General features: G+C 37.0%; 1 protein-coding gene across 3 annotated transcripts; it reads left to right on the top strand.

Moving 5' to 3' along the window:
• The first annotated feature begins 17,653 nt into the window (after positions 1-17,653).
• Positions 17,654-45,398, top strand: LOC120528788. Of its 3 annotated transcripts, none has more exons than XM_039752923.1 (7): positions 17,654-17,812; positions 25,728-25,924; positions 29,197-29,295; positions 37,443-37,499; positions 38,208-38,411; positions 39,930-40,049; positions 44,414-45,398. In XM_039752923.1, exons 2-7 carry the CDS (start codon positions 25,748-25,750, stop codon positions 44,471-44,473), a joined length of 717 nt encoding a protein of 238 aa, XP_039608857.1. In that variant the 5' UTR covers positions 17,654-17,812; positions 25,728-25,747; the 3' UTR covers positions 44,474-45,398. The 3 variants fall into 3 exon arrangements, with proteins under 3 accessions (XP_039608857.1, XP_039608853.1, XP_039608858.1); XM_039752919.1 differs by having other exon boundaries at positions 17,748-17,847; XM_039752924.1 differs by lacking the exon at positions 38,208-38,411 and having other exon boundaries at positions 17,749-17,847.
• Positions 45,399-60,441: the final 15,043 nt, after the last annotated feature.

Raw genomic sequence — 60,441 nt, forward strand, 5'->3', positions numbered from 1 at the left:
CAGATGATACCAAGATTGGATGGTGGATTAGCAGATAATTTGGACTCCGTTATATCATCACAGAAGGACTTGGATAGCATACAGGCTTGGGCAGATTTGTGGCAGATGAAATTTAATGTCAGTAAATGTAAAGTATTACACATAGGAAGTAAAAATATTAGATTTGAATACACAATGGGCGGTCGGAAAATCGAGAGTACATCTTATGAGAAGGATTTAGGAGTCACAGTTGACTCTAAGCTATCAACTTCCCAACAGTGTTCAGAAGCCATTAAGAAGGCTAACAGAATGTCAGGTTATATAGCACGATGTGTGGAGTACAAGTCCAAGGAGGTTATGCTCAACCATTTTTATAATGCACTGGTGAGGCCTCATCTTGAGTACTGTGTGCAGTTTTGGTCTCCAGGCTACAAAAAGGACATAGCAGCGCTAGAAAAGGTCCAGAAAAAAGCAAATAGGCTGATTCCATTGTTACCAGGGATGAATTATGAAGAACAATAAAAAAAGCTGAGCCTTTACAGTTTAAGCAAAAGAAGATTAAGAGGTGACATGATTGAAGTGTTTAAAATTCTGAAGGGAATTAGTACAGTGGATCGAGACTTGTATTTTAAAATGAGTTCATAAAAAACACGGGGACACAGTTGGAAACTTAAGGGTAAATTTAGCACAAACATTAGGAAGTTTTTGTTTACACAAAGAACGATAGACACTTGGAATAAGCTACCAAGTAGTGTGGTAGACAGTAAGACGTTAGGGACTTTCAAAACTCGACTTGATGTTTTCTTGGAGGAAACAAGTGGATAGGACTGGCGAGCTTTGTTGGGCTGAATGGCCTGTTCTCGTCTAGATTGTTCTAATGTTCAGCCAGCAGTGAATGTTAGGCTGAGGTTTGTTATAGATTAACCTTTTGTAATTATATACTCAGATATTTTATTATACAATATTTTGCAAAAAAATTGAACTATCCATGTAAAACATTTTACTTGACAGCTATACACAATATGAAATGCCTGCTGTTTCACTTACTTGTCAAAAAAATAATGTCTTGTCCTCCATCCTTGATCTCCTAAAGAAGAAACAAGACAATTTTGTGTAGATTGTGACAGAACAGAATTCTGTTAATACAGATAATGACAAAGCGAGCCAGAATACATTGCTCTCATTTACAGAATCTTCTTTCTCATCATGTCCTCTATTTGCTAACTCTTGGCAGTAAAGCAGTGACATTGTACTCATTTAGACACCTAAAGGGGGAAAATGAAACTTGGGTCAACGGGAAAATGAGCAGATATGAGCTACTGCAGCCACCTTTTTGTGCATGTCCGTACTCGACATGGTGATGCTGGCAAACAATTTTTCCCTTAATGTAAAAAAAAACACAGACTTCATAATAGACTTTAGGTAACAGACGTTAGAAAACTTTAATCTACAAAAGAGAGGATTCTGAAAAGAGGGTTAGCAGCTTTAAATCACTTGGCGTTTTTTATGTAATTAAGGTAAATTATGTGTCAACAGTTTTTCAAATTTGTCTGTGATCTTCATCACACGTAGTGAAACAAAGTGAGTAATTATAAGTGTGTGACATTTTTGGGTGATTAATGTCTATTTTTCTGCAAAAGACAGAAAGTAATGTTCAGTAATGTCAATAACAGGAGAGAATTTTCCGAGGAAAAAAAGGATATGCAAATGCAGTCAAGTGTGAGAACAGAGGCAGGGATTCACAGCTGGATACCAGTGTTAAATCACTTTTATGGCAGAAATATGAGTTCTTTCATGTAAAAACTGCTAAAAAAAATATTCTTCTGAATGAAACTTCGGAGATAAAACAATATTGACATTTGCAGGGCATCTATTTAGGGAAGCTTTGGAAAAGACCAGTAGCATGACATGCACCGTGATAAATTATTTAAAAAGTTAAAAACACAATACCAATTGGTGTGGCATATGGAATTTATAATGTGAATCCAGGCAGTATTTATATGAACTTCTCAATATGTCTTCATGGGGATTTCTCTGGATGTTATAGTTTTAAACCAACAAAATAAACAAAGCAAACCCTCATTAAGGTGAGTAAATGTCAGTGTTTACACTTATAAATGTGGTTAAAAAAGCAATCAAAGAAAGAACACACCTTTTGATTAAGAATTCATCCCTCCATTTATTACTGGTTTAATTCCCAACTCTGACTACCTATATGACTCTGAACAAGGCCCCGTCCTCCAGTTGTAAAACTGCATGTAAAAATTATAAAGTATTCCGGTTTTGTAAGTTGCTTTGAGTAAAGGCTTCATTCTTCATTCCACAAAAATGAGAAAATAAAAAATAAAGTATTGTGAATGATTAGAACAAATTAGTTATAATTAAAAGTGTTGATATTATCTCTTTGGTTAATTAATTGCACAGACCTCTTTAAGAAAGACTGTGCACTAAGCTTTTCTTTCAAATCATTACATTTTAATAATATTCAGTCATAACTTTGAGTGCTGTAAACGAAAATATTTAGGAGATAGAAGCCTTAGTGGTAGATTATAAATGCGGCACAAACCATGGGACTATAAATGTCAAGGAAAATGTAGCCCATTTATTTATTAGACTAAAGTTCAAATACTTTGTAAACTGTATAAAAGCTCTTACATTCCTGAAGCTGATTGCAACACCAAGGGACTTTCCAAGTTCTGCTTTCACTGGAACAATATTGCACAATTCCTTAACACAGACAAATATCCTGCTTTCAAAGTGCAGTCTGGAAATCCATCTGGAGGTATTTTAAAGAACACTCTCATGTAAAAAATATGTGTTTATTATTAGAGTTACAGAATAAATATATTTCTAATAGGAAGAGAGTAAGTGAATAAAAATTGAAATAACAAACAATAACTTTGATTAGTATCACTGGTTAACTTCTAATTAGGAAATTGGGTGGAATGAATAACCTTCTGCGCACCTCCAGGACTAAAACCCCAGCTCTAAATTGCCCCTGCCTGGATAAATAATGAGTAAGTAAGTGAGTGTGCCTTGTGATAGAATAATATACTGTTCAAATTTGGCCTCTGTCTTTGAATTAAAGAATTGAAATAGTAACCACTGCTGTGCTTGACATAAATGAAAACCCACTATGTGTGAATAGTCACAATTTTACTTTCAAAAGGGAACACTGCTGAATATGTTTATTTCTCCTTTGAAAACATATAAACAACATTTATTTTATATGGCACCATTCTATGATACTATAGATACCTTCTTATGCAAGGATGAACTTAAGGCTGAGGAGTCCCAGAGCTGTACAGAGGGGACCACAAGAAAAACTACTATTTGATGTTAAAGATTTGGAGTAGCCTAGATTTAAATAGCTACTACACAAGAACAACAAGCTGCATCTGGGATCATGTCAGATCCATACATATACAGCATATATATGTGTGAATGAGAGACACGGACAGACACAATAGACAATAATAAAGCTTAAAATTATACCTGACAGCCATCAGAGAGAATATCAGGAGAGCCGTAATCGTACAGCTGAGCTAGTAGGCCATGTCAAATGTGAAAAACATACTGTACCACTTTTTTTGTTTCCCGTAGCATAACTAAGTCAAAAGTTGTACCAAGTTGTCTCTTTATCTTTAGGGTGGCAGGTGAAGCTTTAGTGGTGCTTTTCTCAGAATTCCAATAAGACAGTATGAACTGGTTCAAACGTATATGAAGAAAGCCTTCAGAGCATGCTTCCTTGTCTGTACGAACCTTTCAGCTAATCCATTTGTGGAAGGATAATGTGGTGGAGAGTGGATGTGCTGAACTCTTTTGGCTTGTAGGAAAGTGGCAAATTGCTGTGACACAAACTGAGGACCATTATCACTCACAAGTTGCTCTGGGAAACCGTAACGACAGAATATTTCCTCTATCTTTTAAATTGTTTTAATAGCAGTTGTTAAGTGCATAACAGAAACCTCTGGTCACTTACTATAGGCATCCACAACCACCAAAAACATATTTTCTTCAAAGTTGCCTGCGAAATCCACATGAATATGCTACTAAGCCATTTCAGGCTAGTCCCATTAGTAAAGTGGCACCATCTGTGGGGCATTTCTAATCATCTGACAAGAAGAACATACCTTGGCTCTCTCCTCAACATATTCATCTAATCCTGGCCACCAAAAATAATTCCTTGCATGATACTTCATGTGGGCAATACCATCATGACTTGCATGAAGCTGTTGAATCAAAAGTTTTATTAGTGGTGGAGGGATAATGATAGGATGACTAGAAAGAAGACAACCGGCCTGTACAGACAGTTCATTTTTGCTAGACAGAATGGGTTTTACTTTTACCAGTAAGAACCATGTCTATTTCTTTAGCCAGTATTGGATCATTCAGAGTGAATTGTTTTACTTGACTTGAGGTCACAGGTGTCTCATTTACCTGCTTAAAATAAAATATATCCATCTGCGGGCACAGGTAACTGGCAAGGATCAATGTGAGAGTCCATCTGCATTTGAATTCAATAGACTTGTGATATTTAATATCATAGCTATATGCAGATAAAAGCAATGCCCATCTTTGCATTCGGCTAGCTGCTAGAGATAGTATACCAGTATGAGGCCCAGAGATGGTAATAAAGAGTCAAAGATCGGTGAGAAGGGTACATTTTCTCCCAGATAGGTACTGTTGAAATTTGCGAATTCCAAAAATTATTCCGAGTGCCTCCCTCTCTATTTGTGCATAATTACTTTCAGCTTTATTCATGGTACATGAAGGGAAAGCAATAGGTTTTTTTCCACATTAGAGGGCATCAACTCCATATGGAGAAGCATCACATACAAGCTGCAATGGCAGTATTTGGTCAACATATGTGAGAACATCAGATTTTGCAAGAGGATCTTTAGCTTTGGCGAAAGTTTTTCTTCTTTCTACTTCCAAGCCTAGTTTTGAAATATCAATTGAAGTGACACAATGGCTGCAAAAGAGTTGCGAAATTTTGAATTAATTTTCCATAATAGTTGAGAAGTCCCAAAAAATGTACATAATTGGCTTACATTCTGAGGAGACTTTACTTTTGAAGGTGCCTTGTGCAGTCCGCAAGAATCAACTACATGTCCCAAATATTCTATAGTGAACTGGAAAAGCTTCAGGCCATATTCTTTTAAGTGCTGATGGGTGGTATTCTAGTGTCAAAGGTGTTCTTCTGCATCCCTTCCAGTCACAAGGATGTCATCCAAAATAACACTGGACCCCTGGAAGTTTATTTAAGATTTCGTCCATTACTCTTTGGAATAGAGTTGGAGCTGATTTGATTCCAAATGGTAGGCGGCAGTAATGGAAGAGGCTCTTAGGGGTCACAATAGTTAAGAATTTCCTAGACTTTTGGCTGAACATGCATTTGCAGATATGCTTGGGACAAGTTTATTCTGCTGAATTTCTGTCCCCCAACAAGGCCTGCAAACAGATCATCTATATGCAGAAGTGGGTACTGTTCCACAGACAAAACGGGATTGATGGTCACCTTAATGTCCCCGCATAAACAAACAGATCTGTCCTTTTTTATCACAGGTACAATTGGAGTAGCCAATTCACTTACACTCATGGGTTCCAGAACACTAAACCTTACTAAGGTTTATGCCACAAATGTGGCAATTGGTGCCACGGCCCACCTGCCAAGTTGTTTGCCTGCCTATGGTAAAGTCATCCCTGATGGAGGATCACAGGAATCATGGGAAAGAGGGGTCCTTTCATCGGAGCAATGTTTCAGCCGTGGCATGGCCAAATGGGGAGGCAGCTAGATGGATGAGGTCTCCAAGACTCTAAAAATATCCAAACCTAATTATGTCATATCATCTACTGTTAAACCGTACTTCTAAAATTTTTTATTATTATGCTGTATTAAGGAATTGTTCTGTTCTGTGTATTGTATTGTATTGACCCCCTACTTTTCACACCCACTGCACGCCCAACCTACCTGGAAAGGGGTCTCTCTTTGAACTGCCTTTCCGAGGTTTCTTCCATTTTTCCCTACAAGGTTTTTATTGGAAGTTTTTCCTTGTCTTCTCAGAGAGTCAAGGCTGGGGGGCTGTCAAAAGGCAGGGCCTGTTAAAGCCCATTGCGGCACTTCCTGTGTGATTTTGGGCTATACAAAAATAAACTTTATTATTATTATTGAGGAATCCAATTCAGCTTCAATCTTTGGTTGAATAGCATAAAGAATTGGCTGGGCCTTCAGAAATTTTGCTTGACTGTCAGGTTTAGTGGTAAGTCTAACAGTGATGTCCTTCATGCTCCCCAGGTCATCAGAAAACAACAGTATATCTGTTATGGACTGCATCCAATTTTGTTTCCCCTCTTAAAAGCATGCACACATTTGGAAAATCCAATGTAACTTTATTTAAAAATGATCTCCCCAATAATAATGGGTAATGTCCTTCTACTACATAAAGGGTAAAGTGGCTTTCTGCCCATTCAGTTGGACTGTCATCTTTATCATGGCTCTCATATTCACACATTCACCAGGATGTTTTTAGCACAATACAGAGGCGGCCTTAAGAGTACGCGGGGCCTTGGGTGAGTGTCATATACGGGGCTGAGAGCCATAAGTGTAGGCTATATACCGTACCACCACGTTCACAGGCTTGTCCGCCTCTAATGCTGTATGCCTTATTATTGTTGAAAAACATGGTGCCTTTTGTAGGTACCATTGGCCGTTTGATTACATTACATATTGTAATTGTTCTTATATTCGTTTAGAGGCCTTCAACCAACTTAATTAATGATTCAGAAACATTTTGCATGCAAAATTAACAAACTAGATAACAGTCGTTTCTGCCGAACCCGCTGGAGTCGGCAAATTTATTTAATTATGGAGAACCAGAACACTTGTAATAAAACGAACACTTACCAAACAGTTTGTTTGACAGTCACAGGTGGAAGTCCACTTTTCTGGCTTTTCGCTGAGCAAAATCGTTGATAAGATCCTCGTAGTCCAATGTTGAGGCAAGTTCCTTTTCGATTGACAAAATAGCTAAACTGCACAGTAGGTTTTGCGACATTGTTGATCGTAGATAATTTTTGATAAGCTTCAACTTTGAAAAGCTTCTTTCCGCGCTCACAACGATCACAGGAATTGTCAGCATAATTCTGTACGCAACAAAAATGTTGGGAAATGAATCTCGAATGAGCCAAATGTATTGAAGACACTATTGAGCTGTATTGATGTTATCAAGAAGCATTTCTCAAAAAATTTTCAATTCTCCGCACAAGTCAATTCAGTCCAAATAGCGTGAATCAGTGACAAAAGAATCTCCTATCGCTGGGACCCCCTCAGGCGCAGGGCCTGGGGCGATTGCCCTAGTCGCCACCCCCAAAGGCCGCCTCTGCACAATATGAACATTTTTTTAGTGTGCCTCAAGAATTTATAGTACATTTTATCTGAATGAGTGAAACCACTGCCCGTGTCCTCTTCCATGCACACTTTTTGTCCTTCCAGCAATGTACATACTTGATATCCCTGCAAGACACCTTCAAGACTCAAAATATTCAAAACCATTTCATCTTCAGATGTATCACTTTCTACTGTTGTTTCTAATTCTTGAGGTTGCAGAAAGTGAGCATCTTCTTTCTTTTGTCTAAATGCTGACTTTTGCTGTCATGTCTATAATTTCTCTTTGTAGCTTTCTTGGATTTACATGTTCTCTCAGTGTGACCCTTTAAACCTGTAGCCCGGAGCTAAATGACCTTGTTTGCCACAACAATAGCAGGGCTCTCCTTGCTCTTTATATTTACCTTATGCATTTGCCCTGCTATACTCAGCAGCTAAGCCTCTTTAACTACCATTTCCATGGACACACTTATTTCAAATGCCTTTGCAAGGGTTAGGGAATTTTCTGTCAGAAGCCATTTTTGTATTACTTTACTTTTTAGTCCGCATACCAGCCTATCTCAGATTGTGTCATTTGAATTCATAGCATTCAGATAATTTTTTTGTGCTGCCATGAACATTGTCACTAATTGCCCTTCCTCCTAATTTCACTTGTGGAATCTAAACTGTTCAGCAATTACTAATGGCTTTGATGAAAAATGTGCACTCAAATTTCCAATGATCTGAGAATATGATTTCTTTCCATGCTTATCTGGCTGGACAAGACTACACAATAAATTGAATGTTTTTGCTCCCATAACACTCAAAAAGGTAGGGACTGATTTTTCATCTGCAATATCTTTTGCAAAACACTCCATATACAAGATTCACTGTTCCACGTTCTCATCAAAAGATCATATTACTCCGATAACGTCAGCCATCTTGGACTGCAGCATAATCACCCTCACTCATACTTCACACTAAGGTGATTTTACTGCAGAATGTGCTTCTTATACTATTATTATTATTATTATTATTATTATTATTATTATTATTATTATTATTATTATTATTATCATCATCTTGTAGTTGTTGATTTACCTCAAATTAATCCTTGGGCACACTTCTTAATTGTGTCACAATAAGGTAATACAGAAAGAAGGTTAGAGGGAAGAAAGAATATTTAAAAACATTATTCTGACACCAAATTATATTCATAATATCAGATATTTTCACCTGTGAAGTTAAAACTGAGAAAAAAATCAAACTTAATTCCTCCAAAATAACAGCAAGTCTACAAAGTCCCTGAAGTTTTACTATCACACTCCTTAGTAACTTTTTCAACTGTGTAACTGTGCAAAGAATAACTTCCTAACATTTGTGCAAAATTTATACAAGTTTCTAACTGTGTCCTCGTCTTCTTGTTGAACTCAATTTATAAGTAACAGTCTTGATCCACTGTACTGATTTTTTTCATAATTTTAACACTTCAATCATGACACCTCTTGATTTCCTTTTGATTAAAACTGAGAAAGTTAAATTCCTTTAATCTTTCCTTATAGCTTATCACTAGCAGTCCTGGAATTGGCCTAGTCGCTCTTCTCTGAACTTTTCTAGCCCTGCTATGTCTTTTTTGTAGACTGGAGGAAACTATACACAATACTGAGACAATACTATACACAACACTACAGTAGATGAGGCCTCACTAGTGCATTATAAAGCTTGAGAATAACCTCCTCGGACTACTCAAAATGCTATGTAATCCTAACACTCTGTCAGCAATCTCAATGGCTTCTGAACACTGTCTGAAGGCTGATAGTGATTAGTCCAATTAAAATTCCTGAGTGCTTCTAGTAAGTGGTACTTTCAATTTTCAAACCTCTTATTGTGTATTCAGATTTAACATTTTTTACTTCTCCTATACTTTCTTTGTGTAATACCTTACATTTATCCATCCATCCATTATCCAACCCGCTGTATCCTAACTACAGGGTCACAGGGGTCTGCTGGAGTCAATCCCAGCCAACACAGGGCACAAAGCAGGAAACAAACCCCGGGCAGGATGCCAGCCCACCGCAGGGCGTGCACACACACACCCACACACCAAGCACACACTAGGGACAATTTAGGATCGCCAATGCACCTAACCTGCATGTCTTTGGACTGTGGGAGGAAACCAGAGTACCCAGAGGAAACCCATGCAGACACGGGGAGAACATGCAAACATGCAGGGAGGACCCAATAAGCAAACCCAGGTCTCCTAACTACGAGGTACCTTACATTTACTTCAATTAAATTTAATTTACAATAAACCTTCCCAAGCCTATATGCTGTCCAAATCCCACTGTAATAACTCAATGGATTCTAGATTTTTTGCCAATCCACCTAGCTTGGTATCATCTGCAAACTTAACCACCTTGATATTTATTTTTCTATCCAGATTATTTATACAGTATATGGATACCACTGACACCATAACCCTCTGCTTCCTGTGTTTTTATCCAATTCTGTACCCATCTACAGACTATACCCTGCACCCCCACTTCTTTTGGTTTGATGAACAAACTATCATGTGGGACTTTATCAGATTCTTTCTGAAAAGCAAGATAATCAAAATAAATCAAAAATCAAAACAATAACATATGCACCACTCTAATTGCATTCTTTTGTTCCTTATAGAATTCCAGTATTTTAGTAAAACACAACCTCTCCTGTCTGAACCCATGCTGACCAATCACTAACACTCCTGTACTTGACATTAGTTGCTTAATCTTTTCCTTAATAATTTCTTATAATAATTTGTGTGCAATGCATGGCTGTCCTATGGGCTTATAAATACTTGGATCTGCCCAGAAACACTTTTTATACAACTGGATAATATATTTGCAATTTTAAAGTTGTCATGAATTTCTGTAGTGCACAATGACTTTTTAAAAATGTGTGTCAAGGGTTTAAATAAGTACTCACTAATCTCCTTAAGCAGTTAAAGATACTGTACATTTTATCTGGTCTGATGATTTGTTAGATTTACTCCTATTTAATCTAAGCAGTATAATTTCCAAATCACTCAGTGCCTCCTTAGTAGTCTCTGTTACTGCCTAGAGATTATACACTTCATCACACGTGTAAATATCAGACAAAAAATGCAAGTTTAGAGACTTTGCTATTACACTGTCTGTATATTTTAATTCCCCTTTTATTTTTCTGATATAGTTCACCTCCTCCTTGACTGTTTTTTTTTTTTACAACTAATTTACTGAAAGATTCAGTTTTGGTCATCTTTTACCTTATCTGGAATATTTCCTTCCAAATGCCTCTTAGCTTCCCTAACATTCTTCTAATGGTTGTCCTCATGCACTCATTTGTCCTAATATTAATATTAGTCTTGTACAGATATTTTTCTCATTTGCAGCTCCTTTTTATCCCTTATTTACCCACTGCAATCAACTGCTTCCAACCTTTCTCAGTAATTTGCCCTCAATGAGCTACACACTCTGTATTTTTAAGTAGGCCAACAACACACATACTAATCTTAATTTACAGTATATTTTACAATCCAATATGTTGCTTGTAAAGATTAATCACCAACTGGCTAAATGGACAGAAAAATAAAAAAGAAACTGGACTACAAATCTTTCCTCAAATTTGTTTTAATTTCCCTGAATGCAAATTTTGATCCGTGATCCACTTACAAAAATTACATAATTTGTAATATTAAGAGTTACTAAAATAAAGTTAGTATTTGTTTTTAAAGAGCTAGTGACTGAAATTCCCAGCCTGTGCTTGTACTATGAATGTAAAATAAAACACAAGTTCCTTTATTGTAAAGAAAAAACATGACAAATGATTTCCTTTAACAACAGTATATATAGCATTAGTGTATACTGTACACTATGTCAGACGCACTTTTATTTATTTAATTACAACCAACAAAAGCTGTGCTTGATCTTTGAAGGAATACTTGATACAAAAACAAGCTCTAAAATAATGAAAATATAAGTGAACCTAAGAAAACTGGTTATAATAATAAAATTTTCATTTTGAAAATGTACTTATTTATTTACCCTGCAATCTTGAACTGGGTAAGTAGGTTAAGAATTGATGGATGGATACTATTGATACATTTAACGCTTAAAGTTAATGTTAAATTCACTTAAGTGTTTGCTTAATTTCAATAGAATATGAGTTTCTCATAGCTAGATTATGGTATAGTCTTTTACCCCCTGTAAGTTAACATGAAATAGAACTTTGTTAGCTATATCTGTAAAACTGAGTGTTAATTAAGTCTGTTTGAAAATAGTCTCACTGCTAGCAGGAACTGTTAGATATGTTTGCAAACAAGATATTGGCATATGACCAAACTTAGAGAAGTATGAAACAAGATAAGTAAGCCATAAACAGAACTTTCCTTAAACAATAACTTTTCTTTTCTTTGTACTATCATTTTTTTCTCTTTTTTGTGTGAGCTTTTTTGCTTTGAATTTTACCAAAACTTTAAAAACAAATATATTTGGATTGTGGTATTATTTGAACACTCATCACACCATTGCCCGAACCGTCCTATGAAGCAAACTAAAAGCTGGAGAATTTTGGACAAACGCAGCTACACTGTTTTAAAATGTGTTCTAGGTCATTTCAGGTAAGGTAATTTTACTCACTAATCATGGTGCGTTATTATGTACTTACAGCAAATTATTACACCATTCAATATTTTCATTAAAAAAGATACATTTAGTTAAGCAAATGTAATGAATATCAATTTTAACATAATCAAATCATGGCAATTAACAATCATGTGAAAAACTAAGTACTGTACACCCCATGACATGTTTATTCTTTTTAAAATATGTGGACATATTAAGATCTTCTTTTCACCAGTATCTATAGATAAAGGTGATTTAATATAAATACATCATGACACATTTACATGTTGTAATCCATTGTATTATTCAAATAAACATTAATGCAGATAATGCATACAAAAACACTAACCACACCTCTACATTTGTCACTGCCAAAGAGTGCCTTAGGATAATGTGCGATCATCTGTCAGAAGATTACGGAACAACTGAAAGTGGACCTTGCACCATGACATTGACACTATAATGCTGGTAATTACACTAAGAAATGGCCGAAAAGAAAAAAAGGAGGGTTCTGGAATGGTTAAATCAAAGCTAGGATCTGAATACCATTGAGATGCTGTTGGGAGATTTAAAATGAACCTGCACAGAAGATACCCTTCAACCATCACACTGCTGGAAGAATTCTACATGGGGCAGTTGGAAAAGCTTTCTCCCAATCAATTTCAGAGACTGGTAGAGAGTTATATGCAATGGCTACTTAAGGGTGTTTCTGCCAAAGGGGGCAACCACATCTATTAGAGCCAGTGGTAGACTTACTTTTCCCATAGTTGGAAATGACATATCCATTCATTTGTTACTGAAAACATTTTTGTAAAGTCAAACTTTATTTTTTTTTTTTCCACTTACATCACCTTTATGTAAATATACTATCTAAATGAAGTTCAAGTCTTGAAATGTCCTCATATGTTAGAAAAGGAAAACATGTCACAGTGTTTACTTATGTTTTCAGATTATTGTAAAGTACCTTTGGCACACACGTAGAGTTGCTCATTGTCGTATCTTTATTAAAAACATTGGATAAATATTTAACGTCAAGGTTAGAAAACCATGCAGTATGTAAACACTAAAACAATTTCAGAACTCTTTAAAAATAATAATCTCAACCAAACACTTCTCTAGCTGCTGATCAGATCTTTGCAGTGCTTAATGGTATTTGGTACATTCCTTTAGACAAAACTGTTTCTATTCATTTCTACTTCTGGGATGTCCGGAGTGAATTAATTGCATCATATCATGCCACTAGCTTTCTTGAGTCTGACTTGGTCACTCTAAAATAATACATTTCTTCTATTTAAGCCACTGTCTTCTAAATTGCTATCAATGCTACCGATTCCTTGATAATCTCAGCACAACAACCTGGATTTTATTGTTCACTCATTGCTACAAGCTTGTCAGGCCCTGAGGTGGTAAATCAGAACCACACCATGATTTACTGATAGGGTTTTGATGTTGATATGCAGTGTTTTGGCTTCTCTATACATAAGGCTGTGCATCTTAACATTAAAATCTTGCTTTATCTACAGTATTTAGGTATGTTGTGGAACATCCACATGATCTTAAGAAAATTTTCAGTGGGCAGCAATTTTATTATGGAGAGAATTGATTTCCTATATGGTTACATCCCATGAAGACCATTTGTGTACATTGTATTTGTAATCATAGACTCATGGGAAGAGTGCAAATGATGCCAGCACCAACTGTAGCTGTCACAACCTGCTTTTGTAATGTCTCTATTTTTGCATTATCAGCCAGACAGTAATCTGATGATGGTCCAGGTGTAAAGAAATACAGTCATTTTGTAGACCTCTCTACTTTTATGAGTTTTCACGATTCTATTGTCAAATGAAATTGCTTTTTTTTCAGATCAAGTTGTGCTTCAGCAGATCTTATTGTCAAAAGATCTAGGGTTTTTGTTAAATAGGATTGGATACCTGAAACCTAGGATCAAAAGTTTTTTCAACGATGAATCCAGCTGCCTTTTTTCCAAGAGGTTCACATGCTTTATCCATATTTGACTTTAAATATTTAGACAATATGTTGAATAAAGACATCACAATATAATGTTGTACATTCGATTTATTTAATCAGACGGTCTTCATCCATTATTATGACTTGCATGAAAATCAAATTATACTTTAGGCGCCATTTGCATAGGAATCCAGAAACTGGCAAAGGATTCACAGAGTTTTTCACACAATTACACTGCATTTGCATGGGCATCTGCAGTAGGGGCAAGGTGGGAACAAGTGCAACCGGAAAGGCAAGTAACATTTTTTTTCAGTATAACTGTATTTTTGTTGATATACATGGACTGGAATTACAAGCTTTTGGTATTTGTAACCTCTCTATCCAAAAAGTCACTGGCATGACTCTTAATTAATTGCATCTAATGTTCACTATTCACATTGAAACACCACATTATGAATCTGCATCCTAAAAGTCCACACAGGATGAAGGGAGTGCCACTAGCAGTCACATGTTAGGTGTTCACAGGGCTGTGTTTTACTGTTTAAATGTGTTGTGCCTTTGGTTTTCACTGTTATTTTGGCCCCATTATTAAATGCAAATATTTCAAAGAAAGTGAACAATAATAGTGTAACTACCCCGTCAACATCCTCTTCTCTTACTAAAAAAAAACACAGATTGTTCAATGGGCAAATGACCATTCTATTAAAATCGCCATATTTTATTTTGCTAAGTGTTACAGTATATCCATACATTATGTATTTTCATTGTTTATTTATATCACAGAACATACCCAGTTCAATGTAGAAAGAAGCGTAATTAGTATCCGAACCTGGATGTTGTGTTTACTCGTGTACTGCATCTACTCTATGTTCTGCCTGCTTTATATTATGCAGAAATCCTTGATGGACTGTAGTATAGTTGTTTAAGAGTATCTTAGTGACATTTGAGAAAAATGTTTAATGGCCTTCAGATGTACTGAGACACATTAATATTTTTAAAAAATATTAGAACCTAGATTAAAAGTTCTCTACCAGACACGTTTTCAGCAACAGATTGTGTTTGCATAGCAAGGGTGGTGGTGGATACACAAGTTTCTACTAAATAATCAGCACAGTTTTAAAAAGATTTTTATCATATTGAAGTTGGCAGTCAGAAGCAGTACTGTATATCTTAACATTATGTCTTTGCCAACAACTAGAGCTCCACACTGCAGAGTTGTATCACAAACTTCTCTGCCCCATTTACCTTTGCTTAAATTTTGCCAGAATGATGGGGCCAGATTAGTGGAACAGCATTCTAAAATAAAGAATTCCAACATTTTCTTTGAAAACTTATATTAACAGTAGCAGTAAGAAAAACATAAATATCTGTTTGCAGGGGTGTCATTTGTCTCATACAGTAAGCATGCATGAAATCAACATTAGCAATCTTCTGTTAAGTTTTGAATGATGAAAGAGCCTGGTGATTAAGTTAAATTAGTTAGTTGGTTAACATTTCTATCAGCAAAACTCCTTTCACGTGTACAGTATCATTCACAAATAATAATTTACCAGAAAGATCAATGAATCAACACGACTCCAAATGCTTGCAAAGTTTATTCGATGCGGCAAGTGTATAAAGATAGATTACGTATGTCTGCACTCCTGCAAAAGTTAACCTGGCAATGTTTCATTTATATGTGAAAGAGGATTAAAAAGACAGCAGTTCCCTCTTTCTTTATGTCCGTGGGCATTTTATTAACCCAGTCAATAACTGACTTCCAAAGGCACCGGACTTATCCAAAATGAATTCATGCAATACAACATAGAATAACTACAGTCTTCAGTCGTTTACAGCCACTTTTTGACATGCATATGACACTCTGTAAACCTGCTGAACTCCACTGATCTTTGTCTTGGTATTTGACAAGCTAATCTTATTGCTATAACATTACATACAACACACTGCAAAGTGGAAAAGTCATTTAGCACAAACAGAAATGTGACAACGTTTCTGAGGACAAATATGTTAGATGCACATTTACATGTGTGTGCATGATGAGTGTTCTCCAAACTAAGATTCTTGAGTGTAAGAATGAACTGGGAAAGTTATTAGTCTGAACAAAATGAATGCTTAATGAAACAGTGATTTAAATCTCATGTTATAGTTTTCTCTATTAAATCTCACAGTCTTAGACTTTATCATATCACTTGTATATAAAATTACTAATGTGTAAAAAATGCATTCTAGAATCAGCAAATCCAATCTTATTTGGGGTTCATTTTCCAATATTTGATTGTAAATCAAAAAGTAAGAGTAAATTAGAAAATTACACAGCAACTGCAGTGGATAGAAGCTGACAGTATACAACACGTTTTCAATAGCTTATGAGTAGTTTGAAGAAACACAGCTCAGGTATCTGCCATTAGTCTATTTGAAGCCAATTTCAAATGAACGTGGATGATCTGCTGTGGGATTGTACCATTGTTGAACAATGCACCGTAGTGAGAATTCTTTGGGCCAACATATCCTTTACTTTTTGATTTACCCTTGTATTAACCAAATATATTGTTTACCTCTCTTTTTATTACTTCTTTTGGCTTCCATGAATGTTCCTTAATTTTGTAGTTCACAGAAAATTTTGCCCAGATACCAGGCCTGGCTGTTTTCAGAAGAGTTGCCTGCTATGAATGTGTTACTTTTCAAATGAGTATTGATGTTTTCCACCCACCTGTTCAAAGATAAGGATGTTAAATTAAACCGTGATTACTAATTGGCACAGTATTTGTGTGTTGGCAGTGTCCAGGGATGGTTCCTATACCTTTTGCCAGATGCTGCCAGGATAGGTTCCAGTTCTCTGTGACCCTGAACTGAATTAAATAGGTTTGACAATGGTATGCACAACACTTGTACTTCATGTAGTCATATATTTATTCAAGTTATTCATTCATCTAGGTTATATATCATATTAAGTATTAATTTGATCATTCATTTTTTTCATTATTTTAAGAGCCCAACTTATTACCACACAGTGTCACAAAAACAGGGCACAAAACACATAAAGGAAATCCAGACCATAGTATGCCATACCTGCTCATATCAGCTAGAGTCCACAATACCTTTAACCACTCTAACCTCCATACCTTTACAATGCAGACTGCAACATTACATAATATTATGCTATGTGAAACAATCAATAGAATTATGTTAAGAAATGCTTAACCTTTACCTTCCTCCTTAATTTGGTACTGATGTGGCTCTGTAGCATGACTACAAGTAAACTACTTGTTTACCACAGTTGCAGAACTGGCAAACTTTGATTGCTTATTGAATCATCTTTTAGTTTTTAAACAAATTCCATTACTTTATACTGTGGGGCGTTTGTATAATTGAGTTTAATGTGGATTAGCAGTGAACCTTTCCCTGTTAGTGACATTATTAATGGGGCTGAAGTAATAGACGTAAGTTGCTACATTTGGTTTATAATGTGTTGCTTCCAGGTTATGATCATTGTGTTCTGAGGTTTCTCAGATAAAGACGTTATGAGGTAAAGTAGTAATACTCACTGGTGGCGCTGGAGATTGGTGACGTTTTGCATGTTGATTAGCACGTACAAATAAGGAATTCTCTGAGCTCCGGGTTAATAATGATACTGTAAACCAGCAGGAACAAAACGGATGTCTTTATCTTAGGCAGAGGTAGAAGGGTCGTTTTTGCTTCTTTTTGTTACCCTGTGTACACTAGATGGCAGCAAAACACCGCTAAAGAAGAAACTCCCCGTCATCACAACACGGCAAAGTACGTAGAGAGGCCTGCTTCGTCCTGGCTTACGCTGTTTAGCAATCGGCGAGAGCAGAAGCAGTGTCGTAGGACGAAGGTTGGTCATTATAACATTATGATAAATGCTACTGAGTAAGTAAATGTCAAAAATAATTCGTTGCAAATTTAAGCTGGTATACATGGTGGCTCCAGCAGATTTTCCAATGTGGATAGTTTAGGCACAAAAAAAAAAATACGCGAAGCACCTGGTGGCTGTTTTTGCACAGTAAGTTAAACGGTTATGTACGGAAAGACAGTATTGAGAACACTGGGAGGAAACACCTTGAGTAAACACTCAACCTGTAGAACGTCACCCGGGCAGAGTGGCTTGGGACCCTACATCAACGTTGACGCCGTGTCTGAAAGTGTCAGGCCGTTACATGCCATAGGTTGGTTACTTGTCTCGTATAACTTCGTTAGAGACATTAGTATGGTAACATTATACCTTAATGTCAGAAACGAGTCCGATATTGTCCAGTGACTTTTGGGAATGCATACGTGAGAGTGCACACTCGGGGATTGGTAACATGTTAAGATGAACTTTTTTTTTTTAATTAAGTTGTAAACTCTGCCAACACCTTGTTTGCAATCTCGGTCTGTGCAGTTTTGCACCCAGAGGTATGCTGCCTGCACTGAGACAGACGGGAAACACAAGTTGCCTTCACGGGAGAACCCTTGGAAGTAGTATTTCCATAAAATCAAAAGGAACCAGAAATTACTTTATTGTGGTTAAGTCCTATTCGTAGCCCAGTGCTTTTTAGTTCAATTTTAATGTTCAAGGAAAAAATTACAAGCTTCAGTAAGGATCAAGTAGCAACCAAACAGCAGTCTTGCTTTTGTAGCGTTCACAATATTTTGCAGTGTTTTTACATTAAATTAAATCAGCCTTTTTCCCCAGCTGCAATATTAATACACAGTAACATGCAATCTGGAGTTATAAACTGTAAATACGCCTAAGTAGAAACTTCCTACACTAAAAGATGCACATCAAATTGCAGAATGTTCATTTTTTGCTCCTCTTGTAACTTTCTTTTGTCATCTTGTAAAGCAGTTGGCGTAGCTAGAGTTCGTGCCGCTCGGGGTGGAGCGGTGCTTCAGTTTGCCTCCAAACAACATATCTGAATATGTTAACCTATTAAATAGAAAATTAAAATGACATATAGAGAAAAATTAAGATACATTGTGCATAGATTTATTCATATATAGAGAAACAGAAATAATTTTTCACATATAGTTCTTTATAAGCATCAACTAGACAAGAGTATACTGTAGTATAGATGTACTGATAAGTCGTGTACTAATTATTAGTTTTAATATAATTATGCTGCAAAAACCAGAACCAGTGTAGTGCACAAGTGATAGGTGGGGATGTTTTCTGCGCAGAGCAAGAACACATCCAGATTGATAACGAAACAAAATACCGTAAATTAATTGTTTATCGTCCTAGAAATTATCTGTGGAATGTTTATTTATTTTTGTTATTGCCTCATAAATTTCAACTGCTGTGTCTGATGCTGCCACAGAAGGACAGTCTGAAAATTGTTTTTGAGGCATTTGTGGATAAAAATCAGAGAACTTTATTTTTTTCATCCATGAGTGATATTTTTCAGAACCCTGCAGCTTACACACGAATTGCACTGAGCCTTTTAGTCAATAATGCCGCCTCTAAAAATGTGCCGCCCCGGGCGGGCTATCCGCTACGCCACTGACTTTGAGCTACCGTATATTGTTGTATGAAAATGTGCCATTGAAATATATGTTGTTGTAATATGGTGGCTATAAAGTGCAGTGCACAAAGACAAATTAGAAACACAAAAGCAAAATAATACAGACATAAAATAGAAAAAGAAACGTAAATATGCAAAAATATCTGTAATTGCAGCAACAAATTAAGAGTGCAAAAATAAAATCACAAAAAACAAATAGAAAAACATATAAACAAATCAGAACCAAAAATGCAAAAATAAATAAATAAATAGACCTGTGCAAACACATTCAGAAATATACAAAAAAAAAAAAAAAAGATGCAGAAATACTTCAGGAATCAATTGCAGAGCATCAGTAGGTGGTATGTTGGAAGTAAGTCTTCTTCGTATTTTAGATACTTTTTTCCTGAAAGCTAATGGTTAATTAACACTAGAGAGCTTGTCTACCTCATTTTGTAATTACCTGAGTAATTCTGACTTGGGACAGATGAGATGAATAGTGCCATGGGAGATCTCTGCAGTGCAGGCAGTAGTTTTATATTTCATCCAAGAACAACCGACAATAAGGAAGGAACATAGTGGGACTGTAATGGTGTGTATTTAGCTCACATAATGATCTTACTGCGTATTTACATTATTAAGGCCCTGTATGTTTTTTGTACTATTGCAGCTTGCAGTTGAGCTGCATACTAGCAGTGGGTCAAGACTGAGTCAGACTGTCATTGCACTGTGAATCTAGAAGCTGGTGAAGGGGAGCAAAGTTGTGCCCTAACTTATACTACCATGAGATCAGGTCTAACTTATCTTAGTGGCAAATGTTATAAAATATATACTTCCATGCATCTTCATACAGAATGCTAATGGACATAAAAAAGCACATATATATCCCATAGGGAAGTGTGTTTACCATTAGGTTGTGGCTTCTACACCAACATGGTGAAATAGTGAAGACCTACAGTATATTTGTAATCCTTTAAACAATGTTCTGGCTGAGCATGCTGAAAGTTAAACGTTTTGCTTTATTTTATGTCTTATCTTAGATACTCTCAATCTCTTTTTTTGTGCACTTGCCTGCTTCCTAATAATGCATTCCACACTTGAAGTGCTGCTCTTGTTTGCAGTCATAATTGATCATTTGTTTTTGCATGTTTTAATTTGTTTTTGTGTTTTTTCTTTTCATTTTCTTATTGTTTTTGCATATTCTGGTTTGTTCTTATGTTTTCAGATTTATTTTTGCATTTTTACATTTGTTTTGTAGTTTGTTTTTGCATTTGATTTTGCTCCAACCCAATTGCTTAATAAGAAGCACTTATTGCTCAAGTGACACTTGTGCTTCACTTTAATTATCCCGCTCGTTACGATACTGAACCCTTATCGCTTGTTTTAGTCTTAAACAGCTGTACTCTTGGTTTTTAATGGCTTTTTATTAGCAATAAGATTCAAATGACAAAAGCAGCTTTTCTCCATTTAGCTTGTTACCATTTACACCTGTGTGTTTTTTATCATGCGCTATTGGCTTTAATTAAATACTTGCAAGGAAAGTGAAGAGAAAAAAGTGAAAGATTGAGTATTACTCCATTTTAGCCTTCAAATCATTTAGATGATATCCTCACAAAGGGGAAGAACATCTAGGATATGAGAATGGTCTGATATGGCAGAGTTAAAGCACTAACAAGCCATCAAATTAAATTATTGGCACGGATTGTTTTCTAATTAAGCAACTGGGTTGGAGCAAAAACCTGCAGCCTCTGCTGCCCTCCAGGACTGAATTTGCCCACCCCTGGTATGTAGCATTGTACTAAACCAGATAAATAAAGAAGAGTAAGATAGTAAATTCAAAGTAAAAGCCTAACAGACAACGTAATTGATGGTCTAGCACACACACACAGGTTACATGAGCATCTTGACATAGTGGTAAACTGAAAGAAGGGTAGTAAAGTCAGGTAGAGCTAAAAGCCTTCCTGCTCAAATGAGTTTTGAGTTATTTTTTAAAACAATTCCAGAGTCTGGCCGCTATATAGCTGATAGCCCTGTCACCCATGGAGTGTATATTAGTGTGGGGTACAAGATTGCCAGAATCCGAGGACCTTAGTGGGCGCACAGGCACATAGTGATGGAGAAGGTCACTTATGTAGTTTGGCGCAAGGTCATTTAAGGCTTTGTAGGTTATTAGTAGAATTTTATATTCAATTCTGTAAGACACAGGGAGCCAGTGAAGACGAAGCAGGATGGGTTTTGAATAAGATGGAGCTATGATATAAGATTAGAAGGGGCACCTGCCAGTAGGGAATTACAGTAATCGATGTGGGATGTGATAAAAGCATGGACAAGTTTGTCAATGTTAGAAAAGGAGAGGAAGGAACGAACATGTGATATGTTGCGGAGGTGAAAGTAAGAAAGTTTCTTAATGTGAGATTATGTGGGTGGAATAAGAAAGAGAGGAATCAAAAATAACACCAAAATTCTTTGCAGTAGAGGCAGGTCTGATGAGATCACCGCCAAGATGGACTGGGAAGCAGCTCATTTTATTAAGTTGCACTTTAGTCCCAATTTGCAGGAGTTCAGTTTTGTTGAAATTTAAATTTAAAGAGTTCTGTTCCATGCAGGTTTTAATTTCACTGAGGCAAGTTGTGAGCTGAGAAAGCTCTGATGAAGCTCCACTTTTAACATTGAAATAGAGGTGAGTATCTTCTGCATAAAAAATGATAACCCAGTCCAAAGCTACAAATAATATTGCCAAGGGGAAGCATATGAGTACAGAAGAGAAGAGGGCCGAGGACAGAGCCCTGGGGAACTCCTTGTGTGACTGGCGCTGAGCTGGATCTGCTGTTGCCAAGACTAACAAACTCTTGCCTATCAGTCAGACATGACTTGAACCGCTGGAGGGCAGTGCCAGAGATACCCAGCATGTTCTCCATTCTCCATTCTACTTGGTCTGTACTGCGGCAACTGGGCTCTTGATTAGCGACGCGCCCCATCCAAGGTTGGTGAGCAGACTGTTCTGTGCCCTCAGATTGTGAAGCTACTCTGTGGTGTCCATGAGAGCCCCCATATTTTTTTGGAAGTTGGCTCTGGACTGGCTGAGTGAGGTAGTCAAGTAGGGCATTTATGAGGAAATCTCATAGGATTTGCTCTGCCTCTTGCCAGGCATCATGCACATCTGGCTATAACCAGTGCCTAGCTGCCCCATAAGTCAACTACCTGTACGTGGGTTGTCAGATCTGTGTCAGACTGCCATTCATGGCATATTCTCACCTGCTGGTCTGGGGAGATGTTGTACATACCTCTTGAGGATCTCTGCCTTTAGGAGATCATAGTTAGCATCTTCCTCCGGGAGATCATAAGAAGTCCTCTGTGCCTACCTGTTAAGGAAATAAGGCTCAATGTCATCATTAGTTTGTAAAGTTAACAATACCTGGGATGGAGCTTGCGCCTTGTCCTTCTGAATAGCAACACATGCTTTTGCTGTTGCCCCAAACTCAGCAAATTGGGTGATTTACTCTTCCATGGTTGTCAGACTGTTTGTGAGTTTCTGCACCTGGCTCATCTTGGAGTGAAATCCTACCGCTTATGGCACTGAAAAGATAACCGGGAGACAGAAAAAGGTTTTGGGTAGCCACACTGTATACTTCAAATAAATACACAAAAAAAAAAAAGCTGTTCAAGGGTCATTACAGAACTGAATTAAAAGGAACAAGATGGCATTTTTATAGGTGAGTTGAAGGAAGTTCTGTCAGTGGGGCTGGAACCGGAAATTATGTTATTGTACCCAGAACCAGAAGTGGTGTTATTGGGACTGGAATCGGAAGTGATGCTGACAGGCTTAGGAGGGATTTCCCTCAGGTGGTCTACAGGATAAAGAGAGGAAGGGCTAGTACACACTACCACTGGCTGGTCCAGCATGATATTACAATCTTTGGAGACCGTTGGTTGCCTCCACCTCGCACGTGTGTGACAGGAGTTATATATTACAGTTTGGGATCACTAGCATGATATCTTATAATTGCTCCCCTATCTGTTCCTCTGTCAGATTTGAAGCTGCACAAGTCAGGATTTTTCTCATATAACTTTTTGTGACACGAGTATTTTAAGTCAGAGTGAATGTTTGCAAACCCAAACCTAAACCAAATATAATAAAAATTGGGATGATGAATTGTATTTAATAAACACAACAACCTTTGCCCACTTCAAGACCTTTCTCTGCAACTGGGTGTTGGACTTTCTTACTGGGAGGCCACAAAATGTGCGAGTCGGCAATAACACCTCTTAAGACCATCACGTTGAGCACATGGGCCCCACAAGGGTGTGTGCTCAGCCCGTTGCTCTTCACCCTGCTGACCCACGACTGTGTACCAATCTACAGTTCCAATCACATTGTCAAGTTTGCGGACGATACAACTGTGGTCGGCCTTATCACCAACAATGACAAAGACAACTACCGGATCGAGGTGAGCCAACTGGTCCAGTGGTGTAAAGACTAGAATCTCTTGGGAAAGACCGAAGAGATTGTGGTCGATTTCAGGAGAGGTCACTCACAGCACCCCCCACTGACCATCGATGGTGTGGCTGTGGAAAGGGTGAGTAGCACCAAGTTCCTGGGGACGTAAATCTCAGAGGACCTCTCCTGGTCAGATAACACCACATCACTGGCCAAGAAGCTCAAACCCGCCTCTACTTTCTATGCAAACTGAAGAGAGCACAAGTTCCACCCCCCATCATGTGCTCTTTCTACTGGGGCATAATCAAGAGCATCCTCACTAACTGCATCTCTGTATGGTATGGAAGCTGCACTGCCTCCTGTAGGAAGTCCCTGCAGTGCATAGTGGATGTGGCCAGTAAGATCATTGGTGCCCCACTGCCCTCCCTCAAGGACATTTTCCACACGCGTCTCACCCGTAGAGCCATCAGCATTGCTGGTGACTCCTCCCACTCCTTTCACTCCCTTTTTAGCCTCCTCCCCTCAGGGAAAAGGTACCGGAGCCTCCGGGCCCGCTCCACAAGACTGTCTAACAGCTTCATCCACCAAGCTGTCGGGATGCTGAACTCTGTCCACTACGTTCGCCCCTTGCCCCCTGCCCCTGGACCGTAACAGGAGTCACTATCTACCAAGTACCCTACCTCAGCTGGTATTATATAATGACTCAATATTACATATGCTGCTGTCTGTCTTTTTGTACATCTCATAAGCTACTCTATAATGCACCTTCTCAATTTTTTTTAGTGTAATTGGGTGTTGTACTAAACTATTGCACATTGTACACAGGTCTGCTTTACAAGTTCTAATGTTATTTATCTTAGATGTTATACTTTATACTTTTTATATTTTATTGCACTACGAAGTTGAGAGAGAAACAGTATTTCGATTCTCCTGTATGTTCTGCACATATAGTGAATTGACAATAAAAGGCTATTTGATTTGATTTACAGCAAAGTTTGAAAATAAAACCAGCAAAAAAACCCAAGGAACCATAACTACAATTTTAACATAGCTGGTGGTATGAAATACTACAGTGTTATATTTCAATAGAGAAACGGCACCATGGGTGGTGTGATGAAGGACTGAGAACATGTTTTCATTTCAATGAAGAAATTAGAGCTCAATACCTATCAATTTTATTTAATGTTTCTAATCTCTGTTTTTGTCATTGTCTGAAGCTGCTCGTTATCTATGTTAATTTGCTTTCTTGGTTTTTTTTTTTTGTACTAGTATATAAGACAAGAAACGTGTTTTAGTATTAACAGTAGTTATGTACTTATGTGACGTGTTCAAGGGTAAAAAAGTTTGTCAGCATATTATTTTCAAATTCACTTTACCTTTGTGTCTTTCCACCTTCTCAATGGTAACTATAGTATTACCATAAATACTGTTTTACACATTCAGCATTCTCATTTTTCAAGCAGTGCATACTCTTCCCATTTTTTTTATAAGAGTAGACTATTCCAGTCACTTTTTGCACTTCAAACACATTTCCTGTTTAAGTTTTCCGCCATCTGAATTTGGAGTCCAGTACTTGATTGGTACTTAGGAAGGACAGAGCCAATAGTGAGAATGAATACCTAAGAGGCAGTATCAAATAAATAAAAGTACAAAAAAGTTGTATCAGTGTGTCCCTACTACAAATGGCAAATTACAGCTGAAATGGGAAGTCTGAATATTTTAAAACCATTCTCCATTGGCTCTTTGTTTTGTTTGCAATGTGATACATTAGTATTAAGGGAATAAAGCTCTCTTTTAAAACTGATTTTTTTGTTCAATTCATTTTTCAGTATTCCAGAATCTAAAAGATATGTCTGTAACAATTGAGAAAACGGATGAGCAAATCAGAGTAACATTTAACACTTTCAAAACGAACAGTTCCCTGCCTCTGATTTTCCAGATATGTCAGTACTGTTGTTGTAACCCTTTCTGCGATGTTTCAGAGAGCTTTCAGAAGGATATCGGCGGCAGTTTTGCTGTGCTTGGGGTAAGTTTCTGTTTAAGGTTTTGTTTCCACTTCTGTTTGGTTCTAGTGTAAACTGCTCAGTGACTGGTAGTGAGGCAGTTATCATCTACTGCCCAGTTACTTGTTATTCTTATTAATGTGCAGTTCTTTAAATAAAGTGCAATCCTAAATGACAATGATTTCAAACAGGTGATATCAACAGGTGATTATTATCATGATTTGGTACAAAAACAGCACCCACGAAAGGCAGGGTCTTTGAGGAGCAAAAATGGGCAGGTGATCAAATGTATGAGAAAATGATTGACATTTTTAAAATCAATGTTCTTTTTAGACAGTGGAAGGGATTTGCATATTTCTCCCTCTACAGTGCATAATGATATTACAAGATTAATTGAATCTGGAGGAATTTCAGTGCTTAAAGGTCAAGGATGCAAGCCTAAGTTGAATACACATGACCTCTGGCCCCTCAAATCAAGAACTGTCAGTCATCAAAGCTGGTATAACTGCATGGGCAAGGGATTACTTTGGCAAACCTTTGTCAAGCATTACAATATGGAGTTACATTCACAAATGCCACATAATACTTTACTGTGCAAAAAAGAAGCCTTATGTTAACCATGTCCAGAAATGGCATTGACTTCTCTGGGCTCGGAGGCATCTGGTATGGACCATCACACAGTGGAAATGTCTATTTTGGTCAGCGGAATCAGTACTCCAGATTTTTTTTTTTGGAAGAAATGGACGCCATATGCTCTGGACCAAAGATGAAAAGGACCATCTAGAGTAGACTGTTATTAATAACAAGTTCAAAGCAAGGTTTAGTGATGGCATGGGGTTGTGTCAGTGCCCTTGGCAAAGATTATTTACACTTCTGTGATGGCAGCATTAATGCAGAAAAGTACATTGATATTTTAGAGCAACATATGCTGCCTTCAAGATGACATACTTTCCAGAGACGTCCATACATTTTTTTCAACAAGACAATGAAAAACCATATTTAGCACACATTACAAAAGCATGGCTGCTGAAGAAGAGGGTATGAGTACTGGACTGGCCTGCCTTTGGTCCTGACCTGTCCCCAATAGAGAATGTGTGGAAAATTTTGAAACAAAAAATGTGACGACCCTGTACTGTTAAACACCTTAACACGTGTTTGCAGGAAGAATGGGACAAAAATAATACCTGAAACGCTTCACCACTTGGTATCCTCAGTGCCGAGACATCTTTTGAGTGTTGTGGGAAGGAGTGTCGACATTACATAGTGGGAAGTGCTTTACCGTCCTAACTTTCTTTGGAATGTATTGCAGGTCTGATATGCAGGAATAGTATTGTATGTTAACAAATGAAATGAAGTTGACCAGACAAAACAAGAAATATCTTGGACTGATACTGTCTGCAATGAAATTCATTTTTTTTTTAAATTACGTTTTTCCATACCGTTTCAACTTTTTCTGATTTGGGGTTGTACTTATGATTCACTAAAGCATTACAGTTGGCACTTTTAGTTTCATACCTCACCTAGTGTTGAATTAGTACTAAAATCTTTACTTTGGTATTGATACCAGTTTACAGACCTCAGTGCTGGAACTGAAATGCTGCCAAAGTAAATATTGGATGACCTTCCCCCTCCAGAACAGAACTGCATACCTATCCAGTATGCTGCACTGCACAAACTCATGTTTCATCTTTTGTGCTACATAATCAAACACCTCACAGCCTTGCTACGAGCTAATGTTGGAATTCTAAAGTCCATCGATGAGGATGGGGATGGTTTAGGGGGATTGTCCAACACATTAGTCTCCCTACCTTGCTCCTGGCTGGTCATGGCAAAATTCCATTCCGTGTCCGCCTGCTCCCACCTGCTTTCTCTTTTGCCTAACTCATCTTGGAGTATGCTCCCGACTGCAGGCCTGCTTTCCTCTAGAAGGCAATTGAGTTGGGCTAATATTCTTAATTGGGACACACACACACACACACACACAAAATTATAAATCTGTTTGTGACTTTTTTTTTTTCTTTTTTTCACAATACAGTCAGAGTTAAGCTATTGATATTATTTTCAAAAAATAATAAATAGGTGAATAGATAAAGGGTGACCGGATATTTTCAGTTCCCCAACAATGTGCTGTTTTTAAGAGTTAAAACAGCTGTCTGGCTGATATTTGTAAAATCCCCAAAAATGCCTGGGATTTTGTCTTGATTGTTACATAGACTGTGTAAAGAAAGAGCTGACCTACAGGTTTTACCCTATCCATGTGCGACATTTACACGTTTTGTGGTTAATGCTACTTGCCGGCAGCGCAAGGTTTTTTTCGGAGAGAAAGTAATTATGGCAAGTTTGACTCAAGTGACATTTTGGAGAACTTGGCAGAACCATTATCCTATTCAACACCAACATAAAAGATAAAAAGGTGCCAAAAAAAAGTCAGAACATGCGCAAAATGCGTTATATAAATAATCAGATACTGCATTTTAATGTAATTTTTTTTAAACATCAGTTTAGACAGTTCTTGCTACTTAATAATTTGAGACAAAAATGTATAGTAAATGTAAGAGAAGGGTAAAATTTCTGATTTTCAAATTTCAATGATCCGTCATTTCTCCAATAACTACTTTTTACCCTCAGTAACTCTTAACATTTATTTGCCCTCAACTTTTTTGAAGTGCAAAGCTGTGTTCATATAATGCTTAACTTTCATTTTTAGACAAACATTAGGTTGCACTGTATCATGCATCTTTCTTTACAAAAAATTAAGCCCAATGGCTAGCAACATTCAGGACCTATCGAAATTTATTGACAGTTGGCATGTGTTCATTTTAAAATCCAATGTCTGCTTCTTAATGAAGTGGCTCTGGGATACTTAGCGTTTTTTTTTGGATATCTACCTTTATGTTCTTATTACTTCATCAGAGTCAAACCACTTTGTATTGTGAAAAGAAGCTACACAGATAGGTATGTGAGTTGAAAAAAATGTATTTAATGTGAACATGCCCCTATTTATTAATCCTCCATGCACTTGCAAGCATAGTTGTCTTCAGTCTGTTGTTTGCTACCAAACCAATGTTACTTGTTGTTTCCATTATGTGTTTATTTAACTTTCCCTAGAAAGATTATTCATTCTGAGTTATCTTAATATTTAGTTACATTTGATTTTGAGCTATTTTGTATCTGATGAAAAATCCATTTTATGATGCAAAGTGGATTTTGTATGAAATGCTTAGACTATTCACAAGGAAGGAGAGCAGCACTACAAAGATTTTAAAATTGCAACATGTATATGTCATTCTTCTAGGTGATCCAGATTTTTACTGGGATGGTTAATATTAGCCTTGGTCTGATAGTGAACAGTTACACCTGGGTGGACCCATTCTTGATTTGGACAGGAATTGCGGTAACTTTTTTTTCCCCCTTCATTTGAATTGTCATAAAATGTGCAAAATACAATTTGTTGTGATCTTCTGTTAACTCTGTTTCATTGGTCTACATTTGATTTTTTTTCTTAGCCAAATAAAATTTTGCTGGTTGGTTATTTAAAGAATTATTAATTAAACCCAAAAAATGAAAAAAGGAAGACTTCCATTAACAGGTTAAATTAAATAAAGCCAGGTATTCATGTAACTAATTAATGCAGAATAACTCCTAATAAGGTTTAATACTTACCAGTGGCAACGTAGTTAAAGGGTATGTTGAAAGTAAACTCTGGTTTTAGTATGCAATTAACTGGAAACAGCCTTCAATAAGCACCTTTCTGCTCGGTGATTTTTTTTTTTTTCCTTTTTCAGATATGACAGTGCAGAGTTTCTCCTAGAAAAAAAATGTATTAGTGCTTTTGTTATTGACCCAAGATTGCATCCTCTTAGAGGGGTGGCACCAATATCAATCATTTAAATAATTTTATCAGTAAATAATTAATGCAGAGAACATTTTTGTAACAGAAAAGATTTTCCTAGAATTTTTGAATTAATTGCAATAAAAATATATCGACAAAAAAGGTATTCATACAGTTTTTTAATTAATTCACATTCACAAAAGGATTGCCTAAAAAAGGCACATAAATGTTTAATTAAATAGAATTTTTAAATTTTTTAGAGTTCAGAATGGCCATTCTTCTGTAAATGAATATATATATATATATCTATCATATTTCAGATTTATTTCTGGTGCTGGATATTTAATGTCCATTCTTTTTAATAAATGTAATTGTATCAGTATTTGGTATTGCCCTGCTTTGTTAAAAATGGTTCCTGCTTTGCCCAAGTTACAGCCAGTCTGTAGCTAACTAACTTAAACTACCACATACCTTGGGGAAAATGGTTCTACAATGATTTGAAACAAGTAATGGAAGCTGGTGACAATTTAAGCACATAGTTCCAATAACAGCCACTTTTGACCCTCTTGTTCCTGTAATGCTTTTGCTGGAAAAAAAAAAAAATGTACGCATGACATAACATGCAAGCATCATGGCCCCAAAACATTTTCAATTCATTTGAGGGTTGCTTGGGCCAAAGACTGTTTGACCATAATTGGGCAAAAGGCTGAAAATGCGTCTGGTCAGGACTCTAGTCCATTACACGACCACTCACACACACATCATATTCACAAACTGACAATATGCAATTACCAGTTAACAAAACCTAAATTAAAAAAAATAATAATTTATTCTTTGCTAGAGCATGTCTGACCATAGTATTTTTTATGAAATGAGACTTGCAAAGCTATTTGGTTATGATAAAGTGAAAGGCAAACTTTATTAAACTGACTAACCATTATGAATACTTGTGCAGCATGTAGCCCACACATAAAGCCCCTTCTTTATTTGTTACCAATGTTTGCCTTATCTCATAAATATCACTGAAGAAACAGGGCACAGAGGGAAAAAAAAACACAAATGAACACATGATTCCACATAGTATTTAAAGTGGAAACAAATAAATGGCAGTAGTGTCTGTTTTTGTGTGCTTCTTGGTAGTCCTCACAATGCTGTTGAAATTTAACACAAGTTCTTAATCAAGCTTTCCCCATCGGAGTTTAGGTCACGCTATTATACTTATACTTCATTGAATTGGGAGCTGGGTTATGAGGAGGTCTTCCTTGGGGTTGGTTTCATACACACTGTTCAAAATACTTGTATATCGTGTTGATCTTTGTTTTGACTGAGCAGTGTTTTATTATATAGGCAGCCTGTTAAAACCCAGACATTTTGATATTCTAGCCTGAAACTGGGGCTGTCCTTATCTCCTGAATGCCTGGCCACCCTTGAAAATTATAGTGCCGGTGAAATAGTAAATCATTATAATCTACAGATGATGGAACTGTGATCTTGTTTTAGCATGAGGTAAATAGTACTAACTGAATGTTTATTTGCACAATGGTTTACATGCCACATGGTACTTTTGAGATAACCCTTTGTTCACCATTCAGGCATTTTATACTTCTATGATTAGTAAGACCATTTAATTTACATGTTATTACTTTGAGAGGAGAGAGATGCATGCAGAGGTTTCTGTTTGTACTGAGCTGGATTTGCAAATAGAAGGCTGCCGTCCCACATGCTCACAATCAGTCTGTGACAGAGACCTCCTACCCCATGCATGCAGTGTGTTGGTTTCTAATTTACTTATATAGGGATCTGTCTGCAGTTAGTACCATATATTGGAGGTGAAAAAGGGGAACATCTACAACATGTACAAGCTGGTGTTACAGATGTCAAACTGAGAAAACTGAAAAAAGAAACTAATTTGTAGGTGAAGTTGCACAAAACGTTTCTCAGTTTTTAGATAGAAGAGCTTGTAAATTCACTAATGCTTTTCCAGAGGAGAGTTGGGAATTTTAAAACTGTGTGATACATGATCTCTTCAAGATATCTCAATGAAAATGTAACTTGTCTTGACAAATTACCTTGAAGAACAGATGTTCCACATTTTAACAAAATGGGGGGCCAAGTTGTTTCATGAGGACAGACCTGGTTATCACAGTAGGTGTTTCATGCATCATATGCAAACACATCTAAAAAATATTTATCTGTTTTATTTGCTCTTATTTTTGCATCTTTGGATATGCATAATTAACTACCCTATCGCATTTTATTATTGTTTGTATTCTGGCTTACCTGTCCCTGACAGCTTTTACAGTCAGGGGAGTTGTGATGGAACTTTAAACCCTCTGTAGTTGTCTGAGTTAGAGTTGACCTCTGTACTGCTGTGGTGATCAAAAAGACTCCCCGGAGTCCAGAGCTACATAAATTTACTTCACATAAACAGTATATCCTACATGTTGTTGGTATGAAGTATTGCTTTATTTATTGGTAGTTTCCACTTTGTTCTGCATTTATTCTGTGTTCCAAAATGTCACGAACTTTGAACCATGAAAACGACTAGTTATAAGCTATTTTTTTTGTATCTAGAGGTTGTTTGTAGTAGATATCAAACTGTTATTTAAAGAAAGAAACTTATCCTCTACAGGAGAGGTTTGATAAAACCTGTTTTAAGTCTGTAATCAGGCAGAGAAAGCTTGTTGATCTGTGTTATTTATTTACCCCTGCAGCACCATGCTGAAGAGGGAGCATCCATCACAGCAGTCTGTTAGATCAAAAAAGTAAGGGCAAAGGTCTGTTTCATAAACAACTGAATTTACATAACCGTGCCAATCAGTGCATATGTTTACTCTGATTGGTTCGTTGTCTTACACTCAAATGACTTATTGAAATGCAAGTCTATTTTGTCATACTCTTTTGTTCTTCTTATATCTTTTAGCTCAGATATTACCCTTGAAATCTCTGTGTATATGACCGCTGTCCAGTTTTGTTGTTTACAGGACATTTGCTGATCTCTTAGTCATTTCTTAGTACATTTGGTGTCAACCTTCTCCTGGCACGTTCTTGTCTTTGTTATTCACTTGACCTATCTGTTTTCCTGATATGCTTGAACAAGTTTTTGATTAGATTTTTTCTATATTTTAATATGGAAAACATACCAAAATACTTAACCATTGTTACCTCCAAATTATTCTCTCATAGGTTCATAAAAACAGAACCATTTTGATTGAGTGCGGGTCATTTAACCTCTCAAGCCTTGCCAGTCCTATTCACCTAATTTCTTCAAAATAAGTCAAGTTTTGATAGTCCCTGAGATACCACTCTCTACTTCAGTACTTCCTTATTTATCCCTTGTGTTTGTACTACATTGTGTTGTAACAAGGCTATATATAGGCGCCCGACCCGACACAGATTCACACTGGAGGCACATATAAAATTTAAAGACTTTTTATTTCAGGCACAACACAGTCCCAAACAGCACACAAAAGTAAATCACTGCACTCCTCTCTTCTACCACCACTCCTCCAAACCTTGTCCGACTCTGGCCGCTGAGTGGTGGTTGCTGGCTCCTTTTATAGCCCACCTGGAAGTGCTCCAGGTGCTTGATCACCTGTTTCTGGTTGCACTTCCAGGTGGAGCTGAAGACTCGTCCAGCTGGGCTCAGAAACTGATGCAGTACCCCCTGGTGGCCATCCCAAATCCCAACTGGGCTGTGGAGGACTCCATCTCCCATGGAGCCCTGCAGGAAGTTGAGGCACCACTGTCAGCCACGGAAGCTGCCACCAAGCGTCCCGGGGAAGGTATTGAGCTACCCATGGTTGCTCCCTCAGAACATATGTTGAAGGGGTGTCCCGGCAGGTCATGGGACCCGGCTGTCCGCCACAGTGTGAAGAAACACTTTCTAAGAAGTGAGCTATATTTACTGTAACTACAGTAGTTGTTATATTTGACTCCATGTTTTTGTTGAATTAGTACAGTGATTCCCAGCTGTTATTTTAGAATAGGTCCTTCCTTTCAAAATTTAAAACACTTTATCATGTCACCTCTTAATTTTGTTTGCTTAAACTTAAAAGGTTCAACTCCTGTTCCCTAATTGCTCATTACCTCACAGTTCTGGACGTAGTTTAGATGCTCTTTTTATTTATTTATATATTTTTTGTAATTTAGACGTTAAAACAAACAACCCTGGATGAGGTATAATATGTTCATTATGTAGCTTAATCACAACCTCCTGTTCCCTTACACACATTGTGCTGTGCAACCTAAATTTCTAATTACCGTCTTAATAAATTTTATAATAATTATGAATATAGATAATGAAGAGTCCATTATGACTCCTACTCTACTTGCAAGTTTCTTTTTATATTAGAAATTGTATTAATTTTCAAATAAACATATTGCAAGAAAAGCGTCATAAAAATCAAGCACACATTGCTATAAAGAAAAATAAAAAAGCAACAAAAATCAGACATTCCCAAATGTCCATCCTTACCCAAAACAGAGGGATAATTAGTAATTTAAAAATTGTGTCATACATCCCTATATTCATTAAAATAATATGAGTTTAGCAGAAATGTCAAAGACATGGCAGACTTATTTTAAAATAACATGAATGAATTTTGCCAAACTTTGAAGATCTGCAGAATTCCTCACAAAGAAAATTAATATTTTTTTCTAGCTTTAAGCACTATAAGATATAATTTTTCCCATTATGTTATGGAGTGTTCATTTAAGCAAGATCAGTTGATGAGTTAACAATGTAGTGCACGAAATGACAATGACTCTTAGGTTTTGCTGTGAGAATTTGGAATGATAGTAAATCAAACACTATCTGATAAATACAAAATCATCATACATATTCTAGCAAAGGCAAAGCTGCACTATGTTGTTCACAATTAGGATACAATCTCTTCTATATTCTAGAGGAATTTAATCTAAAAAGGTGTGTCTGGTGTACAGCTTTCACCAGAGCTACAGTGTTTTGCACAAATTCATCAAAAGCACGTTTTCAATAAATGGATCTCTAAAGGTTGGGATCCAAAATTGCATGCATATATTAAATATTGTGTAATTAAGGGAGAACTCAAATGCAAAACTGGCCTATAACAGACAACAGTGGCAATTTTAAAAGTTTTTTTCTACATTAGTTCTATATTTTGGATGAATTACCCACTTGAAATGACACATTTTCTTTTAAGTAAATAACTCCTCTTTTTTCAATTTGGCATATCTTCCTAAAAATGTGTAATTCCCTATTTTATACTCCTGTCTGTCTCTTATATTTAGTGTGGCTTCTTTCATTGCTATGATACTATATAGTACATACAGTAGATGTACATAATTATAACTCCAATTCACTTGTTTAGTTCTTGATACTTATAGTACTGAGGCAAGCAAATTTTTAATTAATTGCCCTATTTAAAGTTGGTATTTTAATATTCTGTTACTCTTTAAATTTGTATTGCAGAGGTGACAGTCCGCCATTATGTGTGTAACCTGTTCAAATGTGGGCAATGACAACAAGATCCACCAGTTGCTCTGGCCACAAACCTGTCCATCCTTCAATGGAGTTCTTCCCACCCCTGTGTGCCAGGAAGGCAACACATTAGGCAAGACTGACTGTCCATGGAGCAAACAAGTCTCAGTCACCCTAATGATGGAGCCACCCACTAAAACTACAACAATCTTCCTGGGATCTGGTTTTAAGGTGACCACCAGATTCTCCATCAAACTATACAAGATCCTGAAGAAAGTTGGACCTCCTGTGCCACTTTATTAACACACACTATTTTCCTAAAGGATATCCAGTCAAAATGTGCCTGTTTTATAATGCACTTGGCTCTTTGTTTGGTGACTCCTGCAGGTTTTGCAGTTTGCTAGTTAAGATAGGAGGTGAGAAATTAGCAGTCTGCTTAGGTAGATAGATAGATAGATAGATAGATACTTTATTAATCCCAAGGGGAAATTAGTTATTAGTTTATTCTCCAACCCCATATTGGTTCTCTTTCCTGCTGTACTTAACCAATGATATTCTGGATTTGGCAGAATACCAATATATGGTTCTCTTTCACCATCCTACTCCAGACTCCAGTTTGTTTGCTCTTTAAATGTTTTTTTTTCTTCATAACTCTGGCAGGTTCTTTTCAGCTGTTGTATTCCATGGCTTTTCATACTTTTCTCCAGCATCACTTCCATTCCAAATGCTCTTATGTGTGCATTTCTCAGTTGTTTGCTTCCTTAGTCAGGAATGTGTCTCTTTCTAGATTCCAATTTTCAGATCAGAAATACGTGATTTTGCAGTTTTACTTTTGTGAAGGGCACTATTTGTAACTTTGCTTTGGCCCACTATCTTCAGCAAAAGATATCTGTACTTGACCCATCCTTAGGGTGTGTAAGCCCCCATGTGGTAGATCTGGAATATGCATTACTGATTACACATACTGCACAGCAACTAAACTAAATAACATCTTTAAAGTACCAAGAATGAAATCTACTGAATACAGGTGTGATACCCTGTCCTGAGTTAAGCCTACTAGAGTATAGCCACTTGGACTGTAGGGGTGTAGTGCATTCTTCTTTATTTCTACAATTAGAAGGGCTTTATATGAGTAATTCTGTTGAAGATAAATAACTGTTCAGTGAGTTTGGCGTTGATTACTTTTTTTAAAAGCAAAGTATAGGTTGCTTTGATTGTTACAATTAATTCTGATGCCAGTGGTGTGTCATATAGCATTTGCAGTTGGTCATCCTCTAGTTGATTCATCCTAATCAGATTTAAATTAATGTAACCATTCTCCTAACTCCTAATTATTATTTGTATTACCCCTGCTGTATCCTGTTTAGCTGATCTGTCAGATTCTAACTCTAATCTCTACTTTTGGTGACGCGTATATTAATATGAATGAAATATTGTGTCTTTCAACCTTAGAAGCCCTTTTTTCCATTTTAGGTTATCATGTGCACCTTTTGGATGTATAAAGTTGCCAGACAAGGTTTCCTGTTTTCCTTACATTTTAACCTTTCGCGTGAACTACGTGCTAGTGATTTTTGTGTAAATTGGAATGATTTCAGTTCTTCTATAACTTTCCATTATGTTGACAATATGTTGTTTTTTTTCATAATGATCCCTCTAATATCCCGATATCCTAGATTTATTTAATCCCTATGATGCCTTTAAGAACAGGCTCTTAAGAAATGAATGAGGAGGGACGCAGGTCTTGATTCAAAAGCTTGATCGCGCAGGAATATAAATTATTTTTTGTGGACTATTCTAATTTTCCCGTAAGTATTTATTTCGCAATATTTTAGAAAAAATGCATTTGTTTTGGGCATTGTGAGGACAGGACTAGGTAACTGACATGGATTATATAAGAGTAACTTGCATTCAGTGTAAGTAACTTTCAGTATTTTTTAATAGATGTTTTAATATTGTTTGCTGCATTTCAGTAGAGACCCTGGATGGCCCCTGTTTTAAGTCCAATGTATCAGCACCTTTGTTATCTCCATTCTCCATGAAAACATTACAGTAAAAATTTATCTTGGCAATCACTAAAAACAGCACAGGATAATTAACAGATAAAAATATTTCTTTAGTTTATGGTTTATTTTAGAAAAATTTGTAGTCTGCTCCAAACATACTAGAAGGGGAGGTTTAAATATCTAATGTTACTTGTGAAATTAAAAGAATTCATTTTTTAGCCTAATTCTGAATTATTTTCTTACAGTTTATATTAATAGGAGGTTTCTGTCTCTTGGCTAGTAAATTCTGCAGTCCATGCACAGTGAGTATGCTATATTTTTTGTATGTTATATCGTGTAAATGTCCATCTTGACTGTGATCGAAATAGGCAAATGAGAGCAGAGTGCTAGCTCTCACACGCACTTCTTTATGTTGCACATAGGTCAGAAATTGTGAGAAAGCATAATACTTGTTTACTACGAACACATTTTTAACACCATCTTGTATTATTTTTTAATACTTTGTTATAAGTTTATAGTGTGGTGTTGTAGCTGACCAATCACAAAGATGACATTTTCAGTCCTTCTACTGATTTTCTTTATAATCCTAAGCAAAATACATAATTGGCCTACAGAATAGTACAAGGAATGATAAATTTTGTAAATGATTAGAATGAAAAGCTATTATAAGAGTTTCAGATAATCTCCTTAGGCCTTCATTTGTATCAAAAAAGAAGGAATTTGTAACAATTTTGTTATAATTGACAGTGAAATTAATGAAAATTAAATAGCTCACACATTTTGTATCTGTAGAATTCTATCCAAACCGTCAACTTCATTATCTGCAAAAAAGTACATTTCTATTGTTATTCCTCGTAAACATTGTATTGTGTAAATCAATGTGTTTAGCTATTTTGTAGGCTGCCTTCATGGCCCTTTGCCAAGTTTGCAATGACTTAACAAGCACACTTAATTCTTAGTCACTGCAATCAGATTATAAATATTATAGTATTTTTTTCTTATTTTTACAGACATTTTTATCAGTAATCTTGAACATTGTAAGCACAGTATGTGCTATCACAGCAATTGTTTATGCAGCTATTGCATTAGGAGTCTTACGGAGTCCATGTTTTCTGGACCCAAAAAATTACTATTGCCCTTGCTATGTCGCTAAGGAATGGATTATTTATGAAGATATACAAAAAGCCTGTATAGAAATAGTTAAAAAAAATGAAGTAAGTACAAATTTGTTTTTGTATGTGTTCTCATTTTCGGTTGTAAGCATTTGAATATTCATACCAGTCCTCAGTGTTCAAGTGCACGAGATTGAGCTTTCTAATGCAGAACTTCGGCATCCTTGTTTGAAAATTTTAACAAGGTAATTAAAACTGAGTAATTGAGTATGGACAAGTATAGATGATGTTCTAATGATGATGGTTCTTTTACAACACATCAAAATGTCTTGATGTTAGTAACCTAAATTAGATGTAATCTCTTTTTCTTTTAGCCAGTCTTTCAATGCCTCTGTTAAACAGACTCTGGGATGAGTCAACAGCTCTGAAGCTACTGTATACCAGCATAGGTCACCATGGGAAAGATATTGTATTCCCTTCTCTCTATATGTTTTACACTGTGCATCCATGTTCACCAATTACTAAAATTTCAGTAAAACTCCAGTTGTATAATGCAAGAGAATCCAGCTTCAATATAGATCATATCTTTAAGTCCAAAGCATTTTAATCAATCACACCTCTCTACACCAACTAGTGTACAAACTTTACCCAAAAAGACCATTATATAAGTTCTTCATCTTACTAATTTATTGAGTACCTGGATTTTATTGTGGAATTTCACTGTTGTTAAAGGTATTAATTGAATTCACCCATTAGCAATGTTGAGAACAAAATGTTTTCATCAGTTTCAGATAAGTGAGTCACCCTTAGAGAAAAATACACTTTTTCTGAGTTTGTGTTAGGCATGTTCTATTTCAGTTTAAAACTGTTCCACAAGCATTGGATTATATTATTATAATTATATATAATGTAATATAATATATATATATATATATATATATATATATATATATATATATATATATACTGTATATATATATAATTATATTATTATATTATCTTGGATTATAACACATGCAAAGGATTTTGTCTTGCTTGTAAAAAATCCCCTCAAGTATTCACATTCATTATCATGTGTTGTATATGCCCTCAGCTTCAGATCCTGTTGAATTATAGTTTTCATCTTTGAACAGCACCTTATACACCTCTTTGGTGCAATATCAGAGGGAACTTCCACTATGGGTAGTTTTAGCTTTTTACCTCGTGTTAAAGAATTAGCTTACCATTTGCTGTTGATTAGCTGGAAGAATCTTATTTAAACCTTTTGTAGGTGAAATAAAATGTTGACATTTTAAATATTTACAATCAACGAAAGAGACCCAAATAATGAACAATCAGAAAAGCACATTACAGCCCTGCAACAAATACTGTTCAGTAACAGTAATCTGTATTGGTTTGTATTGGGAAAAAACAGCAAATTTAAATGGTTGTATATAAATGCATATTAGAATTGGTAAGCAGAGCTATCCCAGTATCAGAAAAGCCAGTCCATTGCAGTTTTACTATAGTAATTATCTTTCAAGTTTGATGTGCTAACTATATCTCATTTTGTGTCTTTAGGTTTGCCATGCTGTAAACTATAAATTTTAACATATTCTTTACCATCCCTCTCTGCATTAGATAGATATATTTGTATTGAAAATATTGATCTTGATTTTTGATGTTCTCCAAGCCTGTGTTGCTATCGCTGCAGTTATTGTTGGATGCAAAACTCTATCAAAATACAGAAACCACAAAATGGTAAGTGTGTATCTGTACTCAAAAATTTGTCACTCTTAATCCAGATGTGAAAAACTGCTTATCATAAATCTCTCTCTCTCTGTCTCTCATTAATATATACTCATTTGCACAATACAAGAGTTAAAACACTAGAACAAAAATGGTTTAGATAAATACTTTATGAAGATGTGAACTATGTTAGAATCTGGCATTTGAACTCCAGGGCCCTCATGTATAAACGGTGCATACACACAAAAATGTCGCATACTCCCATTTCCACGCTCAAACCGCGATATATAAAACCTAAACTTGGCGTAAAGCCATACACATTTTCACGGTAGCTCAAACCCTAGCGTACACAAGTTCTCTGCTCAGTTTTGCAAACTGGCGGCACCCAGCGTCAAAGCAGTGCTTTTGTTCCAATGTGGTTTCCCTTTCTTTTTTAGATCCACATCCCTGACGCGGCTTTATCATATACACTGAAATTAGCCGCATATTGTTTATTAGTTTAAGGCATCTGATTGTGATTAACCTGTAACAATATAATGGTCCACGGAATAGCCAAACTATTCCAAATACCATAGCTGCTTTAGCGTTGTTACTTTCACTGCACCTTCTTCTTTCAGCTGCTCCCGTTAGGGGTTGCACAGCAGATCATCTTTTTCCATATTACTCTCACTGCACCACTCAGAGTATTTTTATCACTGTATCTGAGTGGGGAATCACAGCTGTACAGCAGCCGATTGGAAAGAAAATTATCGGTATACAGCATCAAGTGTTTGAACTGCTCTCATGCGACAAAGCTTCAGAGCCTTTCCTGTACTGACCTCGCGGTTCAGAAACAGTTTCATCCCAAGAACTATTAACACAATCAATCAGTCCATAAAGTGCTCCTTGTAGAACTGTTTGTACTTATAAGTACAATTACCTCACTGTAAACTTGCGATACTGTTATAATAATGCACAACCTGAGCCACTTTATAAAGCGCATATTTACATACGATGACAATATCATTTTTAAGATGAAATGCAGCAAAATATGTTTATTATATTATACAGATAAAACTTTAACTTCATTTAAATAATCTATATTGTTAATAATTAAACATGTGAGGACACAGTGTTGTGGCGCAGCAAGGAGCTGGCACTCCGTTCAGGGATTGTTCCTGCCTCTTGCTGTATTCTTGCTAGGGCCGGCGCAACACTGGAAGGATAGATGGATAGAATAATTAAACATGTACTACGAAGATACAGTATTTCAATGTTCTTTAAAAGTTTTGAAGAATGGCTTAATGTCTATTACAGAGCTGATTGTGTGGCGATTGGGTATTTGGAGAAAGAAAAGGAAGGACAGGTATCGGGGGTTAGTATGTTTGAAAGAGACAGTACTGCTGCAATAAATTATTTCATCGAAGGTCAGGTTGGGGAGCATGCACTAATGCAGCGCATTGCTGCACCCACCATATGACAAAACAGCCTTGAATCCTGGTTGGCAACCCCCCAGGCAGACACGTGGATCAGTCCCACCCCCTGGAAATGACTCTCTATCTGCTGCAGCCAGATGTTACGTGGGTGTCCCCTTGGCCTGATCCAGCCACTCGGGGTCCTCAACAATGAGGATCCTGTGAGTTGGATCACCCTCTAGGAATCCTAGGAATCGCTCCACATGGCCGTTGTGCCGTAATTGATGCTCCCTCACAATGCAGGTAATGTTCCTCATTCGGGATTCCATGAACAACCACTCATTCGACACAAAGTCAAACCAGTGGTACCCAAGGATCCTCTGAAGAGACACAGTACCAAAGTCCAGTTTTTGTCTCAGGTCATTGGTTAGCGTCCATGTCTCACAACCATATAGCAAGACAGGAAGTACCAGGACTCTAAAAACTTAGATCTTTGCATATCTTTTGCATAGATATCAGGAGTGCCACACACCCCTTTCCAGTGACCTCATAACCCCCAGTGCTCTCCAGATCCATCTACTGACTTCATAGGAGGTGACACATTCGGCAGTGACACATTCATTTGAACTAAATGAATACTATATTTAGTATTTCAGAAATTATTAAAGCATTTTTTAAATTTTCTTTGACTATTTAGAAAATTTGGGACTACAACATCTGTAGGTGCTATAAATCATTTCCCATCCATATTGTTTCTGAACCAGCTCTTCTAAATCCATAGTTAGTGATTAACCAAGTGTGGTGCAAAACATTTCAAAGAGTAGATTTATGTCTGTGCATTGAGCTGACAGGAATCATGTAATAGTCTTACTGTCTGTAATGCAAGTCTAATCAGCAGGTACAGAAAACATTTTGAGAAGGCTGTTGCTGCTAAAAAAAAAATGTTCAACCAGTTTCCAAATACAAGAGTTCACTTACCAAATCCATGCTAAAATATGAATGTTTAAGCAGTGTTTTCGCTATTGAAAAGAAGTACAATTGTTTGTGTGTTAGTGTCTGCACATTATGTTTACTGTTATTGTGACTTAGAAATCACATTGGTTATGAGTAATTAAAGAGGATGTCCAGATAATTTCAAAATGTTCACCAACTTTTTTGCAACAGTATATATTTATTCAGAGAAAAATCCTTAGTAGCCCTTCCCCACATTCATAATTAAAATGCTGTGACTTAAGAAATAGTGTCTGTGTCTCACTTGTAGTCAATAAATTGAATTTTGTTTGTAATGTTAACCTATTTTGCAGAGTTGAGCATAGGGCAATCCTGAATATTTTTTATCAGTTTTAGTGTTATTAGAACTTCATTTGAATATGTTTCTAGTTTACAATTTATTGCAAAAAGATAAAAATTGGAGATTATTTGTTCCTTCAGATATATTTTGTTGTATACAACATTAGTCTCTTTCAAAATTTGAATTTGTGTAGAAATTATTTTAAAATTTTTTTGTTTCGCATGTATGAATAGATTTACTTGCAGAATGCATGTTGAATTTCCACTGGTTAATATTTTAAGTTCTAGTATAAAAGTTAGCATGAGATAGATAGATAGAAGAGTTGCATAGTGTGGGGGAGGAACGATCTCCTCAGTCTGTCGCTGAAGCTGCTTCTCTGTCTGGGGATGATACTGTTCAGTGGATGCAGTGGATTCTCCATGATTGACAGGATGGATGTCAAACTGTCCGGCTCCATGCCTAATATAGAGCCTGCCTTCCTCACCAGTTTGTCAAGGCATGAGACGTCCTTCTTCTTTATGCTGCCTCCCCAGCACACCACCGCACAGAAGAGGGCACTCGCCACAACCGTCTGATAGAACATCTGCAGCATCATATTGCAGATGTTGAAGGACGCCAGTCTTCTAAGGAAGTATAGTCGGATCTGTCCGTTCTTGCACAGAGCATCAGTATTGGCAGTCCAGTCCAATTTATCATCCAGCTGCACTCCCAGGTATTTATAGGTCTGTACCCTCTGCACACAGTCACCTCTGATAATCACAGGGTTCGGGAGGGTCCTGGGCCTCCTAAAATCCACCACCAGCTCCTTGGTTTTGCTGGTGTTCAGTTGTAGGTGGTTTGAACCACACCATTTAACAAAGTCCTTGATTAGGTTTCTATATTCATCCTCCTGCCCACTCCTGATGCAGCCCACAATAGCAGTGTCGTCAGCAAACTTTTGATAACAGCATAAATAACATTGCAAGATTTGACACAGGGCCTCAAGTTGTTATCAAATAGAAAAATAAACAAATAAATTTGTGATGCTCAGAGAAATTCTTGTATTGAATATGAGTAAAGAGACCTGTATGGGTCTGAAAATTTATGATATGCACTAACTAAGCAGATTATTACAAACACCTGTAAACCTGATTATAATAAGAAAATTACATGGCAGCAGCACAGTGCAGACATAGCTCAGGAGCTTCTGTTAATCACATCAAACATCAGAATAGGGAAAAATGTGATCTCAGTGATATCGACTGTGGCATGATTGCTGGTGCCAGTTGGGCTTGTTTGAGTGTTTCAGTAACTGTTGGTACAAAAAACATCTAGTGAACAGCAGTTCTGCAGACAGAAGTGTCTTGTTGATGACAATGGTCAGAGAAGAATGGCTAGACTGGTTTGAGCTTACAGAAAAGCTATGGTAAATCATATAATCACCTTGTACAACTTCAGTAAACACAAAAGCATCTCAGAATGCACAACACGTTGAACCTTGAGGCAGATGGGCAACAACAGAAGAAAACTACATCGGGTTCCTTTCCTGTCAGCCAAGAATAGAAAGCTGAAGCTACAGTTGTCAACTGGCTCACAAAACTGGACAGTTTACTAAAAACTTTTTAAGAAATATTTTCTGAAACTTATGTTATAACTAATTAAATCTGAGGATATATGCGACTAAAATGTGAGTGTTTTCCTATCTTTCACAGGCCATTGTAAATACTGAAGAATGTGAGATGATAACACCTCTTCTTGAAGACACAGACTGATGATTTATTTGTTATCGGGGATTATGGAAAATACTCATAATTGATTATATTGTTTAAAAATAAAAAACGCTGAATGTTATTGACTGTAAACTTCTAAAGTTTGAACACCGTTTCTTGTATCTGTTTACCTAAAAAGTTTAAAAGGCTACAATGCACAGGCCAATATGCTAAGCTTAACAAAAATAAATAAATAATGTATTTAGTTACTGCATTTTAAACAGTGTGAGAAGAGAATATTAAAAATATTGTTTACTTCAACCTGCTGAAAGCTACAAAAAGAACAGCTAAAGTAATCTTCACATCTGACATCTATGCATAGCTCTTTATATTTCAGAGTTGATCACTAAACTATAAAAGGTGCAAGCTTAAGCTACAGATTAAATTAATTTAGGCTAATATACATGTACTGAATTTAGATGATATAAATTCATGCATTAATACAGTTCTTGTGTTAATTCGCAATATGAGCTCCCTAAAGCTTAAAAATAGCCAGAGATTTTAATGTTATATTACACCCTGGGTGTAACTAGGTCATCAGCAACTGCAAGTACAGTCCCTGAAACCATTGTGGTAATCGCGTGTTTTATCAAAGATCACAACATCCTGTACCCATAGAAAGTTCTTTACTCATATTCAAGACAGTTTTTCTTGTTTCTCTATACATCATAGTAAAATGGGCTACTTTTTTAATGATAGTGTCCTCTCTCAAATCTGGCAAATATGATTCTATTGTTATGCTTGGCCGTCTCTATTTCATTAATATCATTTAGAAATCTCATGCAGTGTTGTTTCTGCCATCAACACAGTGTCATCAGCATACTGTATCTTGCTGTTAAAACGTATTTCTCCAATCTTTAGGTTTTTCTGCTACCAGTATTAATGATGATGTTTTCAATGAATTAAATAAACATGAGGAAAGAACTTACCTGCTGAACATCTTTTTTAATCTGAATTTCTGGGGGTAGACCGTGATCAAGTATACATAAAAGCAGTTTGGAATGCAAGTGTAGAGACTAAGTAAAGCTAGCGAAGGCCATGAAATAAACCTGTTTAAGGAGTCATGTTAGCATTTATACACATTGGACCAGAGGCATGCATTGTATTGATGTTTTTTTTTCAATTCCACTCCCATAAAAGTTCCATCCCTCTTTCCAAATTCTTCTTTTCACCTTTAAGAAGCACATGAGTTGGGAACATAGTCTGTTGAATTCTTCAAACAGCAGAATGTATGTAAGAAAAAATGCATGCAATAGTTTTAAAAGTCAGTTTTAAAACACAGACACACCACCACATCACAGATTGCGCATTCAGTCTTTTTTTTGGACTAAATATGTTTTACAAGACAACAGAATTTATTAGTTAATTTAATAGTTTATTTTTCAAGAAATAGTCATTTTTCTCATTGGTTCATTATCACTGTGGCTGGCCATTTCTGACCATATGCAGTAGAACCTCTGGTCACAAACGTTTCCGAACACATACAAATCTGGTTACGATCAAAAAGTTTGCCAAAACTTTGCATCTGTTCACGACCAGACGCTCTGGTGGCGAACAAAAACACTGGCGGCCAGTTTCCCTTCTGGTTCGTATGTGCCAATGATTTCACAATCTCTGTTTCCCATTTTCGTTTGTTTGCATATACAGGGCCTTACAAAGCAGCTGATGTTGCAAAAGGAGTTACAATGTTAACCAAGCAGAGACCTCAAGTGCTGGAAGAGGTGGAAAAACTATTACTAGTGTGGTTAAACGAGAAGCAACTTGCAGGGGATAGCGTAAGAGTGGCGATCATTCGCGAGAAAGCCAGGAAGATTCATGGCGATTTGCTGAAAAAAAATCTTTCTTTGAGTGGCGAAGGTGAGGAATTTAAAGCCAGTAGAGGATGGTCTGAAAAGTTTTGAAAGTGAAGTGGCATTTAATTTTTTTTCCCTGTGCTTAAAACTCATAAAAAAGTGTTTACAGCAAGCAGTTCATAATGGTCTAGCGCAAACTCTTACAATGTTAGTTTTCTCTGTTGTTCAAGGTTTTTTCAGTGCTATTCAATGTTTTTACATTTAGTTTACTATTACACTGTGCATTCTATGGTATAATTATTTTTGTGCTTAAAAAAACTTAAGACAATATATATTTACATACAATTTGTATGGTCTGGAACGGATTAGTTGTATTTACATACAATCTTATGGGGAAATTACGTTCAGGTCGCGACCAAATCAGGCCGCGTCCAGAGTTTTGAAACGAATTACGGTTGTGACCAGAGGCACCACTGTGAATAAATTGTAACCACCCACATGCACTTAGAAACCTTAAATTTAGCCCGAAAAACATTGAGTGAGGTAAAGCAAGATTTTATTGGGAATGCATTGGAGTGTAACAAAGGTGAGGCTCATATCAATGGAATCCTTAGTAAAATAGACATTCTGCAGCTGAATTTACCTTTCACTATTGAAACTGTCTTAAAGATGCTATGCATTATTTACAGTGGTGGAGCCTGCAAGCCAAGATGGCTGTCCAGGTTTACATATTTTATCAGATGAGGTGTGTTAAATTAACTGTGTTAATTCTAGCTGTGTTTAACAAAGTTAGACAAAATACAAACATACCATTTTACCAAGAACACTACATCAGGTATCAATACCAAAGAAGAATAAAAAGTATATCTCTTACAGACCAATCACATTTGTAAACGTCATTGTTAATACCCTGGCATAAATTTTAGCAAAAGATTTGAAGGTTTGGATCTTGAGTTTAGGTTCGGGTAGAAAAACCATAGCTATTTATAGTTTTGATTTTATTTTATAAATAGTTGCAAAACACTACCTTGGTCATAAAAATGAGCACAGAGAGGCTCTGATAAGGAATGGAGGAGCAGGTGTGTGACAGCGTGCTGCGTGATTAGTGGTGCTTGGGATGTGTGGGGCGTCTGCCATCCCTGTGATAGTTCTGCAACTGCAAAGAGAGAAAAGCAGTTTAGCAACACTGCTAATAAGTGAAAAGAGGGCCCCTGTAAGAAGTATAGGGACAGAGCATGAAGTGTGACTGCATAGGGGGTGTGTGTGCAGTGGACTTGTTTAAGTTTAGGGTTTCTGGTGTGTAGCCATCATTGAGGCTTTCATCCTTATTGGTGGGGATAGGCTGTGCATTGTAGTGGATTCCTTGCTCCAGTCCTGCAGCAATCTGAAGGCGTCAACATTTGTTGACCAACTTGTGGTGTAAACTTTCTGAGCTATTTAATGAGAGAAGGAAATGCCATGTTGATAGATTCCTAGAGTCCTAGTGTTATGATTTGTTTTTCTTGCCAAGTATTTTTGTTTGATCATGTGTCATCTGTGTTTATTTTTTGGATGACATGTCATTGATTTTTGAATTTGATTTTATTTTTTAAAACTTGTAAATAAAAAGCCACTCTTTTTCACTTTTATTTTTGTTTGTGTCTTGGTTCTTTTCATCACAGACCCACTCCAAATGCCTGGGGTCTGAGTCAACGCGGGGCAGTGCAGTGCCTCCTTCTATAATATCACAAGATCAAACTACATTTTTAATCTTTTTTTATTTGGCGTACCACCTCCTTAAATTGATATTTTCCAAAGCAGCTCCAATTTTTTGTTGGTTTTCATTGCATAGTAATAAACTAACTCTTATCAGGCAAGACTAATGATGAAATTTCTAATCTGGTTTAAAGAAAAATCAATGCGAAGGCAGAGCCAGCTTCATGGCACAGAGAGTCTTTACGTTAGGTTCCATTTTGATAGCTGTAAAGGCTAATCTACTTCTATGTTCAACCTTGTATTTATTTTTTAAAGGAACACTCCACTCAAAAATGATATTTTTTGTATCTCTTATCCCACATTGTTTGTAATGATGGCTGAAGAAAACATTTAGTGTCACATTTTCATGGAGAATGGACATTAAAACAAATTCCTGATACAAATGGGCTTAAACAGAGGCAAACTTGAACTACTGCAAACAATATCAAAATGTCCATGAAAAATGTTTAAATTACTTGTGCCATGTAATCCAAAAATCGGATATCCATCACTTGCTGAAAATGTCACAAACATAAATATTTGTTAAAATACTATATAGTTTAATTCTATGGTCTGTATGTGTATCCAACCCCACCGAGCAATCTGATTGGTCAATTTGGTTGATATGTTCAAAATGAGGAGGTGCTAGGCAAGAGAGGTTGAGACACACAAGGTGTGGGAGGCATGCTGAGAGTCGCCTTCAAAGACAAGAAGTATAAAAGCGGACATGAGGTGAGAAAAGTGCTTCAAAATCAGAGTCTGAGAAGCAGGCTTTATGGGAAGATGCTCGAGAGCGAGAGAAGGAGTGTCATTTATGAGAGGGTCCAACGCATGATGATACTGTGGAAAAGGCATTCAATGAATGCTGAGGGTACATGTAGAGCAAGAGTTATCAAAATACATATTTTTAATCCATTCTATTACCTGCCTTTGACAAGTAATGTGGCTAGTTGTTGAATAAACAATTCCTGGAAAACATCAACAACAACATTTATTTATATAGCACATTTTCATACAAAAAGTAGCTCAAAGTGCTTTACATAATGAAGAATAGAAAAATAAAAGACACAGTAAGAAAAGAAAATAAGTCAACATTAATTAACATAAGAATTAGAGTAAGGTCCAATGGCCAGGGTGGACAGAAAAAACAAACAAAAATACTCCAGACGGCTGGAGAAAAAAAAAAATCTGTCGGGATTCCAGACCATTAGACTGCCCAGTCCCCTCAAAATGACCTCAAGCACAAAAGTGAAACCAAACAAAATCAAGCTTCTGAAAGCTAACTTTTCGCTTCATTTTTGAATTTCTCATCATAGTGGTAACTGACAACTGTATTACATTTCCATTTCTAAAAAAGTTAGGATTCTATAAGAAACGTAAATAAACATGAATGCAATGATTTGCAAATCATGTTAAATCATGTATTGAATTGAAAATAGTACAAAGACAATATATCAAATATTGAAACTGAGAAATTGCATTGGTTTTTGTAAAATATATGTTGAGGAAGTCTCCTGCCTCTTCTTTCTCCTTTCCTCCCAGCCAGGTAATGGACTCAGACCCATCCTGGCAGGGGTGCCAGCCCAGGAGTGCCATCCAGGACACCTTATTTAACTGTACCATATATGTGATGTTAAGGGAAATCCTTGGTGATACAGCATGCCTGGCAAAGAGTGTATATAGCTTGTATTGACAAATAATAAGTAAAAAAAAAAATACAGATATGTCAAGCTAAATCTAAATGGTAACAAGGGAAAAAAACAACTGCTCATCTTCCTTACAAAAATTCTTCCCTTTTCGTTAAGGAGTTGCAGCATTTATTCTGTCTTATATTGATTCACTCTTTTCTTAGAGCTGTTGCTGCATTATTTTTAAGTTGAGAATACTTTATTATGAACTATGATTTATAAACAAGTGTTCTAGTACCACCACCACCAGATGGCTCTGAAAACCTTATCTGACATTCAGATGTGCACTTAAGTGCATTTACTGTGGATTCTATTAGGTTATAACACTGGCATATTCATTTTTCCACATGAAGAAAATTTAATATACATTGCCCCATAATGTCTTCTTTGTTTAGACACATGTCTCATGTTGTTTTTGTGCATGTCACAGTAAACCAATGATACAGTAGCTTGTAGAAAAATTAAAAAAAATAACTCTTACAGTAAAAGTGTTGATTTTCTCACTTAAATCTAAAACAAAGAAATATTTGCTAAGAACATATTCCAAATATCATCTAGGGATAGGTCTTCAAAGTCTCCTACAAATTAGATTTTAAAACTCCACACATATGATAGCGCTGCTACTTAACAGCTCCAGAGTGTTTGGTTCAAATCCCAGGCCAGTCACCATGTGTGTGCAGAGGTCGTATGTCCTCTTTATGCTGGCATGCATACCAAGGAACTGTGTTAGGTTAACTTGGGGTCCTAAATTGGCGGCCTGGATGTGGGAATGAATGGCCTTTGGTCTTAGCCCCCTGCAACTGTAAAATAAGTGTATTTGAGAATTAATTCACATGGGTTCTAATTGTGACATCCAAGGTGTACCTATGCAGACAATACAAGTACGATTCAGAAAGAAAATTCTGAAAAATAGACATCCTAAAATGAACTTGAAGTGCATAACATAACACTTGAACTGGAACAGGTTGCTTCACTTGGATATTTGTTGTATTTTTTGAGATAGGTTATCAGTTTAAAAAACTTTAATCATAATATTGTTTTATCTTTTTGAGTGCATCCCTATAAATTTTGTTAGATCCATCTTTAAAAAAAATAGACATAACCATTCATTCAATAGTCTTACCCGTGAGGCCCATACATCCCTTTCCCCAGCCACACTTGCCAACTCATACTGTGGGATAATCCGGCAAGCCCTTTGTCTCCCCCCAGATGGTCATGGCTATAAAACCCCCACAGGGAGACGTCCAGGATGAATCCAAGTCTAATAATAGAAGCTACCTGCTATGAAGGACCACCATCTCACAGTCTTTAAGGGGCTGAAAATGGGCTTTGACCAGCACTGGGTAAGAGTAAGGGATTTGAGACATTCATTTAAGGTCTGTGTAAGAAAGAGTATAAAGGAGAATAGGGTCACCTTAGGACCCTAACACGACAAAACAAAGAGTATGGAGTCAGCTCAAAAGGCATAGAAAAGGTAGCCTAGTGCTGAAATTGCTGGAGATGTGTCGTCGATGGCTTAGGCTCTGCATGGAACTATCGGCTTAAGTAGGTAAGTTGTACTTATGATGCTGTACTGTGTGAAAACCTAACCTTGCAAGGCTACTAGGTAATACTACATTTAAGATGGCATGCCAGGCAGCCACTTACATACCCATTGCAAAGGCTTGCTGGTTGCTCTTCTGAATTGGACACATGGTCCTTTGGTGCCAGCTTATCTCCTTTATACAGCTTTGTCTGAAATCCTGTTATTTAGTTTGCACTCGGCTATGTGTGAAGGGCACGCCAACTAGATAAAACAGTTACTCAGTCTAAATATAATTGTAGAATAGTGCCACATACAAGTGAAGAAGATCAGTTGGTAGTGAAACTAACAGTATTATCATTTAAGTGTATCTGTTTTGTGCCGTAAGCAAATAAATAATCCCTGACTAAATGTGAGGGAGTGCTTGACAGTATCTACTTTCAAAAAGAGGGTGAAAGTTTATTAAATTAATGTCACTGCTTTTTCTTAAGCTTCTGGTATTTTGCACATTGCTGTTTTAGTGCCTTTTATGTGGTATGGCTACTACATCATAAGTCTAGTGGCCTTAACTGTGATTTTGTTGTCTGCCTACTGAGCACATCTGATCTTTGTCCAAATTTCTGCTTTTAGGTAATGGGACACAGCATGAAATCAAATCATAGAACTGATGCCATTATTGCCCCTTTATTACTTTATGCTTCTAGCCCAGACAAGCACCTGACCTTCAGGATTAACAAAACGGCAGGACAAAACGTATCTTTCAAAAAACTACTGTATGACAAAGAAGTGAGTTTGCTTGCTGACTTGTCATCTTACTGTAGCCTGAGGACCCCAGTACAAATACATGTATGGTTTTGTGTGACAAAGGATGTTACTTTATGGCAAAGTGAATTCTTTTATACAAATTATAACACTTTACATAGGAGAGGCATCTCTGTACTGTAGACTAATTAATTGTCTTTGGCCTAAGTAGAGAAACACAGAAAGAGTTCCACAACTAGTCTAAAAATAAGTCTTTCTAAATCCTTGAGTCTCCTCAAGGAAAGGCTTCTGAAGTAGCCTACAAAAACGTCCCACACTTCACACCACTAAGCATCTGATGTATATAACGCCATTTTTACAAATTCACTGTAAAATCCTTTACGCTGGCAGGGCTATTAGTGCTGCTGCTTCACAGATGCAGCGTCCCAAGTTCAAGTCTACACTTTCTAAGTAGAATTTGTACATTCTCTCATTGTGTGCTAACAGTTTACTCGAGATTTCCTCCCCTACACCCAAAAATATGGGTGTTGAGTTGATCAGAGACTCATCGGTGCCCCTTTGTGAAATGCCACCCAGTCCAGGAATGCCACCGTGAAGCTGGTGGGAAATGTCAAAGTTTATCCATTTAGAATAAACTTATATGCTGTAGGTTTACAAGGTCATTATTGTTATGTGTACAGAATACAATGAAATTCATACTTGCAAATCCTAATCAACAAGCAACATGTTGGCACTGTCCAGAGCCTTGATTAGTTTGTATAATTACTTTACCTTAAAACTTAGATCTTCCTCATGTGTGAAAATTCAGAACAGTTTAAAACACTACAGTATCTACCATTAGGAGACATATTACGTTTTATTCAGATGCTTACAACTCTAAGCTCAGACACAATCACAGAATTTTTTTTAGTTGCTACATTAAAATACACTGGGCATGATGCAGATAAGTAACATTTCAGTTAAGCATAAATACATTACAATTAAGGTCAGATATGAAAAACATCATTCCTGCATTGCACTAAAGCACTTTTATCCTTCTTGAATATGTGGGACAATTCTCATGTGTTTCAATACAATAAGCAAATAAATAAACTCTAGTAATTCAAGATGCATCTTAAGCTAGTAAGCCAACTGTGGATGTGCAAGACATCAATTAACAAAGAACAGAAATGTTTGAGTTGTACTAAAGTCAAATTATATTTCAAATTCAAATCCATTCATTTTCTGAACATGCCTTGTTTTTTACACTGATCATCCACAGCATTATAATCCTAGACAGGTCAAGCGAATGACATTGATTATCTCATTATAATGGTAATGGTCAAGGGGTGAGATGTGATAGGCAGTAAGTGAGCAGTCAGTCAGGTGAAAGAGTTGGAAGTTGGAAAAATTGGCAAGTCCTTATGACTAGAGTGACTATAACAGGGGGCAAATTGTGATCGCTAGACAACTGGATTAGAGAATCTCCAAAATGGCAGATCTTTTGAAATATTCCTGGTATGCAGTGCTTATTACCTTCAAAAGTGGTCCAAGGAAGAACAACCAGTGAACCAGCGACAAGGTGATAGGTGTCCAAGACTCATTGGTGTGCATGGGGATCGAAGGCTCACCTGATCCAATCCTACAGAAGAGCTATTGTAGCACAAACTGCTGGAAAACCTAATGTTGGCTATGAGAGAAAGGTGTCCGAACAGATCGTAGCATAGCTATAGACTGGCCAGAGTACACATGCTGACCCCTGTTCACAGCTGAAAGCGGCTACAATGGGTATGTGAGCATCAAAACTGGATCATGGATCAATGAAAAATGGTGGCCTGGTCTGATCAATTACATTTTCTTTTAGGTTATGTGACTGGCCGGGTGAGTATGCTTAATTTACCTGGGGAAGAGATACATACTCACCCGGCCATCCATCCAAGAAGACAAGATGATAGAGGCAGTGTGATCTTCTGGGCAATGTTCTACTGGGAAACCTTGGGTCCTAGCATTTATGGCAAAGTTACTTTAACATGTACCATCAACCTTAAAATTGTTGTACACCTCGTACACCCCTTCATGGCAATGGTATTCTTTGATAGCAGTGGCCTTATTTCAACAGTATAATGCGACCTACCACCCTGAAAATATCATTTAAGAATGGATTGAGGAACATGAAAAAGAGTTCAAAGTGTGGAATCAGCCTCCATAGTCCCCATATCTTAATCTGATGTGCTAGAAAAACATTTGCACCTTGCAACTTACTGAATTTAAAGGATCTGCTACTAACCTGTTGGTGCCAGAGACCACAGGACACCTTCGGACGTCCTTTGGAGTCCATGCCTTGTTAGGTCAGCGCTGTATTGCGGGCACAAGGGGCACCTACACAGAGTTAGGCAGGTGGTGTTAATGTTGTGGCTGATTCATGTATATCCTCACAATTCATGAAGATAGAACAGCAATTTGACTTGTTTATTCTCTGTTTGGCTTTGGTGCAATTAGTCAATCCCTCTTTTTAAAACACCATTACATTGCATTTTCCAGAGCTATTAAAATTAGAAAGACAAAAATTGTACAAGACACTCCACTGGAAAACACTTATTGAAAGCATATAACATTCCACACAGTCAAGTCAAACTTAACAAAACTAAATTCAAATCCACCTCCACCCATGAGAAAGAGAGAAAGGCCAACAGCCAGAGCAAAACTGTTGAGAGTAGTAAAGAGAGAAAAGAGTTTTTTTCTCCCAATATAAATGCTTATTCTAAAATGTTACTGATTATTTTCTGCCAGGTTTTAAAAAAAAATTGAACAGATCCTCTAAGTGAGAATTAGATTTTTTCCAATTTCAAATCTTTATATATAATGCGCTACCATGGCTGTTCGTTTGTCTGTCCAGGATTTTAAATCACCTGTAGCTTGCAAACCGTTTGACTTATTGACCTGAAATTTGGTACACATATACTATGCAATGTCTACTATTCACTTTTGGGGTGATGATTGACCTCCATGGTTATTCCTCTTTTTATTTTTATCAACTCTAAGCAGCAGCCAGCAGGGTGGCCGTGCGGCACATGTGTACGGGCGCCATTCTGATCCCTACCACCTTCGACAAAACTTCCCCTACCTCTTCATATCTTAAATCATTCTTGAGACAGATTGAAGGCTTAAGTGCCAGCCTAAGTGAAAAATTAAAGAAAACGTACTTAAATAATTGCAGCACAAACACTGACTTAATCAGTTGTAACGTGAAAAGATGCCAATGAAAGAAGAAAAGCAGCGGGCCGCTAGAATGGAGAAAACAAGAGCTGCTCAGGAAGCAGCAAGCGCATCAACCTCTGAGCAAATGAATGCTAAGCATACAGAGAAAGAGTATGAAAACTATGGATTCTCAAGTCAAGTGTATTCACTGCACGTTATCGTGCAGTGCGCCGTTACCGGTAGTATATAACATCAGTTATCCACTGATGTAAAAGAGGTGGGTTAGGATCCTTCCAGTTGAGCAAGATAAGTCTATGTGTCAATAGTGAAGCAAAGGCAATCACAGTTTGTTTGTCCTTCTCCACTTTACGCCTATCTGGAAGTACACCAAACACAGCTGTTAATGGATTAGGAGGGATTCTGACGCCAAGGTTTTCTGAAACATTTTTGTCCAGAATGATTTTAATTTTTTATTTGGTACACACCTAAACCATGTGGTCCAGTGAAGTTGGAGCTCGATCGCAACGTTCGCAGGTTGGGTCCTGCCCGTGAAACATTTTGGACAATTTTAAGTGAGACAGATGTGCTCAATAAAAGGTTTTAAGTTGAATAATTGAATGTTTTGCACATATTGAGCTAGAGTGAATCATTTTAGACTGTAAAAATCAAACAATTGTACTATTAAATCCTGGATTGATACAGTAGTAAAAGTAGAAGTGTCACGTGAACAGACTGTTTCCATGGCAACATTGACATTCAACATTGCATCAAGTAAGAAATGCAACTATATGGATTAAGCAAAGGTAAAATCCAAAAACTTCAAACTAGGGCACAGTTAAAAGAACCAGGAAGATTCATAGATTTGGGGCAGAGTTACTGTTGTACAGTGAGTGCACAAGAATTTTACAAAAAGGCTGAATAAAAATCAAAATGAAGGGAGAGCAATTTGACATCCTGAATGTGGCTGTAGAGGAAGAAGGACATGTAGAGTGCTGTAGTTATAAAGTTCATGAGCAATGGCCAAACGTTGTATAAAGGGAAATTAGGCAAGAAGAAGGTCAAAAATCATAAGCTCTCACATGTCTGAAGGGCAATGGAAGCATTAATAAATAAATAAATTGCTTTATAATTCAGTTTTGAAAATGTTCTGATATTTCACAAGAAGCCAATGTAGATGAACCATCTGAGGGGTGGTATTGTTATAGTATTGACTTTGAATCTGGACTCTGGCAGCAGCATTTTCAACTTTTTTTAGCCCATTCATACATCCCACAGGAGGAGCATTAGAAAGGAAAGCAAAGAAGTCCAAGTGACAAGAATTAAAAGTATGGCAGGTACTTTAAGATCCAATATACCAAGAGAAAGGCACTACTTTGACGATACTGAACACATAGCTTTGGACAGCAGGGTGGCAGGATGATTAGCTTTCCTCCCTTAAGAAAACCTGTGTTTCATTTTTTGTCAGATCATTATGGAGTTTGGAGGTTCTTCCTGTGTTAGTAATGGACATGCAAAAAATACGGATCTTAAGTTAACTGTGACTCTCTGCCCTTCGAGTGACTGGCTTGCTCCCAAGGGCTTCATTCATGCCTTGCTTCTTATTCCTACTTAGATAGGCTCCAGTCTCGTGCAAAATTTTAATGGAAAAAACAACTTTAGAAAATGAATAAAATGGACATTGAAAATTTGCTTAGATTTACATGGTTTAGGAAAATAAATTCATTGTTAATTGAATCAATAATTTTGGTGCATTTTAACTTTCCAAGAAGTATAAAAAGAACCTACACGCTATTTCCTACATGGAATTCTGGCCTTTTGTAAAGCAGGCTTTTGCACAAACCTGCGCTAAGTCATACAGGCACAAGTTTAGATTTGCACATTTAGTTTAGTACTAACATTAAGAGAACATGCAATATCTACACAGAAGGCATTGTCATTGAGAGTCAAACTACTGTAGTATTCAAGCACTGTGAGGCAGCAGTGATATCTGATGTACAATTAGAAAAAATTGCAAGTGGTGATAAAGTAAACAGCTGATTCAAAAGTCATGAGGAAATGGTTAAGCAGCTCCTTAAAAATAATATCACCATTGTTGATTTAAGGAGGCTGCTCTGGACTTGTTATAAAAAGTCAGAATTGCAAGGGCAAATCCTTAAGGAAATAATGGAGCTTACATCAAATCCCTGATTTCTTAACCACAAATATGCTGAGGTGGAGTGAAGGCCGTGGGAAAGCCCATCCCATGCTTCAGTGAGCACCTGCTACTGTCTAAACAAAATGGCCATGTGGCTCATTCTCCTTTGCTGGTAAAGGTAAACTTTTTCCCACACTTAAGTTTTCAAACACATTAGCAAGTGCATGTCTGCTATGACTGTTCTCCTCTGGGCTAAATTCTGAGTGCCGAAACAAAATCTAATCAGACCTAATTTGTCACCTCTCTGGAAAATAATATTGCACTTTGTGATTGCTTTAAAAAGTGTCTGTGAAAATATCAAATTTCACAAGGTGAGGAGCAGTAATGGAAAAATAAATATAGCTGTAGGTGTTAATATAGCTGTAGGTGTTAACAGTAAACGAACGCTAAAAGAAATTCTCAGTAAAACTGAGGCTGAATTGTTTGAATAAATGAATCATAAGTACAGTATTACTGATATCTTAATTGTATTGACTGCCATAAAATTTAGAATTTTGCAGATGAGCCAGGAAGGTAGCTTTATTTTTATTTCTTTATTTTTTTAAGTAAAAAAAAAACAAAACATGTGAATGGCACAGTAATGCAGAGGTTTGGTCTGCTGCCTTTTGGCGTTAGGTGTTTAGAGGCCAGTCTGGTCTTTTTCAGTATGGAAAATGGATGCTCTCCTCATGTCTACCTGTTTTTTTTTCTTCTTCTTCAAGTAGTCTGATTTTGTTCCCATATCATAAAGATATTGTGGCGGATGGCCGGGGCCCTTGCCCGGACAGGATGCCCCTATAATGGAAGGTCCGGGGGAAAGAGCATATCCTGACCATTACCTCCCCCAGAGCACTAGAGGGCAGCTCCCCTGGTGTGCAGCAGTGCCACGGGTTTGAAGCGTGGAAGCTCAACCCTGCTGGCGCCTTTGGCCACCGCCAGGGGGTGCCTGGAGAACTGCTGAACCCTTGTCTGTGGCACTTTTGCCACATCTGGAAGTGCTGCCAGAAGTAGGGAAAGGGAAAGTAAAGGGTTTTGTGCTGGACTGTGCACTGGGTGCTTTCTATACTGTGGTACAATGGGAGAAAGCGCTTCTCTACATGAATAAACATGCACTGTGTGGCAAACACGTGTCTCTGCATGTCTGTGTTGCTTTAGGGCAGATGTAGATGCCCCAGTGGTCCACAATATTTATATGAATGGTGATGAAATAACTAGACAAAAACCCAAGAAAAAGATTTGGGGAAGCTTCCCTGTATAATGTCTGCTGTTCAAAGTATTCAAAAAGACTGAGATGTGGTCAAAAAGTTGAATAAACATTCGATAATCACAGAAAGACAGTCGGTGCTTTTTAAATAATGGAGGCAGGAAGGATGTTGAGAGCAGACAGGATGCGACATCATCATGGCTGGCCAGAAGTGATGTCATCAATGGTGGATTGGAAGTGCCCTCGTCATGACTGGCCAGAGGTGAAGTCATCAGAGGTGGACCGTAAATGACGTCATCATAATTGACCGGAAGTGATGTCATCAATGGTGGATTGGAAGTGCCCTCGTCATGACTGGCCAGAGGTGATGTCATCAGAGGTGGACCGTAAATGACGTCATCATGGCTGGCCAGAAGTGATGTCATCACATGTAGACTGGAAGTGACATCATCGTGACTGACTGCAAATGATGTAATCAGAGGTGGACTGGAAGTGACATCATCATGGCTGGTTGGAAGTGACGTCATCAGGTGTGGGTTGGAATTGGCATTTTTATGATGAGCCAGAAAAGATGGTAGCAATGGGACTGGGGTTGGAAAAGAATGGTTAATCTTCTGATGTTCTGTTAAAAGAAGGAGCAAGGCATTAGCGCTTCATTTCAATCCCTTATCTTTTGTTATTTCATGCTTACTTGGACCCTTTGGCTGCACCCTAAGCGCATGTCTGTGACAGGATATAGAAACTCTGAAGTGGCCCCGGTGTGTGAGTGAGTGAACCCTGCAAAGGAATCACATTCCATCCTGGGGTGATTCTCACCAAGAACCCAACAGCCTCAAAATAGTTTTCAGTCCTTACAACAGTGAATTGGATTAAGTGGCTACATGTAACACATGGAAGAAAAGAATCATTTTTAATAAAGAATTATTTACTTGAACTAAAAAAAATTACTTTTTTCAATTTTTTTGCAAACATTTGAAATCCAAAATATTTCAGCTTTTATGTGTATAACTTAACATTATAAGCTATTATTCATTTTCATTTACATCTTTACAGTCAGAGCACATGTTGAGCCTAACCCTGAAGCAATTTTGTGCTGCATGTGCCAACATTCCCACTGTAGCACCTTTTAGTGTTGTTAAAGGCCCTGAGGTATATTTGGATTTGTGGAATGAACTGGAATCTACAGAGGGCGTTCACACAGGACTAATGCAGAGGACAGATAAAAGCTTGTCATTGGGAAGTCAACATGTCATTGGGATGTCATTTTCACTTAACTTGCTGTTGACATGTTAAATAGAATTTCTGGTCTTCTTCAGGTTAATGAACCTATCTGGGCTAACTGTAGCTCAGCATTCAACCCATTACAGGATATACAAGCACTTCATCAGTGTCATCGTGACTCTCTGCCAAAGTACATAAAAAAAAGGAAGTAAATCCTTTGTAATCATTAATTGTAGTAGTTTGGGTTCGATCCTAGATGCTATACTAATAAAAGGATGTGGAGTCTCTTCCAGTAATAACAGGAACACTAGTATTAGTGTAAGGGAAAAGAATAAAGTGCTTGAAACGGCCTACCTATTAAGTTAGGACATCCAGACTTCATTTGTACTGGCACACTTTATATTTCAAACTTTGATCATCTACAACATTTAACTTTATGCTTTGTTCTGTGATAACAGTTTACAGTTGAGAAATCTTATTAAACATATATAAACAAAAGACGTGTGTGTGTGTGTGTGTGTGTGTGTGTACATGGAGCAGTCCACTCTGCTCACGCTCAACCACAGCCACAGGAGTGGGTGTGAATTGTACTGAAGATGTAGAAGCTTATACAAGTGTGACTTGTACTTGGTGAGATGCCGCATGCATACGCTTTACATTTTTTTGACACTTGCATGCACCTCACTTCTCATTCAAC

Source organism: Polypterus senegalus, chromosome 1, assembly GCF_016835505.1.
Source record: "Polypterus senegalus isolate Bchr_013 chromosome 1, ASM1683550v1, whole genome shotgun sequence".
Taxonomy (NCBI): Eukaryota; Metazoa; Chordata; class Cladistia; order Polypteriformes; family Polypteridae; genus Polypterus; species Polypterus senegalus.

What these genes read in the sequence shown, in the direction of transcription:
- LOC120528788 (XM_039752919.1), top strand. An exon ending in AAATAGTTAAAAAAAATGAA is followed by an intron (nt 38,412 to 39,929) that starts GTAAGTACAAAT and finishes TCTCTGCATTAG; the next exon opens with ATAGATATATTTGTATTGAA. An exon ending in AATACAGAAACCACAAAATG is followed by an intron (nt 40,050 to 44,413) that starts GTAAGTGTGTAT and finishes TATCTTTCACAG; the next exon opens with GCCATTGTAAATACTGAAGA.